Here is a 72,089-nt window from a genome sequence, read left to right on the forward strand (position 1 = left end):
GCTGGACTCGGCTGTATTTCTTGGATGTTTCTTTACACGTATTGGAGTGGGGGCCCATGCACCATCAGTGGCCAAGAATGGTAAGAGCTGGCTTTACCTTCTTTCATGTTTAAGAGGCACAATGGTGTATGAGGGTATAGTTTAGCTAATACTCTATAGGTAAAAAAAAAAATCTTCTGAATGGAAGAGGTAGACTCATGTTTAAACATCAAGACATATGACTACTAAAGTGTCCCTGTCACTTAAAAAAAAAACCTTTGACACGTTCTAGAGATATGTTTAATCTTTTGTCAAAATGTTTCTCTGTGCTTAGACCCTGGCCGACCATTAACTAGAGAAGGGAGAAGCACTTGGCTGTGCACTCCACTCTTCGGTTGGCTGCAATCTCTATCAACTTAAATTTCCAGCGGAGAACAGAAAGTTGTGGAGTAAAGCACTTAGCTGAGCGTCATGTGAACCCCGAACAAACAAAAAATGTTGACATTTTTAGGACCTGACAAAAATCCACATGTCATGGTTGAAACGTTGCCAATCACTGTTGTTGCTGATTGGTTCATTGGGATACTGGACATCTCACTCTTTGTCGATGTTTCTAGGACTTGACAAAAAGTTTTTTTGTTTTTTTTAAAGTGACAGTGCCCATTTAAGCTGGATATACTGTACACATAAGATAGCTGTTGACTGAACAATCCTTCTCTCCTAGTCCTGCCATACACATACATATTAAGATTCTCAGAATTTTTAACTTAACAAACTCAGATCACTATAAAACCTAATGGAGGGGTGTGACTATTATGTTCATTAAAAAAAATGGCAACCTATTCTGGGTGAGTAATTTTACCCTTTGCCATGTCTTGACATATATAGCTATACTCTACAAATACTGTAAATGTAAAGGGCCATAATACTAAGAATTCCTTAGTTACTCCTGAATAAATATTTCATGTGGCTTTCGTTTCAACAGTAGGCGAGGGTTATTACCATCAAATAGGTTAGACTCTCAGATTACTGTAATTTTTTTTTTTTTTTTTTTTTCACTTGTAAGGACTTACTTATCACCAGGCAGGTCCCCTTAGAAATGTAGGTTATGAAATTAAAATCAGGCATTATGTAGTACAAGGATAATTAAGAAATAATATTGGCTAAGCTTATGGTAGGTAACCTGGAGCTCTATTATAGTGGTGGAACAATAACTCTCAGCAGGCTGTGATTTATAGTTTCGCACGGTTTGGGGGCTGGAAGCGCCTAAGTCTACTCAAGTCCATCAATTAATAAAGCAGAGCTTAAATAAGATATACTTAACCTTTAAAGCAAAAAAAAATAAAAAATGTATAAATCCTTTAATACAATACAATACAATAGTGAATCGGAATAGAATTTCTGCTGCCTTTGTCATACGTATATAATTGTGCTGCTTTCACACGGTCTATGACAGGTAATGGATTTTACTGTGATTTAAAGCGAAACGCGTGGAACTGTTTATGACTGTTAGTTAAAGGGAAGTTTTACGGCTCGGCCGGTCAGTCCTCATTACTTAAGAAAAACCTATTTGCGTCCTGAAAATTTTTGCTCAATTAGCGTCATACGTTTCACGCCTGCTCGGTGTCAATTGTTCTAATGGCCGGATATCTGCGATCTTTGTGAAATTAATAGGTAGCGCTGCTTGAGTAAGATAATAATGAATTGAACAATGGGAGTGTTAATTGCCATTTTCATGAAATGTCTCATGGAAGCAATATCCTAACGCCGACCACTTACGCTTTCAATATTTACGGATCTGATGTGGGGAGAAGTGAGCCGCCAATATTTCTCATACGCTAATGCATGTCACCGGTCGCAGTTATGAGCCTGAAAAGTGAGATTTATCCCTTATTAATTTCTCTAAATCTTATTGAAATCATAAATGTGAAGAAACTGTTCTGGAGAATCGGTTAAGCTACTGTCTGGGAAGTCTTTACATTCATCAATAACAGGTTGCGTCATGAGATTGTGTTCACTTAAAGTGAATGTGTTATCTTCGTTTTTTTTTTTTTACTGATTAGAGTCAGACACAAAAAGTTGTTCTTTTACTCTAATCTGCTATTTTCTGACTGTGCTTTTTGTTTTATTATTTCACTTTTTTTGTACATTGTTATGGGCTGTCACCTTGCCTGAGCTATTTTTAAAAGGCATTTAGTGGCATGCTTTACAGAAAGACTCATGGACATAGACGGCAATAGAGTCTAGACCCCCTGAGATGAATGTGAAATATTACTGAGCATGCATTCCACAGGGAGCTGCTATTGTTTTCTCTATCTACTGGTGTCACATGTTGCTGCAATGCTGTACAATCACTTTCCAGCAGCCTCCTCTTGTCACCACAGACAAACATTATTTAAACAATAAGCCATTTTCTGCATACACATTCCCTTGTCTGCTCTAAAAGTATCCAAAAAGTTTAATGAAATAAGACATTTGTGTCTTGATATCCTTTACCACCCCAACCAAACACTTATATTTTTTTCCGGTGGTAACAAGATTTCTCTAGGCTTTGTGCTCCTTTAGGAATGATGATAAGAATGAGTCTTTTCTTTAATGGGATTGTCTGGGGGAAAAAAAAAAGCTACTGGGCAGCAGGGGGTGCTACAAACAAGTGTAACTCATCCACCCTGGTACTGTGTAGTAAATGAACATATTTTGTACACTCCCTTCCCTACAACCCTTTTAAAACTTCCTTTTTTTGACTGTACACTCATTTAGGAATTCAGTAAGCTTTATATACTTCTCACGAAACCTTCTTGATTATAATCCTGTCCGCTACACCCACAGGAGCCTCATAGTAGGAGACAGATAGAGATGACTGAAATAACAGCTTAAGTGTACAGCAGGAACAGGAAGTCTGTTACATGATGTAGTCTAGACAGGAAGTGGAACAGTAAACACAAAAGAGTGGACTCTTGGAAGCAAAGCAAAAGGAAAGACACGGAAGGAGAGAAAAACACCCAGTAACTACGTCAATGAAGTCTTCTGCGTATTCTGATAACATGTTGTAATATTTTGTTGAATGAGATTTATGGGAAACTCGAAATCTTAACTACACGTAAGGAAATGTAAAGGTGGACAAGTCTGTATATTTTCTCACTATGGTCTGTGATGGTGCATGCTGTTGTTTTTAGACCATCAAATTCTACCAAATAATAGTATATAGTATGGCAGCTAGACTGTAGTAGGTGCCACATTATAGTGTGGAGGTTTATGCAGCTCTTATACATACAGGTCTAGGAGCCCTAAGCTTTCATGCATAACAAGTACAGGAGGATGTCTAGAGTCACATAGTCTCGATGGTTCCTTACTAGAGATGAGCGAACCTGGAGCATGCTCGAGTTGATCCGAACCCGAACGTTCGGCATTTGATTAGTGGTGGCTGCTGAAGTTGGATAAAGCCCTAAGGCTATGTGGAAAACATGGATATAGTCATTGGCTGTATCCATGTTATCCAGACAACCATAGAGTTTCCCATACGACGGTTCCCATACGCCGCTGCAAAACAACTGACAGGTCCATTATTTGTGGACGGAATTCAATGAATTCGGGCCGCAGAAGGACCTGTCAGTTCACACAGTGAAGCGAGCGGCTCCGGCCGCTCGCTTCACTCTGTGCTATGGGAAGCTCTGATGCGGACGTGCGCTGATGCGCCCGTATCTGAGCTCCACGAAGGAAAGATCATCTGGCTGGTACTTAAGTACCGGCCGTGATGATCCAGGCTAAGACCGGCCGTTCCGTGACCCGGCCGGGGTCACGGAACGGGCGGATGTTCACGTAGTGTGAACATAGCCTTAAAATGTTCATTTTGTTCACAAAATACAAATAATATTCAGGATTATTCATAAGAAAACACATGGTAAGTACGGGCCCTGTTACAGACTTTGCATTAGGGCCCAGGAGCTTCCTAATACTCCTTTGTAGACTGGAAGGATTGTTTCTTCTCTGCCGGTGACACAAGGTCTCCTCATGTACCATATGTAAGTTAACGCTTACGAAGCTGTAGGTCATAATATGGCAGGTCTCTAATTTGTACCGTAAATGTCGTGTGAAATAATTATACGCAGAAGTGTCATTATAAATGTCAGCCCCTTCTCCGTTTCACATCATTCTAATAAACCCATTACAGTTTCAGAAGATTATATTTCATCTAGAAGCAAAACATTTTAGTGCTGAAATTATAGTTCTTCCCGAAAAATCTCTATACAGGCGGCTGGGGAGTTGTATATTTTGTGACGGAAGTTTTATACATTAGATAAAACACTCATTTATTGGGTCTCATTTATTAAAAGTGTCTAAAAATAAGCGGCCTGAAACCCACAGTAACCAAAGTCCAGATTCATTTCTTGCTGCAATATAAAAGCTGCTCTGTGATTGGTCGCGAAGGGCAATAAAGTTACATTATGGTAGTTTTGATAAATAAGTTCACTGGATGAGAATAAGGAATGAGATTTGTGTTGGCTCTCTTGGGGGCCACCAATGCAGGTTCCTTCTAAACTGACAGAGAAATAGTGCAGCATGGGAACACCATGTCGGCAAACCAATGGACTCTTTTAAACCAATAGGGTCCGTTGGGTCTTCGATGTCAGACATGGAGGAGATCCGCTGACACAATTTTTTTCACTATTCTGATTCAATCATGAAGTCTACAACAATCTAAGCAAAATAGCACAGTCCGTACTCTCAACAGTCCATCTAAGGAAAGCAACTTATGCAAAATGGTATTCCATTATGGTATGGTTATGGTAGTCCGCTCATTTTTATAACTTGTAACATGTTGCTGCCCTGGCTTGTTCTTACCTCTCAATGCTCCCCCATTGTCCTGTTATTTCATGTTTTGGTGATCTCATTTCTGATATGGACGTGTCTCAGTAGTGACAGACCGTTTAGCCAATCACTGACTGAGATGGGACAGCGCAGCGGCCAGTGATTGGCTGAGCAGGCTCTCACTGGCAGGACTAGTGCATCTTAGAAGTAGAAGTTGGATTGTTTAGCCGGAGGCCCAGACAAGACTTTGGTGGACACCGAGGGAGTGCGGAGAGCTAAGAATAGCATGTTTGTCATGTTCTTTGCCAGGACAGTAACATATTAAAAGTTTAAAATGAACCGTAATATTTTTTCTGTATGTGATCTGTTGACCTGTATGGCCCACAATGTGTTATACATAGACCGCCAGCAGTCACAGGGACCGCATAATGGGTTTTCAGAATGGTTTGAGGTTTGGGCTCTGGGTCAATGCATGGACCATGGAAGCCACAGTCGTTTGTATTGGCCGATAAAATACAATAGGTTTTATACAAAGTTTTGGCAGCTTCTGTCCTGTTTATTTGAATGAGGTTGTGCTGTAGTACCAAAGACAGCCTATGGACAAAAATGGCACTGGTTCTGTGCTCATTAAATAGTTTGTGCGTCTTGTCTGTGTCTTCTTTCTGCTGTAAAACTGGTTAATTTCATCTGTTGACAGTGTCATATGGTCGGGGCTTCATGGCACTTGGGTCCTCTCCCCAGTCGGGAGATGGGGCCCAATTGCTGTGAAGCCTTACCTAGTTGACACTGTTAACTGATGAAATGAAGTAAGAGTAAGGGGGGTAAAAGTATCAATTTAAAGGTGCACACACAATTGAATGATAAGCTCACCTGGGAATCTAGTATAAGCGTCCCAGGTTCCTGGACCTGCAGCCGTCAGGGGCCACCAGAGAATCCTCCAATGGGCCAGTCTGACCAAGAAAACGCAACATTCCTTTAACTGATATTGATGAGATCATACACCCTGTGCGGTCTAACATTTTTCACACCTCTAGGGGCCTGTCCTGCTACTCTTTCACTAGTATGTAATCCTAAAAGGCTGTATATTGTATAGATTCTCTCTCTGTTGAGATATATATATATATATATATATATATATATATATATATATATATATATATATGTAGTAGATTCAAATAGGCTTTGAATGGATTGTTATTTCTAATGGACACAGTCATTACAAGCATGCACTACAATTCAGTCTCTATATACAAAGGATATTTCGGCCCATGGGAGACGCAGGGGAAAACTTAAAGCTCTTACAATCTCTCACTTTTATACTCACACTCTGGCTTTCATGTTTAGTGGAAAAGAAAAGATAAGAAGAAGCTTCTCTGTTTCCAGCGCTGTGTTCTCTAAACTTCCAATCCTACAAGCAGTATTATAAAGCCTCTGCATTACCTTCTAGAGATGTATTTTACTGAGCCGGTATGTACTGGCCTGATTTTAATTATTTGGAGATCAAAAACATGCAGAATATCTTATACAGTTATCATATGTAGGACCGGTATATGGCATATGTAATAGGACCGGTATATAGCATATGTAATAGTACTGGTATATAGCATATGTAATAAGACCGGTATATAGCATATGTAATAGGACCGGTATATAGCATATGTAATAAGACCGGTATATAGCATATGTAATAGGACCGGTATATAACATATGTAATAAGACCGGTATATAACATATGTAATAGGACCGGTATATAGCATATGTAATAGGACCGGTATACAGCATATGTTATAGGACTGGTATATAGCATATGTAATAAGACTGGTATATAGCATATGTAATAGGACCGGTATATAGCATATGTAATAGGACCGGTATACAGCATATGTTATAGGACTGGTATAAAGCATATGTAATAAGACTGGTATATAGCATATGTAATAGGACCGGTATATAACATATGTAATAAGATCTGTATATAGCATATGTAATAAGACCGGTATACAGCATATGTAATAGGAACGGTATATAACATATGTAATAGAACCTGTATATAGCATATGTAATAGGACCGGTATATAACATATGTAATAAGACCGGTATATAGCATATGAAATAGGACCGGTATACAGCATATGTAATAGAACCCTTATATAGCATATGTAATAGGACCGGTATATAGCATATGTAATAGGACCGGTATATAGCATATGTAATAGGACCGGTATATAGCATATGTAATAGGACCGGTATATAGCATATGTAATAGGACTGGTATATAGAATATGTAATAAGACCGGTATATAGCATATGTAATAGGACCGTTATATAGCATATGTAATAGGACCGTTATATAGCATATGTAATAGGACCGGTATATAGCATATGTAATAGGACCGGTATATAGCATATGTAATAGGACCGGTATATAGCATACGTAGGACTGGTTTGGAAAAGGTATCTTCTAGTTGTGATTCCTTTTTTGTTTTTCATGAATTTTGGCCAGGAAAAATATAAAAATAAAAAATAAAAAGAGGTACTGTAGCAGTCACAATGTGGCCATGATGCCTAACCTTCTGCCCATTAGGATTGGCCCAAACTGTCTGGCAGCAGCTTACCCCTCGTCTCTCCACAGAGAACACATGGACATTGGGCCAAACATTCATATTAATGGGGAGATTGGGAGAGATACTATCGTAGCTGGCAGATGAACAGGATTTTCTAGAAAAATCCAGACTAGACCCACAATTTATTGCAAACTCCAAGACGGACCCCAAATTATTGTAGTCCCCAATATACAGACGCAGAATTCAGCACCCAGACTAAACCATGTAATTCAGCCCCCATAATTCAGAACCTGACAGACCCCAGAACGACCTCATTACTGAGACTACAATATTAAGACTCCAAACCAGACTTTCACATTTAGACCCTACATCCCACAATTCAGAATCCAGACTAAACCCTATAATTATGAGCACAATACTCAGACTCCATAATTGAAACCTGTGCTTGGGCCCCAACATTTAGACCCTAATTATTAGACATCAGACCATAACTCAGAGCACAATATTAAAACCCGAAACCAGACTTCAGACCCGAAAATTTAGACCACATCATATAGATGCTATACCATACCCCAATAATCAAGCCTCTAACCATACCCCAGACCAGACCCCTTTATCACTCCTTTCTCTGAGGTGGCGGGCCAGGCTCTAGTTTGGCTCATGCTATCTTCCAGTTCAACACAATTTACAATCGTGTGTGTGTGTGTGTATGTTTCTATGTGTTTGTTTTGAAATTTATATATATATATATATATATATTTATATATATATATATATATATATATATATATATATATATATATATATACTGTATATGTGTGTGTTTGCCTGTAATTGTGTGTGTATATATGTTTATGTTTGTGTGTGTGTATGTATGTATGTATGTAGGTAAGTGTATGTGTGTTTGCATGTACGTTATGTATATGTTAGTATATATGCATGCTCATGTATGAGATTGCATGCACTGTATTCTGTATATTCATCTACATTATGTGCATTTGTGTATGTTATGTATATGTATTAGTTAATATGCATGCTAATGTATAAGATTGCATGTACTGTATATGCACCTACATTGTGTTTGCATTTGTTATGTACATATGTTAGTATATATGCATGCTCAAGTATGAGATTGCATGCACAGAATATGCATCTACATTATGTGTATTTGCATGTATGTTAGGTATATGTTCTAGTATATATGCATGCTCTTGTATGAGAGTGCATGCACTGTATTGACACCTACATTATGTGTGTTTACATGTATGATATATATATATATATATATATATATATATATATATATATATATATACATAGGCATGCTCATGTATGAGATTGCATGCACTGTATATCCACCTACATTATATCCACCTACATTATGTGCCTTTCATTGTGCTTAGATGACAATAGATTTGCGTCAGATTTCAGCACAATGGCTCTTACAGAACGCAGGGAAATCCAGGTTAAGTTTCAAACTTCACAGAAGACTAAACTAAACTCCGGCTGAGAGATTCTAATAAGGAGGGATACTTGAGAATTCTCATTGTCTACACTATAATTAGACAAGCGGCTGGGTAATACCACTTAACTCCACTAGAAGATCTTTTCCTTCGAAATTACTATTAAATGGAAACAAAATTCAGGAAAACAGACATTTGTACGGCATTAGAGTTAACGTGACATTTGCTTTACTAATGGTGCGGTAATATACAGTGGATTTGATAACCGAGTGTTACATTATGCTCCCAGCCCGGAGCTTCCTGATAGAGAATGCAGAGAACAAGACGTCACAATGTTATTATATTGTACTGTTACTTACTGCTAATCCCCGGCCAACCACAAGTCATCCCGAATATCAAATCAATGGAAAAGCAAACTAATAAATCTAGTACATGAAACAACAGAACAACATTACAAGGGGTTGGAGTAATAGTATCTGCTAGGAGAAGCTTTAGATGTCCACTCCAATTACACTCCAGCAGCTGCTTGTACTTAAAGGGAAGGTGTCATCAGAAAATGACTTATTGTTTAAATAATGGCGTTAAAAATTTTTTGGTGAATTTATTTCTAATTTTCCATTTTTCTATCTATATTATAAAATAATTCGGAAATCTTGCAGTTCTCATTCTCACCACTGGAGTTCAAACTAAGCTGTTGTGTCCGCAGTGATAAGAGGAGGCTGCTGTAAGGTGATCTGTACAGCATAACAGCACATGTGACACCAATAGAGTGGACATTAGCAGCTCCCTGTGAAAAGACCTTTTCACAGGTCATATGATGTTTACATTCATAAAGTGGATATATTCTGTCTATTGCCATCTACGTCTATGAGTCTTGCTGTAAAGCGTGTCACTAAATGCTGTTAAGAACAGCTCGGGCAAGATGGCAGCCCCCATAACAATGTACAAATACTGAAATAAAAAAAGTAAAGTCAGAAAATAAAAACAGATTAGAATAAAAGAACATTTAGGTGACACATTCCCTTTAAATAAAAAGCATCTATTCTATTCAGGTTAGTGATGTGTTAATACTGTAGTAAAAATGAGCACAACTGGAGTCCAACCATTCTCATTTAATTGCCAACAGCTGAAGAAGTTGGATGCAGCCCATAGGCAGTCCGAGAAAACAGTGATATAACCTATGGCCTATGGCTGTATCCATGTTTTTTTTTCAGGACCTCCTAGGGCTGCATCCAACTTCTTCATATGATGAACGATCGGACCATGCTCGAGTTTCACCCATCTGTAGTCAGTGTCTTGGACAGAGATGGGGGAACCTTAGCCCCCCCAGCCCTTGCAAAACTACTATTCCCATCATGCCTGGACAGTCAAAGCTTTAGCTCGTCAAACACTAATGTTAAGCTAATGTTTCTCATATAAACAACAATAATTGGTTCCCTTGGAATTTTTAAGGAATAGGTTCTTACATGAACCCCTCCCCCTCTTTCTTTTCATCTCCTGATTGAACTTTACAGATGCCTCTGTATCATTTTCCCAGACACACACGTATCACTGTCTGTGTCTGTGAGAGAGAGAATGATGTTTAACAATTAATAGGGATGATGGAATTGATTTACCAGATTTGCCAATTTTTTCCCTAATCCATTGGGCTGCAGAATACATTGGATGAATTGATCGGCCAATTATTATCTTTGATTCACTGTAAGTAAATTTCCAATGTATCCTCAGGGCGAGTAAATTGCAAATTGATTCATGTAAATTGAATGCGGAACATATACTTCATCTCTCGGAGAATTAAACTATTAAAGGCAATATGATGAGTGCAGTTGGCGTTGTGATATTACCAGCTGTAGATTGTCACAACTATCCCCAACAGCTTCCATGATCCATCACTGCATGTTTCTTAAAGGGATATTATGGTTTTTTTAGAAAATAACTATTATCCGTTGTAGAATAAAAATGACAATTTTCCAACATGCAATCTGTAACAATTCCTCATGGTATCTCATTGTTGTCATTCAATAGCAATTAGAGATGAGCGAACCGGGTTCAGGTTCGAGTCCATCCGAACCTGATCGTTCGGCATTTTATTAGCTGGAGCTGCTGAACTTGGATAAAGCTCTAAGGTTGTCTGGAAAATATGGATACAGCCAATGACTATATCCATGTTTTCCACATAGCCTTAGGGCTTTATCCAAGTTCAGCAGCCACCGCTAATAAAATGCCGAAAGTTCGGGTTCGGATGGACTCGAGCATGCTCCAGGTTCGCTCATCTCTAATAGCAATCAAAAGTTGAAGGGAATGGAGCTTTGTTTTCCTGGTGCAGGTCTTAAGATGGCCATACACTTTCAATAACTGAAGGCCAAACCATCCATTCCCTGTCCTCTCCATGCATAGGGAGACAAGGGTTAAGCAGAAACCATGAAGCTTTGGCTGTGGCTTATCTCTCCCAGAACAGAAGGGGTTGGGCAGTGATTTTCCAAAGTGCCCAACCCTTATCTCCATCCACATTACCTGTTGGGAGAACCCCATACACTTTTTACTGACTTACAAACCCACCGTAACCTTTAAGGTCCATTTGCTTGCCAGTTGTCTTTCCTGTCTTCTCCTTATGCACAAACATTTAGTTTGCAGCGAAATCCGCTGCAGATCCTGGTATAGTGAAGGCCTATAGGGTCACATACCCGCAGCTGAATTTTCATTCCGCTGTAGATATGTGACTTGGCCCCTTTAACCCCTGTTGACCCACCGTTTGCAGCCCCGGCCCAAAGCATACATTGTCTACTCGGCTGTGCAGCTGTGTGAAGCTTCCGGCTCCCCTCGCTCCTCAGCCGCCATGGCAGCTGCCGTGCACTGATTGGCTGATGAGGAGCGAGGGGAGCCGGGAGCCTTACACAGCCGCGGCGCTGAGCAGGCTGCAAACCGGCAGCGTGAAATCCACTGCGGATCCGGTACGTGTGAAGGCACCTTTACAATGATTTCAAGCTTAGTGCACTTCGTACTCTATTGCTGTACTTGATAAACAAAGTGTACAAGCTACACCCAACTTCCAGAATAGTATACAGAGAAATGGACTCGTATATAGAGAAAATGCACATGTCTATAAAGTAGACTCTCAAGAAGCGAGAAGAAATCCTGTAAGATATATAATAATCAGTTGATGAATATAACATTTATACCACAGTTAAAAGAATAAAACATTAAGCATAAAAAAACATGAAGAAAAAAACTAAACAAAAACTATAAGGTATATAGAGCCGATACAAATATAGCTGGTTAGCAGGGCCCTTGTATAGACAGCTTTTTGTTGAAATAAATGTCCTGCTCTAAATGTCCAGATAGAATCCAGCAGCTTATATAGTAGTATATATTGTGTAATGATGTAGTAATTCGTAGCTGTAGTAGTTTTGATCAGAGATATTGGCAATAATTCTTAGCTATAGCTGCTTTCTTCAGAGATAGTAGCACTGCTGAGCTCTTATACAATGTAGGGTAATATGGTTACTAACTGTAACTGTGTGTGGTAATATGTTTCTAATAGAGGTGAGCGAGCATGCTCGTCCAAGCTTGGTACTCGTTCGAGTATTAGGGTACTCGATGGTGCTTGTTACTCAGACGAGCATCTCCCGATACTCGAGACAATGGCATTTTCCTCTTCCTGCATGTTTGGTGCCTTTTTTTTAGCCAATCATCATGCAGGAGAGTCTTTGGGAGCTCTTAGCATCACGTGGGAACCCTACATGTTGATAGCAGCGATTGGCAGCTATTGACATCTGTCCGTGTCACGGAATGGCCGGTCTCGTATGCCATGTGAACATGGCCATAACTAGTAACCATACTATCCTACATTGTACAAGAGCTTAAATGTATCTGTTCATTGCTACTATCCACTGGCATATCTACCATGGAGGCAGACCATGTAGCTGCTATGGGACCTGTGTCTGGCGCCCGGCCTGGAGAAGAATTATCTGCCACCACAGTAAAGCTCACACTAGCATCCACAACCACTCCCCAAACAGCCAAGAGCCCAGACAGCATCAAAGCTGCCCCCCACCCCCTTGGACAGCCTCTGTCAGCGGAGGGTGGGGCTGGGTGAGTATATTTGTATGGGGGGGGGGGGCTGAATCTTGAGGCGTTGCCAGAGGCTAATCGGAGAGGTAAGGAGGCCTACAGGACTCAAGGGGCCCCGTGCAGTTTTTTTCTATGGAGCCCTGTAAATCCTAGCAAGGTCCCTGTTACTCTCTCTAAAGAAAACAGCTACAGCTATGAATTACTGCCAAAACTACTTCAGCTAAGAATTACTACATCATTACACAAGATATACTACTATATAAGCTGCTGCATTCTATCTGGACAATTGGAACAGGACAGTTATTTTAGCAAAAAGCTGTCTATGCAAGGGCCCTGTTAACCAGCTAATGCATGAGATATATGTGTATAGGCTTTATATACCTTATTGGTCTTATTTACTAATTTTACTTTAATGTTTTTTATGCTTAATTTTTTTATTCTTTTTACTGTTTTTAAGTTTCATCAACTGATTATTATAAATACCTTATAATAAATTTCCTACAGAATTCCTTCTCGCTTCTTGAGTTCCTACTTTATAGACATTTGACTGTCTGTACTTGTATGAAGGATAGGCATTCATTGTCCTAATGGAAATGCACAGGGACTCTCTTTATTAACATACCTCCTCTGCAATATTCAAAGTTTTCAAGGCTTTCTTAAGATGTAAAATTCCTTTTCGATTGTGTGAATGTTGACAGCTAAACATCTTAAACAATTGGTCGTATAGAAGAGAAGTGCAAATGGCCGATGAATTCTGAATTGTGAGGTCAACGGAAATCAAGTGTGCGGCACTGCTTCACGAGCAAAACTTTTTACAAGAGCTTCTTGACTATGAATTGAGTAATCTGTCTTATTGGAAAAAAACGCATATAATGGAAAAAAAAAAAACAGACCGGCGCTGCATGTGCGGAATCAATAAAACGATATAGTAGACGCTCACCTTGTTGGGTCGTATGTACTCAGGTACGACTCTCATAAGCGCTCTACGTGTAAATCGAGGGTCTGCTTCCATCCACCTTCCGATGTTATCTTCCAAGTTCTCGGTCTGAGAATCACAGTTTTTGCGGAACAAATGTGGATCTCGTAATGGCGCCAAAACCCTATTTAAAAGCCCAACTTCAAACCTCCCGTGGAAAATAAGATGCTGCCAGGACTCCGTAAAGGAGAAGTCTGGCAAAAAATTTTAATTAAGTATTGAATTGCCCTCAAAAAGTTATACAAATAATCAATATATACTTATTACAGGAAATGCTTACATAGTGCTTTTTTCCCTGCACTTACTACTGCATCAAGGCTTCACTTCCTGGATAACATGGTGATGTCACTTCCTGGATAACATGGAGATGTCACTTCCTGGATAACATGGTGATGTCACTTCCTGGATAACATGGTGATGTCACCACCCGACTCCCAGAGCTGTGCGGGCTGTGGCTGCTGAAGAGGATGATGGCAGGGGGATGCTCAATGTCCCTCCAGTGCCTTGTGTCCCTCAGTGTCCCCCTGCCATCATCCTCTCCAGCAGCCACAGCCGCACAGCTCTGGGAGTCGGGTCACATCACTATGTTATCCAGGAAGTGACATCACCATGTTATCCAGGAAGTGACATCACCATGTTATCCAGGAAGTGACATCCCCATGTTATCCAGGAAGTGGCATCACCATGTTATCCAGGAAGTGACATCACCATGTTATCCAGGATGTGACATCACCATGTTATCCAGGAAGTAAAGCCTTGATGCAGTAGTAAGTGCAGAGAAAAAAACACTTTATGTGCATTTCCCGTAATATTTGTATATTGGTGATTTGTATAATTTTTGGGTGACAATATAATACTTTAATAAAACTTTTCGCAGGACTTCTTTAAGTTTAATCTCTGTCTTTATTGCAATGATGTGACGCATTTCACGGGTCTATCACCCCCTTCACTCCCTGGATTACTGCAGTGAGAATCCAATTGATATAAATGGAACCTGGCACTCACACTATAAAAAATGTGCATAGCTAAGGCTTACAGCTCTTGTACACTGTTGCTTTCGAGCATTGCTGCTGGGCTAATCAGTTGATCGGTGGAGGTGTTGGCTGTGGGTAGCCTATCCAGTTTACTGGCCATGAATACTTAGGGGGAGATTTATCAAAGGGTGTAAAATTTAGACTGGTGCAAACTGCCCACAGCAACCAATCACAGCTCAGCTTTCCTTTCAGCACTGCCTAAAGCTGAGCTGTAATTGGCTGCTGTGTGTAGTTTGCACCAGTCTAAATTTTACACCCTTTAATAAATCTCCCCCTTAGTGTCCAGAAAACCCCTTTTAAGTTTGCTCAGGGTCATTGATTTCCCCTATTATTCTAAGAAAGTAGCTTTTTCTTCCACTGACTACAACAAACATCAAGAAGATGTGCCTTTAGCAACCGATAGGTACCTCTAAAAATGTATTGAAAACATGATCTTAAGACTGTCTGCAAATACACCCTAAGGCTATGTTCATACAGTGTATTAATTAAGAGAAGAACGGCCTTGTCGGTGATTAAAACAACGGCCGTTCTTGTCTTAAAGTAATTGACTGTATTGAACTCTTTGGGAACAGTTGTTCAATACGGCCGCCAAAATAATTGACATGTCAGTTATTTCTGACCGCTATAATGTGAGCAACGGCCGTTGTTCCCACTCATAGAGTTCAATGGTTCATTTGGATTGCAGGCACACTCGAATTTGACTGCAATCCAAATAAAATAAAATAACGCTCCTGCGGCCAATATGGATCAATCGTCCTCAGGAACGTGTGAAACAGTGGCCGTTGTTTGAAACTGCAAACAACGGCCACAGTTTATATACAATGTGAACATAGCCCAATGCTTTATGTACATAGGGCAGGTCTACAGAACGTTGTATAGGGACGCATTGCCTCCCATAGCCAATACTAATAATAAGCGCTATAACTTTTGGAGTCATACAGTAGTCCATATAGTGCTGAAATACAATGTTATTCCCTCCTATAAGCATCAGCTTCATAACCTGCCATCCAATGAAGAATCCTACAACTTATTGCATATAAAATCCATCATAAAAACCTTTGTAGTGTATGCCTAGGTATGAAATCACCTACATAAAAACCCTGTGTATTGCACATTGGTAATTGAGAGTGTTTGCACACCAACACATCTCTTCGCTACTGAATAATAATGTAATATCAATGCAGCCACAGAGGTGTCCCTTACAAAAGCAACACATTGACTAATAGTACACACTGAGCCTCAGGAAAGGCACAAATAATCTCCATACGTAAATGAAAAATAGCAAGAAAAAAAATAAAAAATACACATAAACACCGACTCGGCTCCTCGGGGCGTACTGTATATTCAAATGTGTGTATATAATTTGTGTATATTTGCAATTTTTAATAAAACAAGAGATACAAATGAATAAATTTGAAAAAAAAAAAAAAAAAAAATCTTTTTCAGAGAGTAGAGAAAGTGCAGACGAGGCATGCGGTGATGAACCAGTATGAGCATCGCTGCGGGTGTTTTTTCGCCCCTGCCACATATCAATGTCCTGAAAATTATGTTTTCAATGTCAAAAAATCAAATATTTCTATATCTCTCGGTGGGGATGTCGTTTCCTGCTGTGTATTACTGTACATCAAACCAAGCCGCTTGCGCCCGTCTTAACCAGAAATAAGTTTTGTTCTTTGGCTTTTTTTTATTTATTTATTATTTTAAACAGTTACTTTGCCCTAGTCTCAGTTCTTATGCAGTATATACATTATAAAATACTTATTTAGATTAAAAGATTTAGTAGTTCAAATGCACCGTGTAAGGGTAAAATGTGGAAGTGAACTCCGAAGACAGTAAAATGACAGGAAAAGGGGAAATTCTTGTACAAAAAAGTATATGGAAGTGCAAGTAGTCTTTTAGACTAACCTCTATAGGATAGTCTAAGTTCTTTTCTAAGATTCTTTTTAAGATTATAGTTTTGGGGTCCGTTACAAAGCCTGTCCGTTACTTTGGAGGACCTGACGTATCCATGCATAGAGATGAGCGCAAATTAAGAAGGCTCGAGTCCAATTGTTCGTCATTTCAATATCGACGGCTGAAGCAGTTGGAGGCAGCCCTAGGGAGGCCCGGAAAACGTGTTTTTGTTGTTTTTTTTTTGTATGGTTGTAGCCATGTTTTCCAGGCAGCCTCAGGAAAAATTGGACCTGAGCAGGTTAAAGTTGCGCCAATGGCCAGACAGCTCATTGATTCAATGTGCAACTAATAAAGCTGCTTGTTCACCTGCAGTGGTACTGTAGGGAAATGTAATCCTGTCTACTGGATTTCCCAATAACTGATCACTTGGCACATCAGTGGCAGGAGACCTTATTATCATCTTATTTTCAGATCTTCTGAATAAAAAAACATGGACTCTAAAAAGTGGACAACTTGGATGCAGTGACCCAAATATGCCACCCATTACATAACACATATAAATGTCCCACCAGGAATGCTGAAAAAATGTAATACTGCACACCACCCAAACTCTAACCCACTCTAACTCCAATCCAAGATTAATATCTTTGAGTTGCTTTAGACTCTCCATTCTTGTAATCATAGTTACATAGTTACATAGTTACATAGTTAATACGGTTGAAAAAAGACATATGTCCATCAAGTTCAACCAAGGAGGGGATGAATACAGGGAAGGGGGAGGGGTGATAGGTTCTATACATATGCATTTATCCTTTAATCCTTAAAGTGATATTGACCCCCCCCCCCACACACACACACACACACACACTGTATGTGTGGTTCTCCACACCATCCACAAGGTTAGATGCTCTAAAATGGTTTTATTTCATCGGTGGACAGTGTCACCTAGGCGGGGCTTCACAGCAGTTGGGCTCTTTCCCCAGCAGCGAGATCTAGCCCAACTGCCATGAAGGCCCGCCTAGCTGACATAGGGGTCATAAGGCTCTGGCAAACAGAAGATTACTGGGGTAATGGGTGTTGGTGCTTCACGAGAGATGAACGCAACTCTGTCCAAACCCATAAGTCTTGCCAATTGATTACTGGTGGCTGAAGAAGTTGAATACAGCCCTAGGGAGTCCTGGAAAATACAGATACAACCTATGGCTGGGTTCACACTATGTATATTTGAGGCTGTATTTGTGAGGCTGTATAGCAACCAAAACCAGGAGTGGATTGAAAACACAGAAAGGCTCTGTTCACACAATGTTGTAATTGAGTGGATGGCCGCCATTTAATGGCAAATATTTGCTGTTATTTTAAAACAACGGCTGTGGTATTGAAATAATGGCCGTTATTTACTGTTATATGGCGGCCATCCACTCAATTTCAACATTGTGTGAACAGATCCTTTCTGTGTTTTCAATCCACTCCTGGTTTTGGTTGCTATGAGGACCTGACATGAGGACCAAATACAGCCTCAAATATACATAGTGTGAACCCAGCCTATGGCTGTAACCATGTTTTCTAGGCAGCCCTAAGGGGTGAATCCAACTTCTTCAGTCACCAGTAATCAAATGGCTAGAGTTACTAGTTAGGACAGACTCATGCATGATGAAGTTGTGCTCATCTCTATACCTCACCTTGTATACCGATGAAGGCGTTACTCATGTTGAACGCAATCTATCAGAGCTCAATACGCACCTATGAACATGATATACTTTTTCCTTTATCTTAAGTGTATGTTGATTTCTTCTAAAACAGTTTACATCTATTTCAAAGACTCAAACCTATTTTCCCCTACATTCTCCCATAGCATTAAATGATAATTGCCTAGACCACAATTATTAAGCTACAATGCCAAGCATACAGTGTCTATCGTAAAAGAGAATGGCGCATGGCAAAGCTCAAAACTGATCTTCCAACTTGGATCTGGGATTTGCCACCCTGTACAGAGTCATGGATTGCTTTTCCTTCTATGCTCTTTCCAGGACCTATAGGGTTATTTAGCAATTCCTTTACAGAGAAACTTTTGGAATTTTTGGTGACGTAATTACAAAACTTGGATTTTCTTCATCATTAGGGCAATTTTTTTATTCTTGGGACACTCTATAGCTGATCCTTGCAGACAAGGCATCTACCTTTTGTAGTAATTTTGGTCTTCATTTAAAAAAATGAATAATAAGAAAACTTTGAACTCTACATGGAAAAGTGCAGAGTAGATTTTCAGAAGACATGAAAGTCCCATTAAGGTGTCATTTGTCGGAGCCAGGCTTTCTAATCAGACGGCTATGCTCTGGCGCCTTTCAGGAAGATCTGGCTTGGGCCCAATTGCATGAAATGGAAAGGACTGGGTTCTGAATTTTAATATCTTCTTGCTTTAAAGCCAGGAGATTGCACATGTAGTACTCAATCGGAAAAGCACTAAGAGCAAGACAAGTAGAAGATGATAACTTTTTTTTAAATACATTTTTGTACTTACAAGAATATTCAATCTGGGAGATTTTAAAAATTTGCAATTTTTTTGAGTATTTATCTGCTTTTCCTTCAAGGCAGAATTTTCTGTTATTTTCTCTTGTCCCTAAATATAAAGCTTCCCTCTTTGTTTGCTATCTCTGTCGATCTCCTTTCCATTATGCAGACACAATAATTCTATTTTCCTGGGAGTTGCCAATCTTTACAGTTCCCTTCCTCAGATCAAATAAAACATAGTACATCAGGATATTTGTAGGTAATAGACCAACTCAGGAAATCCGTCACCGGGGAACATAAAAGAAGACAAATTCTCCAGACACTTTCACAGTCATTTTGTGAAATGAGCAGAGAATTATTTCTTGTATAGCAGAGAAAAACCAAGATTGCATTTCTAATAGATGGATCCATTACGCTGTATATTTTGGTGACAAAAACAGATTTCAAGGATATGCTCATTAATTTCTAATCACCCGGACTAACTGATAATTATGTAATTTGCAAACATGGCTACAGCCCACACACCCGTTGTACGGGTTCATTGCACAGCTAGGGCTATAAAGTACAATAGTAAAGTTTAATACCATGTCAGATGCATAGCTGTAAAAAGTGCCGAAGTAGCAGCCACACGTACACCCTGGTGTACAAGAGGGCCCTCCGCCATATAATCAGGACACCAGCATTATATATAATAGAAAAAAATAAAAGTACTTACAGCCATGACTGAGATTCCAATAGTAGAAGATTGGCAGCAGAGAACGGAGAACTGTCCCCAAAGGAATGGAACACTGTACTCAGTAATGTATAGAAGCCCCATAGAGATGGAGCATTGGTCCTCTATTCATATACTCTATTAATTAAGAGGACATTATTCTTCTGTTTTTGTGATTGTTGGGGTCCCAGTGGTAAGACCTCCATTTATCAGTTTCTTAACCTCTATCCATTCTATTCTGAGTTAAAATAGAAAGCATAGGAGTGTAGCACCTTGCATGATGCCATTAAAGCGGTTATCCAGCACTTACATGTTTTTATATGTTGCTTTCCTATAATAAAACAGTAAACCTGCAGCTACTATCTCCGGAGTCCTCCGCTGACCTCAGTGGCTGCCACTTCTAAGATGAATCTATCTCTGCAGTGATGGCCTGCTCGGCCAATCACTGACTCAAATGGAACAGCATGGTGGCCAGTTATTGGCTGAACCAGCTGTCATTACCGAGACAAGCTTGTCTTGAAAGTAGTTGCAGTTGCGGTCAGTGGAGAACATTGGATATACCACAGGAGAACGTTGTGGGACCGCTGAGAGAGGTAAGCATTAGATGTTTGTTATGTTTTACAATAGGAGAGCAACACACACATTTTTATTTTAAGTGCCAGATAACCCCTTTAACTCTAGGTATTGTACTCCCGCCTAAAAACCAGGAAATACATGAATACTGTATAATCCATGTAAGCATAGAATGTATAGTGAGGGCTACTTGCCAGAATGTTGCCAACCTGACACTTGCAAGTGGACCTATCAACCACCAGAGATCCTTACGGAAGAAAAAAAATCTCTAAAGATCAACACGGTCACTAAGTTCTCTAAGATAAATCTTCTTCTATCTAACCGAATTGCTTATAATAAGATAGCTCTTCCTTTTCAATGCATCAAATATACTGTTGAGGGTCATCACTTTATAAAATGAGAATATCCCTTAAAGGGCACCTATCATTTAAACAAACTTTTGACATGTCATAGCGACATGTTAGAGGTTTGCATTGGTCGAGGTCCAGGTGCTGAGCCCCTTCTCTGTCTCCGTAGCGGTGAACGGAATTATAATGGAGCCCTACGGAACGTCTGGTAATTGTTGTACTGGAAGTTCCATAGGGCTCTGTTATAATTCTATCAGACCCCGACCGATATGAACCCTAGACATGGCGCTATGGCATATCAGAAGTTTGTTTAAATGATAGGAACCCTTTAAGTTTTCTTAGGCCAAGTAAGGAAATAAACTAGAACATAAACAAGAATATTGATCTTAATTGAATGATATAATTATGAATAATAACATTAATTATAATGGTCATGAACTGCTTCTGTTATTATTGTTTTTGTATTAGCATTAGCTATTATGTACTTTTATTTAACGATACTCCGAAAATTCATTACTCCCTTTCTACCTGTGTCTGCAATTATATGCAATTTTTTAATGGGATGCGATTTTGCACGGGCTGAGATACAGTCGCCGGTAACCAGGCGATGAGAGTCAATGAACCTTAATTAACTTTGCCTGTGCAGCATAATTAAGTAACATAAGTTGCCGCCTGCCCCATCATTCCATAATAAAAGGATATTGCAGAGCCCATGGAGTGTAATTTGTCATAATCAACCAAGTCTCTGATTTTATTTGGCTCGGCAGTGGCGAACGTATAAACTTTAAAGGGGTTTATTTAAGTGGTAATTGTGAGAATTCTTCCATTTAAAGATTCTACATTTTTCTGACTACAGATTTCTCCTCATGAATTTCTTATGGCTTATTTTTTATTTATCTAACTGGGACGTTGGAGAACGTCTACTGTAAATTTTGTGGAAAATAGAAATGTTTATCAGCAGATTGTGGGCCATATTTAGTCTTGGGAGAAATCTATGACAATTGGATCTAAGTATAATGGTATTAAATGAAAAAAAATAAAATGAAAAGTTGTTTTTTCTTCCAAAAATTAATTTGAAGTAACCAATTTGCACGTAAAAACAGAACTTTTCCCTCCTCGTCATAATGTTGTTATAGTTTTTTTTTTTTTAAGCATCTACAGTACTTAAATTTTAACCACTTAAAGGAAAGTTCCAGCCAAATGTAAAAAATCTGGGAGGGAGGGGGTGATGGGAACATACTTACCTATTCCAGTGCCCCCACAGTGCAGTACCACTGCTCATGTTCACCCACAACCCTCCTGTCTCCCCCGATCCTATGAGATCATGACCTAACTTGGAAATGCTCACTTAGCCAGTCAGTGACTGAGACGGGACACCTCTGCAGTCACAGGTGGTTGAACGTGGCGTTCCTGCCAGGTCGTGATGACAAAAGAACTGGGAGAATAAAGAGTCCAGAGGCTAAAAGTGAGCAGGCGGCACTGTGTAAAACATTTATGTATACGGGGAAATTTACCTTTTGCCTGAATGATCATTCGGCTGAAAGTTATGGAAGGTTTATGGCCCCCTTTACAGGATGTACACTAGAAAGGAAGTTGCGCTAAAGACAATAGAGCAGACAGTTTGCACCAAAAACAAAAGGAACGCTTGAAAGACCACAGAAAGATACGATAATGAGCATATATGCCAATATATATTTATTAGACAGTTCAAAATAGGTTTCATTGCCAGACCTCTTTAAATAAGTTTTCCAGCAAAGGACCCTTAACAATCACAAGAAAGAGAGATCAGTGTCCCCTTGACTGAATGGAGTGACAGGTGGACATACACTCTGTCTGTCTCATAGAGTGAGTATAATGACAAAGACAATATTACTAGAAGTCGAGCCCTCATCAATACTATAGATAACCTTTATGGTTAAATCCCTTTAACTGTAATTTTGCCCTATAAAAGATTGGAAATAAACTGCAATACCAGATCTGTCCCCTAGACATTATCTATGGATAGCTACAGTCCTTTCTAGAAGTTTTTTTTTTTATTATTTTTGCTCCTGAGCTGGGGTTGTATAGGAACGATGATGCAGCTATACTCACCTTTCTCTGGCTTCCCACAGCTGCTGTGTCAATGCTCCTAGTCCTCTGATGTTCTTAACTTATGGTTTGTGTAATATTCCAACTCGATAGTGCCTGCTTGCTGAGTCAAATCATTGACCGTGGCAACGTGTTTTATGTTCCTTTAAAGGAGAAATCCGGGATCTGACTTTTTATTTTCAAAAGAGGCGAGGAGGAGGTGGCTGAACATAAAAACATGCACCTACCTTCTCGGCTCCAGAGCTGGGGTTTGCTGTCCTCAGCATCGGTTCCTGTTCCTCTGGAGGTCAGGCCCGCTGAGTCAGTCAGCGACCAAGGCGGGACCCCGATATGGCCACTGACTGGCTAAGCGGGCCTGGCATGTCAGACCAGGAAGTGCCCAGGGGACCGGGTACCAGAGCAGAGGATCGCCGACCCCAGTGCTGGAGCCCAGGAGGTAGGTGCATGTTGTTATGTTCAGCCACCTCCTTCCCAGCTCTTTTTGGGGAAAAAAAAGTCAGAGTCCAGACTTTTCCTTTAATTCATTAAATTAAACATAAAACCTTAAAGAAGAAGCATTACCTAGCAAGGTTACATGAGTTCAGGGTTCATGTTATGCTAGAAGCCATCAGGTCGCTTTCTCCGTACCAGTTAGACTAGGACGAGGTGACCTTTTATTCAGCAGTACTAAGCTGTCATATTGCAAATGTTTCTGCTTCCGTCAATGCAAATTATATGTACAAACCAGTACAAGTAAATGTGAAGCTGCCCCAGGATCCTGAACTATAGAACAAAAATGAACATGCAAACAATTACGAATATTACTTGTTTTTCTCTATGATAATAGAGAAAAGTGAAAAGTACTTACCTTACAGAAGAAAATCTACGTGTTTTATTATACAAATGTAGCCACTGTTAGAGTAACAATAGCTGGTTTGTTACGTGCCATATTTATAAATAATGCAGCTCCACCATATAAATCCTATGGGGGAGATCAAACCTGGTGTAAAGTGAAACTGGCTCAGTTGCCCCTAGCAACCAATCAATCAATTCAACTTTTCATTCCACACAGACTCTTTGGAAAATGAAAGGTGGAATCTGATTGGTTACTAGGGGCAACTGAGCCAGTTTCACTTTACATCATGTTTGATAAATATCCCTTTATATCTCCGGCCTGAGATGGTCAAGCTATTGTAATCCTAATCTTATTGTGCCCTGTTAGCTAACAAGCCAAAGGTTGTGCCCAATTCCCATAAACAATACATATGGTGAAACGCTAAGTAGTTATTTAGTAGGTATTCAACCAACAGAAGGCTTCCCACTGGGGCCAAAGAGATTCAAGCACGCTCTTTAGTCCCAATAGAAAACTCTAACCTCAAGTGGTTTGTTCTGGCCAGATCTGTCAAAATAGCCCAGATCACATGGCAGAAAGGAGGAAGAATGACACAGGGTAGCCCATATCATCTGGCAAATAGCTTTGCTCACAAATTTAGCAGTCATTTTAGGATAAAAGGTGTTAGGAGAAGACCTCCATGAGGCCCAGTGAACATCACACAAAAACTGTGGTTGGACCCATGGGGAGTATTTTTGGAGTTTTTGGAAATGCTACCGAGCCGATAATCAACAAACGATACAGTGATTGTTTGTGTGGCCCAACTGTGCCATTCCTTATACCTTGTACAGGCACTGCAAGCAAACTGATTGTTGCTTTTTCTTATTCCTTTTCCCGGTATAGGCCCATATAAAAGGACCCCAAGACTTCCATAGGTCCATGTCTGTCTTAACCATGAGGTTTTCCATCAGATCACATATAACAGCATGCCAGTGTATTATCCCAAACCCTTATCCTTCCCTCTCTAGCTGAAGCCGATACATTTTTGCAAACTAGAGCATCTAACTTTCTATCGTCATGTATATTTGACGTCGCCTTTGTAAAAATCAATCATCATTATGAAGCTCGGCTCACTGATTACATACACAGACACCTCTCATACAGGTTTATGGACGTATTTGCATTATTTTGTGACTGGCTGTCACGCACTGAAGCTACAAGACAGTTGCGACGAGAAAATGATTGACAGGCCAATCACCGGCATTGTGCGCCGAAAGTCCTGGACTGGCACAATAGCTATGTAATGTCTTCTCGCTTTGGAGTTTACTGACGTGCAACTTGGGATGAAGATAATACCAACAACGTCAAAAATCCCACAAGAGTTGTGAATACATTTTATGAGCGAAATAAGTGGAAAAATCTACTCGAGAAATAAGTGACATCAAAATTATGGCATCATTATGTTGTGCAGCGTGAACAACTACCTGCGCAAACCTCAATAGCAAGCCCTTAAAAATACAGATCACTCAGGAATCGCTTTGCTTAGCTAAATATACATGTAATAATATTTGTACATGGAAAAATGCAAAGACAAAAATAAGCTTGTTTCCATGGAATTCTTTACTTTCACAGAAATCTATTATTATTTTATTTTTTTTTACAAAGCAGAAAATCCCAGAATCTGATCATCGTGATTATTTAGGCCTTTGTTATTGGCTATTCTGTGATACTGGATGGTTAAAAACACTAAAAATGTCCTCCTAAATGCAGGAAGACATAAAGATGAGCGTAACTCGAGCAAGCTTAAGTCCATCCAAACCGGGAGGTCTCAACATTTGTTTACCGGTGGCTGAAGAAGTTGGATGCAGCCCTAATGCTGCCTGCATCCATGTTGCCCATGGCTGTATCCATGTTTTCCAGGACTCCCTAGGACTACATCCAACTTCTTCAACCACCAGTTATCAAATGCCAAGACTTCCAGGTTTGGATGGACTTAAGCATACTCGAGTTGCACTCATCTCTTATCAGTAGCTAAGTACAAGTATCCATATTAAAGGACAACTCCCACAAAAAATTTTTTTTGCTCATTTAACACACATTACAAAGTTATATAACTTTGTAATGTGGTTAAATACCCGGCCTGGCCCCCTTCCCCCACTTTCGGACCCCCGACCCCCCACCCCGGAAGTTAAGGAATGTATACATTACCTATTACGATCGTCACGGTCCTCTTCTCCGGGGCGGCATCTGGTGACGACGACGTCAGAGCCGAGGGGCGGTCCGGGTCTTCTTCCTCCTCGGCGTCTTCATGCAAAGTGAATGGGGATGAAAAGGCTGCTGGTGCACATGCGCACCAGCAGCCTTTTCATTGGCTGGAGCGCATCACATGGCTTCCAGCTTGCTCAGCCCTGATTGGCTGAGCTTGCTGGAAGCCATGTGATGCGCTCCAGCCAATGAAAAGGCTGCCGGTGCGCAAGCGCACTGGCAGCCTTTTCCATCCCCTGGACCCGGAAGTTGGAGACATCGCTGGATGGCGGAAGGCGGCGACGGAGAGGCGGACGGCGGGCGAATCGAGTGGCGATCGTCACCGGAGAGATGGTGAGTATGGTGTCTGTGTTTTTTTTTGGGGGGGGGTCCCGCGGGAGTTGTCCTTTAAGGCCATGTCCACAAGTAGTATAGCACCAGCCGTTCTGTGACCCGGCTGAGTCACAGAACAGCCGGTGTTACTGAAGATCATCCCGGCCGGTACTGCAGTACTGGCCGAATTACCTTCATTTCAGGAGAATTCGGATAGGGGTGCGCCTGCATTCCAATTCAATGTGCTGAACTCACATGTCTGTGTGGCCGCTATTCAATGAATAGCGACCTTAGAAAAGTGACATGTCAGTTTTTCGTGAGGTCAGATGGAATCACGGCCAGAGCGTATACTGTGTCTACACGCTCCGGACGGGATTCCATTAATTATAATACCATGTATGTTTAGCATAAGTCACGGTCGTGGTTGCAGATTGCAAGTTTCTGCCACCAGCTGGGACGTATTCTTCTCGAATAGTGTCTTCAAGAGAGGAATCTTGGACGTATATGGCTCGGACACTACCCTGAATAAGTCATGCAACCAAATATCTGAAAAAGGTGAGTAGAGCAATATACTCTATACCTTAGATCTTCACTATTATACTGTAGATACTTGTGCCTAGATGCTGATGAGATCTATGTGGAATAGCATACAACAGTTAGAGGAGCACTCCAGAATAAAATGATAAAGGTGAGGATAGCCCATGAGTCAGAGATTCACCACAGAGAGAAGTCATGCATAACCCCCCTCATGTCATGGACTAGGAATATTGTATTTGTTTTGTATAATTGTTTCTTTGACATTTTCTGAACATACGATCAGTTGGGAGAAACCATCATGACCACTGGAATGGGGAACCCCAGTGCTTTATCCTTCCCTACTATCATTCCCAATGGGATAAAGGGTTATATAGGAGCTGTCTCCAAAAAAAACCCAGAAGCTACACATTCATCCGGTAGTAGAAGACCACCACAGTAGGTAATAAGGAGAAGACTACCATAGTAGGTAATAAGGAGAAGACACCCACACTAGGTAATATGGAGGAGACCACCATAATAGGTAATAAGTCCACCACATTAGGTAATAAGAAGACCACCATAGTAGGTAATAGGGAGAAGACCACCACAGTAGGTAATAAGGAGAAGACCACCATAGTAGGTAATAAGGAGAAGACCACTATAGTTGGTAATATGGAGAAGACCACTATAGTAGGTAATATGGAGGAGACCACCATAATAGGTAATAAGTCCACCACATTAGGTAATAAGGAGAAGACCACTATAGTAGGTAATAGGGAGAAGACCACCACAGCAGGTAATAAGAAGACCACCATAGTAGGTAATAAGGAGAAGACCACTATAGTAGGTAATAAGGAGGAGACCACCATAGTAGGTAATAAGAAGACCACCACAGTAGGTAATAAGGAGAAGACCACCATAGTAGGTAATAGGGAGAAGACCACCACAGTAAGTAATAAGGAGAAGACCACCATAGTAGGTAATAAGTAGACCACCACAGTAGGTAATAAGGAGAAGACCATCATAGTAGGTAAAAGGGAGAAGACCACCACAGTAGGTAATAAGGAGAAGACCACCATAGTAGGTAATAAGGAGACCACCACAGTAGGTAATAAGGAGAAGACCACCATAGTAGGTAAAAGGGAGAAGACCACCACAGTAGGTAATAAGGAGAAGACCACCATAGTACAGTAGGTAATAAGGAGAAGACCACCATAGTACAGTAGGTAAGAGGAGACCACCATAGTAGATAATAAGGATTCTTCTTCTCAGTAATCTAGAAAAATGTATGAATTTATAGAGGGACCTTAACCAGAAGGGAAACAGAAGGGGGGCGCTAATGAGCAAGAAAGTGTGTACAGTATGTCTACTTGTATGATTGAATCCCCTATAGCAGGCATGTCCAAACTTTTTTCGAAGAGTGCCAAATTTGATGAAGTGAACATGTGCGAGGGCCGACCATTTTACATGCTACATGCTATATGCTTTATAACACAGGCAGATAATAGCAAGCTGGATACCTGGGGGGCCGTAAACGTTTGGAACGCGGGCCGCAAATGGCCCTCCGGCCGGACTTTGGACATGCCTGCCCTATAGGCTTCCTTCCTTCCTTTTGCCATTCCTTTCTATTTACATGAATAGCCAAGTCCTACAGTCTCAGCTAATATATAAAGTATTTTCGCTGAAACTTTTCAGACCATTTTTGCAAAGCGAAATCTGGATTACTAAGAAGCGTCTGTGATGTGTCTTATTGAATAAAACCAGTGACATATAGACACCTAACCCCATGAGCTGGATACCAGGGTAGATATTCCAGCGCAGATCTGAAGATCTCTGATGTGCCAAGGTTTTAGGTTTGAGGCTTCAAAGTATTGCAGTCCATTACTTATGTAACATATCAGCATTTTATTATTTCTAGGGAGCAAATCTGCATAAGGAGATTATATTCTGGTAAAGAATATCAGATATTATCTATCTCCTATCTATCTATCTATCTATCTATCTATCTATCTATCTCCTATCTATCTATCTATCTATCTATCTATCTATCTCCTATCTATCTATCTATCTATCTATCTCCTATCTATCTATCTATCTATCTATCTATCTCCTATCTATCTATCTATCTATCTATCTATCTATCTATCTATCTATCTCCTATCTATCTATCTATCTATCTATCTATCTCCTATCTATCTATCTATCTATCTATCTCCTATCTATCTATCTATCTATCTATCTATCTATCTATCTATCTCTGACATACTTTCTATGAGCAGAGGAAATGCAAGAAGAGTGAGCCCCTGCTCAGAAAGACTCCACATGACCATGTTCTACCCATTCATCCATGCTGTCATGCCGGGCCATATAATACTATATTTGCACTGCAGGGGAATTAGTGGCCATTTGATCTCATAGTGATCTCTGATTGCTTAGGGCTAAAGAAACCACACATGGGGTAACCAGTTCATTGCCATGGAAGAAAGGGTTATTTAGATAGGACATTCCCTTTAATTTGGCTTACTGAGTATCCCCATTTTTAAACATATTGTACTAAAGAGGCGAAAGCAATATCTATCTGCTGTAGTAGAGACTGCCTCTCTGCTGCACAGACTTTTATTGGGTCTTTTTCAGAAGAAAGGCAAAATCCCAATTAAAAAAAAAAAGTACAAATCGGTTAAAAGCAAGCAAAACCAAGAGGAACCAGTGTAGGATAGGGAAGGTTTGTCAGTTATACAATATACTAGTGTGTATCTTTGTACTGCTGGGGAGACATATGTGCAGCAAAGTGAGCCAGATTATAAATATACAACAGTCAAGCAGGAAATAAGAGACTGAAAGTTAAAAAAAAAAAAGTTGTTATGAGCTCAGCGAGGGATCCCAAAAATGTTCTGTTCAAATTCAAATCTATTTTGCCACATTGTCACTTTAATTGGCTTTTGGTGGATTAATTATTCTGTAAACACAAAGTAACTGCTGTGCTTCTTTATACACTTCCATTACATAACTATTACACAGTTATATTCTCACCCCAACAGAGGATCTATCGCTCAGTAAACAGATGTATAAACAGACATTATATATTGTTTGTTGAGCATTAAAGGCGATGACAAAAAAAAACAAAAAAAAAAAACATAAAAATGAATAAATATTAAGATCTTTCCAGTGGAAAATTACACAAAACACTTGTCATGAACTGGACAGGTTAGAAGCTAAAGTGATTCTGAAACAGCAGGCAGGGATCGGATGTATTGTACTTCTATATATTCACATCTCAGGGCACTGGGGAATTTTACATACTGTAGTTAAAGGGAATGCATTGTTTATTTATGTAAATTATGGCAGTTAAGGTAGAAAAAAAAAGTTAAAATAAGAGACGAGTAGGAAAATAGGATGAAGAATATAGAGAATTATCTATATGTGTGGTATTATGGGGGTAATCTGGGTGTATATATATATATATATATATATATATATATATATATATATGTATACATATTTTGCTATGGTTGCAAAGAAAGGAATAAACAGCCTATTTTCATCTACCACGCTCCTTGTCGCATGTTTGGGTCCTCGATAAGCGATATGGCCACCAGTTCCGAGAAGATTTTGTCCCAGCAATTACAGTCCCCTCAGCCAATCAGTGAAAAGAGGTGGGACAGCCACACGACCAATGATTGGCTGAGCTGGCAGTCACTGATGAGACTACTTCATCTCAAAGAAAGCAGGTGTAGCACTCAGCAGGGAACTAGAAGATGTGACATGGGGGATGGTAATAGAAAATTCTCAGTGGCTTACCTCTTTTTCTCTATTAAAAACACATAAACACTCAGCGGAACTAGTGGGTGGTAAAAGAGATAGCTGTTGGTTGTATGGGCATTTGGCTGACAGTAGAGATGAGCAAATTTACAGGACAAAAAAAGCAAAACGCTTCCTTAGCTCGGCAATCTGCTTATCAGCCGTCTGCCTTTGAAGTCCATGCTGCTTCACCGAGTGTCTGGAAAAGCTGCATCCAGTCCTGGCAGATGATTTCCAGGACTAGATCCAGCTTTTTCTAGCCATCCGAGCAGGAGTGGCATGGACTTCATAAGAAGATTGCCAAGCCAACAAAGCATTTTCATTTTCATTACTGTCTCAGTCTACAATACAAAAGTCTACAATACAAAGGGTAGATTCCACCAGTATTACAGTGGAACTGTTACCACTATGGGAGAAGAACAATCATTCTCTGCTAAAAGCAAAATTAAAAGGTACAGCTACAAAGTACTCAAAATTGGTTATATATTATGCTATAGTAAATCAATATTTGACATTCTCATTTGTAAAGTGGTAAGAAATTGAAGTATAATCTATAACGAAACCATTATTTTCCCCAGTAACAATAGGACGGGATCTAAAATAGACAAGAAAAACTGATTAAAATTTTCCCTTAAGGATCATATTGCATCTTAAAAAATAAATAAAAGAGAAAATTTTTCTATGCGTATCCAGTAATCCAAGATGCTTTCAAAGCATCTTATTTAGTTCAATCGTTTCCATGATCCATCGAATGCTACTGTAGAGACATATCATATATTCACTATCAGAAATACAGTCAATAAAGTTGTGGTGAGTTCCAATCAATGATTTAATATTTCCCATCCCCGTCTAATGAACTGAACATCTGTGGGCGCAGCGTGGGAAGATTAAGTCTATATGGCTCTGGTAATTTAACATATTGTTGGGTATTGAAATGTTACATATTTCTACGTGTCTAAGGATTTATGCGCCATAGTTTGAGGCTTGAAATCTGATTGTAGTTAAGCTGCTTAGTGTAGGTAAGCACAGAGCACATCTTAGTACAAATTCATTTGATACATTTGATAAATTAAAGTTCTAGAACAAATTCTTCTTAAACCCCAATTTAATATATATATATATATATATATATATATATATATATATATATATATATATTTATTTATTTCAGTTGTAATGAATTGTATTTTCCCTCTCCTGGGCCATCACTTTGGTACTGCCCAAACAAAAAGAAAGTCGAGCAACAACACCTTTTGGAGATACTCTGGCTATGGCCAAATAAATTGATGGAGGATGCATGCAGATAGGCCCGCAATCTTTGGTGAGGGCACTGTACACTTGAAAAGGAAGGATTCCCGCAACATCCAGAAATAATAGCAAGCGTGTTTATTCACACTTTATTGGAGTCTCATCACGGAGGGAAAAAGACCGTTGTCATGTGCGAGTACATGACGTTGGTTCAAAAAAGTACCGTGGCCGATCCGTTAATGGAAAAAAACAAACAAAAACAAATTGATGTACCTGATGGTACATTCGCTTTAAGGAAATATGGCAATTGCGCTTTCTCTTTCTCCAGTTTCATCTCCTTAGCAATAACTTTTGACATGAAAAAAAAAAAATACATAGCCTCTAAAATCCCTCGTCTAATTGCGTAAACCTGATAATCAGGACCAGCTGAAAAAACAAAGACAGTATACCATTTTACATTTTAATAGATTTCTGCTAAGCATGCACAAAGTCAAAACGCACGTAAAAAGGAAACCTGAGATTCTGACAGGTTTACCCTATTTGTTCACAGCTTCATCAGGGAGCTTAAAGCAGTGGTGTCAATGATGATTATGAATAGAGATGAGCGAGTAGTGAAATATTTGACTTTAGAGAATTCAAATCGAATAGGCACCGATATTCAACTATTCGAACGAATATTCGATCCCATTATAGTCTATGGGGAAAAAATTTGAGGCACTTGGAAATCCAAATTCGACCACTTGGAGATCACCAAGTCCCCCATGAAACCTCCCTAAACTATGCCAACACCTCCGGAATGACACTGTGACATCAGTGGGAGCATGCCTGGGTGCACCCAACACCTCAAAATCGCAGTATAATGCCACTCTCTGCAGTTGCGAAGGAAAAATATTTGCGAGCGTTTTACAAATGTTTACGGCAATGTTCACACATTTCCTTCGTATTTCGTGCACAGCGTTACATACATGATTCCTATGTGTGTCCGTAAAGTGCCACGTTATTCGAGTGTATCACGCATTACGCTGTACGAATGCTAAGCGCAGCAGAGCAGAGATTAGTCAACTGGCACTATAGGTATCACATGCCTTTTACTGGGAAACTGGCACAATAGGTATCACGTGCCTTTTACTGGGCAACTGGCACAATAGGTATCACTTGCCTTTTACTTCTGCCTAACCAAAACGCTACTAAAACCTATCTCTCCCTGCTTGAAGATCTTTCCCTGGCTAGGTTGAAAGCTCATCTGCGGTCGAGAGGCAGAAGTCAATTATTAAATATTCGAAGTCATGTGGTTCAGCCATCCAATGAGGGTAGACACCGTTTTGGCACTGCGTGCGTACTCCCAGGGTCCCTCAAGGCCTCTCTGCACGGTGATTGGATTAAAAAAAGCTCCAAGTGCGATGGGAGGGCTTTCGAATGTTCACCGCGTATTCATCACACTACTCGATTGAATTTGAATCTTTCGAATACCGCAATATTCAATCGAATACCATCTCGATCGAATCATATTCGCTCATCTCTAATTATGAATAGAAATAAGCAAACTGATCTTAAGCTAATTAACATTTGTTTAGAATTTCTAAAAATGTATATATAATTTGATCCAAGATGATTCTTACAGTATAGGATGTCATGAAAAGAAAAAAAAAACGACCTTTGTATATTACAGGAAATCTGCTATTGTCATGATGAATCTATAAACATTCAAAACATTTTTTGTCTCCTCTGCAAACTCCCTTAAAATCAATCGTCAATTGATTGTTTTATCTCTAACCGTTAGTTCGATTGATTTCTATTACACAGAGATGCTCAGCTTCTCTCCTGGTGGAATTAACCTCATAATTCACTTCTAAAACTATCAGGTAAACTTGGAAAATAAAAATGACAGAACAAAAAATAAAAAAATAATCGATAATAGAAAATTTATTCTTGCTTTGAGAGTCTATTTAATGGCATAAAATTTGAGTTATATGGAGTGAGGATGACCTGACTATACTAGATCAGTGCCTTAGCAATAAATATTAGTCATCAGTGAAATTAAATGCAACATAATTTTTAAAAGGGATGCCCAGTAATCCAATATGCCATGAGGGTTATAATTGAAAGGGGTTGTAGCATTAAGTAAAATTAGTAAAATCAGATGCATATCACATGCGTATATGTTAAGTAGAAAACATTTGCAATTTCTAATAAATTATCATCCATCCCTGTACTTTTTTTCTCTCCCCGACTCTTATCACTTTCTGCTTCCCTCTGTGAAGTGTGACCCAGCTGTTGCCAGACAACAGTGCACACATTTTCATTCAATCCCTGTCACATGTTCAGTGGAGACCAATTGTCTGTACTTCCTGGAGTTTACAGATGAACTGAGCATGCCTGACCACCTTAGTGGGTTGTAAGTTCAGCAGGTCATAAAAACAATGTAGGAACAAAGTGGGGTTATTAAATTTATATTATTCAAACAGAACATCTTCGGAAATGTTTGTATATTTAAAATATTTTTATTGTCACATAATGTATCAGTTTTTAAGCCTAGTTTAATATTGGCACAATCCCTTTAAGCAGCTCTCATTTCAAATAAAAAAGGAAGCTAAGTGGAGTTTTCTTCAGTCACCTGGTCAGACAGAGGGTACAATAACAGGAATGCCCAATTGCCAAATATTATAATTTCTAATTTGTTATAATAATACTGGAGATTCTGGCCACCTTCGGGCACCAGAGCTGGGTGCACCTGATATCTCTGTGTTTTTTTTTATAGCTGCACTTCTTAAAGGTGTACTCTGGAAAAACTATTTTATTTCAAATGAAATTGTTTCAGCAATTTATATAGATCTGTAATCTAATTCTATACAAAAAAAATTCAAGTCTTCCAGTACTTATCAGCTGGTGTGTGTCCTGCAGGAAGTTGTGTATTTTGTCAAGTTTGACAAAGTGCTCCCTTTCTTTGCCGAGTCTATTATAACCTATGGAGGGGCAGAGGAGCTAGGGGGATGAGTGAGCAGAAAGAGGACAGAGCTAGCTCATGCATGTTTTTTAGACTGACCACATACATTGCTGGATTCAGAGGTCAGAAAGGTCATTGATTATCTGGAAGCTTGGTGAGAGAAGACTGCAGGATGTAGTGTTTTGTACAGCTCTTCTTTTCTCCTCTCCGGGCTCCCTCACCCCCCTTTGACCCCTCCCCTCTCCATAGAGCATAGTGGACACATAAATCCTGCTTCTCTGAAGTGAGGGGGGAGGTAAGAAAACAGCTTTTTGAGGACAAAAGGAAACTCTTTTTCTCAATTAAAACCATTACAGAGTTTCTTAAAATCGCTTGTACTATTGGTATTGATTGATTTTTGAAAAATTACATTTAAAGGGGTTATCCAGCTCTACAAAAACATGGCCACTTTCCCCATACTGTTGTCTCCAGATTGGGTGGGGTTTTAAAACTCAGTTCCATTGAAGTAAATGGAGCTTAATTGCAAACCGCACCTGAACTGGAGACAACAGTAGGGGGAAAAGTGGCCATGTTTTTGTAGCGCTGGATAACCCCTTTAAATGGCAGTTACTCTTTGAGCCTAAGAAGAAGTCACTCCTATTCTATGGTGAAAGATCCTCCCATGCGTGCCACAATCTGTACAGGAAGCTCTTATTTTCAATGCAGTTCATAACCTAGAATAAGAGATTAGCAAATTGATTCTAAATAAATCCAAATTTCCAAAAATGCTAAATTTTTTAAAAGATTAAATTTTTTTTTCGCGGTTCAAAAATGCACCGGGATCAGCAACAGTTAACTGAAAAGACATACAGTGTATTCCTCATAATTTACTATACCGGAGGGGAGACGTCTGCCTTTGCCAAGCATCCTTCCACTCGTACATACTTGATGAACCTAAATTAGAATCCAACCTTGAGAAAATTGGACCTAAAACATTTTTGTACATGAAAAATAGATATTGGTTTGTATTCGGCCCAAAAAACAAACTGACTAGGAGAGATGACATTTTCTCCGCCATCTTACTGTCATCTGCATTATTCATATAGTACATATTTTCCACTTTTTCTCCATTGAAATAAAATACCCACAGATCACTGACAAGGTCTCCGTAAAACTCTAAAAGCAATAAAAATTTTCAATTGCCGAATGAAAGAAATTCCCTCATACATTTATGCAGGTCTCCCCTGTTCTTAAACAATATAGATTTTTCATGCTATTTTCTTCCCATTCGTCACCTTATTAATACGTACATTTTCCATGATACCCAATACATAATGATATTCATTATAAATACGACGCTCGGTAATAGCCCATAGTCATGAGCCTAAAGTTATTATCAAGGCTCAGTTATCGGCGAATTGATTCATTTCAATTTCTCTTCCTCACGTCCGTGGAACTTTTCAAGGTTAAAATATCTGAACAATTCCCGTTCACCTTCTATTACTTCAGCCGGGAGGAGAATGGATACTGAATGCATATTCGAAAGCTGAGTCAATTTAAGATTGCGGCTCGAACACATTTTTTCCCTAGATATTAGCGTTTGTGGCTAGGAAAATATTTGTTCTTCCAGGATACGGCTTCAGAAATATCAAGCTGTTTGTAGAATGTTTTTTGTCGCCTAAAGTGTTTGCACATAATATTTTCGCTTTATTGTGTTTTGTAGGCTAGACGTTGGGAGGCACAGAAAGGTTAATGGACACCCCACTACAGAATACTTTAACTACATAATGGAATAGAAACCTTACTTTCTAATACATTTAAAGTGTAGGTGTAGGAGGAATGTTGTTCCATAGAACTCGACTGAAACAACTTCGGAGAATCCAGAAGCCTTCACAGCTATGCACCAAGGATTAGGATTTATAAAGTATTTGTATGAATAACCGTTTTTATGGTTCCGCTGCTTCTAAATTCCCTTAGAAATTGAAAAATTATTCTTGCTTCCTCACTAGATTTGCAGAAAATGTACTCCCTGCTTTCTACAAATGGAGAAGACCTTCTTACACCACATGCTTATCTTTTTGTATGGTGTGATAGCTATTGTAACCCTGAACATGTTTCTGTTTTTGTTATTCTTGTCTGCCCCAAGTAGAAAAATTATACATGCAAATTAGTTTGTTTAGTGCATCAAAGGTAGTGCCAAGTCCCTGGTGTACCACTACTGCCACACACTGCACTCGCCTCCACCTAAATATCATATCACTGCTTCTTCACCTGATATAGGATCCTGGTTTTGCCAAATGTGTTTGAATAGAATGGGCCCGGTCAGACTATGCAATACGCATGCTCCCGCTTGAACATCTGGCCGTCCCATAGGTTTAATTCGATGTTCAGACAGATTTCGCCAATGTCAATTCTTTTTTGGGCGGAAGGCAGAATCTGCCTGAATAGAATAGAGCCTATGGGACGGGCAGATCTTTAACCCCTAGACGACCCAGGGCGTATAGTTACGCCATGGAAGTCTGTCCCCAGACGACCTAGGGCGTAACTGTACGCTCTGGGTGTTTCTCCCGCTATAAAGCGTGCTCCGGAGCGGAGCGCGCTTCACAGCAGGTGGGGGCCGGCTGCAATCAGCAGCCGGGACCTCACCGGTAATGACACGCTGCAGCGATCGCGCTGCCGCGTGTCATTAACTCCTTAAACGCCGCGATCGTGGCGCGACCGCGGCGTTTAAGTGTAAGTGACAGGGGGAGTCCCCTGTCACTTACCGATCGGGACCCCCGCAGTGTGACTGCGGGGGTCCCGATCGGTAAAACGGACTGCCGGAGGTCTCTCACCTGCCTCCGTGCGGTCCGATCGGCGATCTGCTACACTGAGCCTGCACAGGCAGGCTCAATGAGCAGATCGCCGATAACACTGATCAATGCTATGCCTATGGCATAGCATTCATCAGTGTAGAAATCAAACTAAACTATGTAAAAGTCCCCCAAAGGGACTTCAAATGTGTAAAAAAAAAAAAGTTAAAAACACTAACACACTACCCCAAAACCCCTCCCCCAATAAAAGTTGAAATCACCCCCCTTTCCCATTATATAAATAAAACATATAAAAATAAATAAATAGATAAACATATAATATACCGTAGCGTGCGTAATTGTCCGATCTATTAAAATATAACAAGCGTCATTGCGAACGGTAAACGGCGTACACGAAAAGAGGGAAAAAAGTGCGCGGATTACCGATTTTATGTTACATTATATATATAAAAAAATTAATAAAAAGTGATCAAAACGTCCGATCTTCACAAATATGGTATTAATAAAAACTAGAGATCATGGCGGAAAAAATGACACCCCATACAGCCCCGTAGGTGAAAAAATAAAACCGTTATAAGCGTCACAATAGTCCCATTTTATTTATAATTAATTGCCAAAAAAAAGGAATTCATTTTAAAAAAAATATATAACATTAGAGAATCTGTGTAACCTGCATATGGTTGTGTTCAGACTGACCTATAGAATAATAGTGTCATGTCGCTGTTACCATATAGTGCATTACGTAGACACAGGAACCCCCCAAACGTTACCATATTGCATTCTTTTTTGCGATTTCACCAATTTATATCTTCATAAATAATATATTTGGGATTCCGTCATACATGTTATGGTAAAATGAATGACGCCATTACAAAGTACAACTATTCCTGTAACAAATAAGCCATTACATGGCCTGTAGATAAAAAACTGAAAGTACTGGAGCTCTTAGTAGGGGAGGAGGGAAAAACGGAAACACTAAGATCAAAATTTGCGCGGTCCACTGGGTCATTTTGGGCCTGGTCCTCAAAGGGTTAAAGGGGTAGTTCACCCAAATTTTTTTTCTTTCAAATCAACTGCTGCCATGAAGTGCCAAAGATTTGTAATTTACTTCTATTAAAAAATCTCAAGCCTTCCAGTACTTATCAGCTGCTGTATGCCCAACAGGAAGTTGTATTATTTCTAGTCTGGAGAGCAGGAGAGGTTTTCTATGGGGATTTGCTACTTCTCTGGACAGTTCCTGACATGGACAAAGGAGGCAACAGAGAGCACTTTGTCAGACAGGAAAGAAAACACCACTTCCTGCTGGACACACAGCAGCTGATAAGTACTGGAAGACTTAAGATTTTTTAATAGAAGTGAATTACAAATCTCTGGCACTTCATGGCACCAGTTGATTTGAAAGAAAATTTTTTTTGGTGGACTACACCTTTAAGCGGGAAAGCGGGGCGTAGGGGGGGCGAGCACATGGAATCTTCCAGAGCCTATCCACATGGATTCGGTAGTGTGACCGGGCCCTGAGGCTGGTTCACACATCTGTAGTCCTGCCCGTAGCCAGATGTAAATCAGCACCCGTCCACAGGGGATTAAAGGGATTCTGTTCCACGAATGCAGGCCATATATGGACTTGACTGTCTTTTTTTTTAGCATGGATCTTGACCCAAACACAGACCGGTAACACATAAGGGTGTGTGTAAGGGGCCATTTAAATGAATAGGTCCTTGCGGACAAATTAAGCAGGGGCCTTTACACTGCTCTTTAGTGACTCTCACTTTTTTATCTGTTGGATCACACAATGCCGAGGTATATTTCAGCAGCAAAACCTGTGATGAATATTTAGGGGGAGCAGAGTGCAGGGTTTCGCAGTAGTGATGCACCAAGATTTGTTATTACATATCTCAGGAACATGACAGCAGGTTAGAATAACAGAGGCATGAGTGTGTTGAGTGTCACAACAACTATTACACCATACCTAAAGGTCAGTATGTTGTATAGTGATGATAGATTTCCTTTAACCAGCCAAAGCATCTCATAGAACATAGCTTGCGGGATAGGGACTCTATTTAAACAGGTTCTGCTGTCTTTAAAAATTGATCTACTTTCCTCAGGGCAGAATATCAATACTGCCAGTAACTGCGTCGATCAGCTTGTATAACCCTGCAGTCTTCTTGCCTCAGCTGTAGGTTGCTTTGTACTTGGAAATACCATGCTCTTTGTATCAGCAATGAAAAGTATTGCAGCAATGTCCCATTCACTTAAATGTTAAAACACTGCAGTAATTTCCACCACATCCAAAACAGTGCAGTGTTTGCAAGCACAGAGTATTTTATGATTTATGTAGACAGTTGCCACAAGTGCCATGGACAACTGATAGGGTGCCAGAAGTTTATCCCTAACAATGTTTAGTCACATTAGTTGAATTGTTCATAGAAGAAGGGACCCCTGTCAAAAGCAGGAGTTACGGCTCAAGTGTACTATGCAGCAAGACATACACTCTATGCCTTGCCTCTCAGTCAGCTTTAGCAAGGCATGCAGTGTACAAGAACAGAGACTCTGGAGGCAACTGTCGATATACATACTTTCCATGGTGTCCTATGATATTAGTAGGGCATGTAGCAGTGAGTAAGCAGCTATGCATACAATTAAAGCGACTCTGTAACCACAATCTGACCCCCGAAAACCACTTGTACTTTCGAATAGCTGCTTTTAATATAAAATCTGTCCTGGGGTCCGTTCGGCAGGTGATGCAGTTATTGTCCTAAAAAACAACTTTTAAACTTGCAGCCCGTGCCAAACGGGAGTATCTGTGCCATAACTTTGCACCACCCTCTGTCCCTCCTCCCCACCCTCTTCATCATTAGGAATGCCACTGAAACATTTTCTCCTGTCTGAACATTGCACAGGTCCGTAATGATCCAGCCCATGTGCCAGGCTGACACAGGTGGGGAATAGGAGGCAATCTGCCTGGAGCATTCCTAATGGTGAGGAGGGTGGGAAGGAGGGACAGAGAGGTTGTGCAAAGTTAGGGCACAGATACTCCCGTTTGGCATGGGCTGCAAGTTTAAAAGTTGTTTTTTTTTATCACAATAACCGCATCACCTGCCGAACAGACCCCAGGACAGATCTTGGATTAAAAGGAGCTATCCGAAGGTACAAGTGGTTTGGGGGGTCAGATTGTGGGTCCAGAGTCACTTTAAAGTTGACAGAGCTGTGAGGCATACAGTGTATGCTCAGTGTAAAGGAGAAAGGAATCAAATACCATAACCAGATTTTAACCAAGTGAAGTAAATGGAGTTAATTCTCTGCATAGTCAGCTGGACTGGAGGACCAATGTACAGGGAAATCTTACCATAAAAGCTTGTTTCGGTAATAGTTACTGTGGCTCCGTCACTTTTAGCACTGATGGGGGTCCCAGAGGTTGGGTCCTCACCGATCATAACCTAGATGTAAGTCAATCTAGTTCAGCCCATAAAATACCACTACACGCCTCCAATTTTATACAATGGTGCATGTTGTTTTTTTTTGTTTGTTTTTTTTCAGCCACCCAAAGAAAATTTTTGAAAAGAAAGGGGAAAAAAAAAAAAACACTTTTTCTTTGCTTGGAAAATTACAGAAGTGTTCTCCTAGAGAAGTATGGCTTCTATGGAAGAATTTAATGCCTTAGGGATTTTGCCCCATGGTGTGTCTACAAACTTGAAACTTGTATGCTGCTGTATAGACTTTGCCATCTGCATAAGCCCTGAAAAATATTTAATTTAGTAAGTCTCTGAGTTATTTTTCTCTTTTTCTTATAGAAGGGATAGGACTCCCACTGTGTTGGCAGATTTCTGGACTCAGCAGGAGTCTTAAGCTATACGTCCGTCTATGACCGGCTCTTGAGCCTCTCAAGTAATGTGTGAACACTGGAGAAAGTGCACCCTGTTGTTAGTAGATAGAAGGCCAAGTCTCATGTATCTGCTAGTTAGAGATAGCAGGAAACCATGCAAACACATATCCTGGTTAACTATATCCTCTTACAAATTATAAGACCTTCACCCCTAACAGTCCAACCTAAAACTGAGCAACACGCTTGTATTTGAGCGCAGATAGGAACCAGAAGCCTTACATTAGTTTGCTGAAGTCACTTTGAGGCAGTAATCAGACTTTTGTGGTTTTTAAATGAGTTGTAGATTACCTGTGAAAGGCAGAAAGGCCGTGTAGATAGCGATTGCAGCATTCAATACAGACTTGTATCTTATCTTGACGTACAGTAGCAAGGAAGAAAGTCTTTAAGGAAGTTGCTGAGTTGAAAAAAAAAAAATCTAAGAGCTGTGATTGCAGCTATAGTCATGAATACTTTATTTGGGTACACGCTTAGATCAAGGGCACGCTGTGCGTAGTCTGTTAGCCGGTTATTAAATTGACTGACTATGAAAAGGATAGTATTAACCGGCAATAAAGGAGCCGCAAAATAAAAGGAGCATCGAGATAATTGACAAAAGGTAAAGAGAAAGCTCCGACAGAAAACAGCATCGAGTTACTAATACGAGAAGTCATGATCAAATCTACATCGGAAGGAACGGCATGGCTGGTATCTGGATCTTCTGCTTTATGAATTGAAACATTCTAATAGAGGAGAAAAGGGAAATTAAATCACTCTCTGCCTCACTGGATCGGGAAAGTTACTACCTGATCAATGGACTGTTCTGATCCAGTTATGTGTTGCTTGTGCTTCTATGAGTAAAGGAAAGTTTATCTATAGTGCTAAGGGGGGTTGCCAAACTTTTTGGGTTCAGCTACGTTCTCCGAACCCAAATGCTTGGCAGTTCATTTCACTCATGGCGTCTGGAGATGTTACATGCTGCTGGCTGTATCTGTTTTCCAAGGATCTCTAGGGCGGCATTTAACTTTACAAGCATCGGGTCTGGAGAACTTTGCCGACCCTGAACAGTTTAGCAACTCTGCTCAACATGATTTATCTACAAATGGAAGAGTAGGTAGGAGAGATGAGGCAACTTATGGTGAGTTGGAGTACATTTGAACCCGAACTCTTGGCATTTGATAACCAGTGGCTGCAAAAGATGATGCAGCCCTAGGGCCATAAGCTGTTTTGAAGGCAGCCCTAAGGCTGTATCCAACTTCTTGAGCAAATAAGTCCACCCACACTGAACACTGCCCAACTGGTTAGTAAGAACACAGTTTATAGGATACCACTACATTTTATTATTCTGTTGAAAGATATTTATGGCATGTCCAGGATATGACAACTAAATAATAAGTAGGAAACCCACCTGTAAGAAAATGGAAGATATCATAGAGGTTAGGCAGAAACAACTGAAAATTAAAGAAGAAGCTTTAAGACTGGAAACAAACACGCCAGTTGTCAGGAGCCGGCCATCACGCTCGGCTCCCGACACTGCCGGAATATGCGGCCAGCCTCCTGAAAGCGCAGACAGCATCCCTGACAACCGGCCCAGCCGAGACCCTCTGACTGCATCCGTGACGACTGGCGGCATCCACCGGCGGCTTCCATGGTTATTACCGGCGGCTAGCACTGCCAGTCAGCTCTGTGAGGGGGTTGGGGGCTGGAGTATCTGCCCCAATCACGTCCTGGGGCTGGGACTCCAGCTTCATAAGACTGCTACCCCCTATCATACCTCATTGCCTGTGATATAGCCTTGTTTGAGTGTGACTAAGCTAGCGTTGTATTCTAATAGCGTTATTAGTGTTTTGACTTGGCTAGTGGACTTCCCTATATTTGTGTTTGAATTGTCTTGTCTCCGTCTTTGTGTTTCACGTATTCCAGCATAGTGATCAGTCTTCAGGTTGGGGCTGGCCTGTTAAGGAGCTGACAACTTCAAAAGGCAGTGTCACGGCCCCACTTGTCCTGTGTCTCATAGTCCCAACTTAACACCAGTGTTTTTGAAAAACTTCCATTGCAGTTTATGTGCCAGTAGCGGATCCAACAGAAAAGTAAAGTGCAAGTCCTCACTTTATATATTCCATCCCATTTGAATCCACTTTTGGTTTTGGCACAAAAACTGCAATAACAGTTTAAAAAACAAAAAAAAACTACTGTGTGTTTTTCCACCCCCAAAGAAGAAAACTGGCAAACAATGCCATATACAAGTTATATAATGGACAGAAAAAGCCTTATTTCTCATATATACACAACAGCATTTTCCTTAAAAAAGGTACATGAAAAAACAAGTATGCTTTAAGTGCTTGTTCATTGATTTGACTTATTTCCATTACTCTACATATAATGTTTCTGTAGCTGCAAAAGATCAAAAATGTCAAATTACCACAAAACCAATTATAAACAACATATTCAGCTTCTAGCAGAGTCCTTGAGGTTTATGAGCTCTATGCGGCAGCTTTCCCTCGTATATAGTGGGAACCGGGTAGAAATAGCTAGGAATGTAAAAATTGGTTTCTCAATATATAATGTTCACATGTTAATAACTAAATGTGGTTAAAAGTAACATCCCAGGCAAAACGGATACAGAAACAGCTTGCATGGTGTTTTTCAGTCATGTATCATTTTCACAGCCCTAGCATAACAACATTTTCAGAGTTATCATATCTTTAAATAGGCATGGTTTGTAATTTTGCTAATAAATATATTTTGCTTAAAGGGGTTCTCCAGGATTACAAAAAAAAAAAAAAAAAAAACTACTGTTTTCTACCGAAAAAGGTGTGTAGTAGTATCACTCCACTCTATTACCTTTCTTGGAACTGAGCTACAATGCCACATACAAACTGAGGACAGAAGTGGCGCTGTTTCTGGAAGAAAGCAGTTGTATCTTTTCTACTTCTAGATAAAGTATTTAAAGATATTTTTAATGATATAAATAAAGATATTTTTTTGATTCCTAGGTTACTATACAGATAAGTGGTGACAGATTATCTCAGCGACACATGCATGTTTATGGGGTCAAGTAACACACTGTAGTTGTATCTGATGACAATGAAAATGCAGTGTTAGGGCATGTTTACGCAATTTGCAACAACGGCCGTGATTTATACAACACATATGTTCTATTGGCGCTATACAAATAAATATTATTATTATTATTATTATTATTATTATTATTATTATTATTATTATTTTTATAATATTCTATTGGAATGAATGGATTCCCAGCCAGAGCGTGTACACATAGTATACGCTCCGGCCTGGATTTCATCCGGTCGCACGAGAAACTGACATGTCAGTTTTCTATGGACTCTATTCACTGAATAGCGGCTGCAGAGCAACTGTCAGTTCACACAATGGAGCATGCAGCTCCGACCGCACGCTCCGTTGTGTAAAGCGGTGAATTTGGATGTAGGCACACACGGATACACCTGCATCCGAATTCAGCAGAAGTAAAAATCATCTGGCCAGGATGATCTTCAGTGACACCGGCCGCTCTGTGAGCTGAATGAGAATCTGATGAAGAGGCTGTGCCTTAAAACGCGTAATTCCTGCAATAAAACTTTGATTTTACATCAAGCTTTGATTTTACATCAAGTACTACTACTCCCATCATTGAAGGAGTGATGTTTATCTGATGTCATCAGCGCCACCAAAAGTCCCGGATCTTCCTGCACGGTTGTACCTCCAGCTGGCATAACCTTCCATTGATTCTCCACTGGGATCTCTCGGCCCGCAGACTGGCTGCAAGAGGCTCGTTATCTGATTATGCGATCGGCGGTGTCGGGCTAATAGCACGACCACCCCAGGTGAGCGGCTCCAAGCCACCATTTCTATTTGAATGTCCAGTTTGCAGTAACACACTATGTGCGCCCCCGGTGTTTTTCTGTTTCACAGACGGTCGGTGTTATACTGAGTGGGAACATGGCCTTATAAAAGAAACTTCTAACTCTGGCGGCTCTGACATGTCGAATTAAGTAGAGGACTCCAAATTCTCATTATATAAATTTGATACACAATTGTGACATGTCAACAAAGCCCTGCAGTTCATATTACAACCACTGGGTGGCCACACATAGCGTATACATCTCCTGACATTTTTTTTTCTTTTTAATTAAGCAATTATTAAAGAGTAGTAGCAAATCCTCTCCTCCTTTGGAAAGTTCCTGTCATGGACAGAGGTGGCAGCATATAGCACTGTGTTAGAATGGAAAAAATACACCACTTTCTGCAAGACATACAGCAGGTGATAAGTACTGGAAGACTGGGGATTTTTAAATAGAAGTATATTACAAATTGTTATAACTTTCTGACATCATCTGATTTGAAAGAAAAAAAACTATTTGCCGGAGTACCGCTTTAACCATTAGGTCCTGTCATTGTCAAAGAATCATTGGCAACGACAGTATATAGAAATACCAAGGATAAATCTGTAATCTAAATTAGTGCTATAATAACATTGTGAGATAAGAAATTATTAGAACTATTTGTAATTTAGGCTGCATTCAGTTAAGTGATTTTCAAGGTCCGTTGATGAAGTTCGCTATCTACCTCCCTGATCTGTGGAAAACCATCCGTGACTGCATCCGTGTCCGTGTTTTTCAATGATCTGTTTAAAACTTTACTCTGATTTTAAATTTACATCACATCCGTGTTTTTCACACGGATCTCAGATCTGTGCAATCCATGAAAAACACGGATCTCAGACTTCTATGGGGGAATCTGTGCCGTGATCTCGTCCGAGTTATGACATGTCTTATTTTTTTTACGAAACGGATTGTGGATCTGTGGGGAAAAAAAAAAACGGAACACGTGAATAGCCCAATAGAAAGCTATGGGCTATAAAATTGTCCATGATCACGGATCACGGACAACTTCACGGAACATGAGAATGCAGCCTTAGGCTGGGTTCCCACTGCATTTTTCCCATCCATTCAACATCCGTTTTTAGGTTATGTTCACACAACGTAAGGGACCGGCCGTTCCGTGACCTCGGCCTGGTCACAGAATGGCCGGTCTCTGCCCGGATTCTCTCGGCTGGTACTTAGGTACCAGGCCGAGTGATCTTTCCGGCCGCAGAGCTCTGATGCCTTGAATTGTGGCCGCAGAAAACTGACAAGTCATCTATTTGTGGCGCCGCACGGGATCCCGGCTGGAGTGTGCACGATGTGTATACGCTCCGGCCGGGATCCCATAAAGAAACAGGCAATGTTCACAGGCGCATAAAGTATGGCCGTTGTTGCCGTACTTACACGTAGTGTGAACATAGCCTAAATTAGTTACTTTTAATGGCCAAAAAAACTTAGTCAACATTACTTTTGTGTACGTAAAAAAAAATGCATCTGTTTGGATCCCCCCCCCTTTTTTTTTTTTTTCTTTTTAAATATTATGGAAGTAAATGGAAAAACAGATCCAAGCAGATGGCACCCAATTGCATCCGTTTTGCATCCGTTTTTCTCTATAAAATGTATATGTTAAAAGGAGAGGAAAAACGCAGTGTGAACCTAGCCCTAGTCTAAGATCATAGTCTAGGATAAACATATTTTACATGGGGGAAAAAAAAAAAGTGGGAAAACCTTTTTAGGCTACAAATCCACTTGGCGGGTCTTGGTGAGACTATACTTTACTATACTAGACTATACTTTTTAAGGGCAGACAAATACGCAGCAGGGATGTACATCCCTGCTGCGAGTTTGTCTGCAGCCCACCCCATTAACCCCCCGGCCACGGGAGCTGATACTTCACCTGATCCCGTCTCCGGCTTGCTTCGGCGGTTCCCAGTGTCCTCAGCAAGCCGGAGCGGGGACCAGATGAAGTATATGCTCCAGCCAGCTGCCCGCCCGCAGCCCCTTTAACACCTCCCGCAGCTCCGGCCACCCGATCGCCCCCCCGCAGCACCGCTCGCACGGGGGGCAATCTGGCGGCCGGGGCTGAAGGGGGGCGATTGGGGGGGTCGCGCGAGCGATCGGTGCTGCGGGGGGGGGGGGGGGCTTGTAATCGGGTGGCCGGGGCTGCGGGAGGTGTTAAAGGGGCTGGGGGCCGGCGGCTTGCTGGAGCATATACTTCACCTGGTCCCTGCTCCGGCTTGCTGAAGACACCGGGAACCGTCGAAGCGAGCCGGAGCAGGTGAAGTATCAGCTCTGGCGGCCGGGAGGTTAATGGGGTGGGCTGCAGACAAACTCGCAGCAGGGATGTACATCCCTGCTGCGTGTTTGTCTGCCATTAAAAGTATAGGGCCGGGATCTGCAGTGAGTCTCGCTGCAAATACGCAGAGGGGGGACTCGCTGCAGACCTGCCAAGTGGGTTTGTAGCCTTAGAGAGGAAAAAAAAATTAGTTTCAGAATTGAATGTTACATGGCATGTAATAATCTCCCCAGACATCTCCTGCTCTAATTATCATTCCTATAAGGTTTAGAGTTTTTATACATTAGACAAAGCAGATCAGATCAGCACCATCTTGAACCCATAGCCCCCAGGACATCAACCTTAAAGGTTCCATTATCATCCATAGATGAGTATGTGATTGATGTGAAATCTACATAGATGATTATTTAAAGTAGTGTAATCCTTCAAGACTCCCCACTCCCTGCATATAATGGAGCATGTAATGCACATGAATGCTAATAGTGCCCCTCACACCGCACACTGACATTGGCCATGCTAATGACTTATTTAACATGTATTCTTTTCCGTTTTTTTTTTTTTAATTATTAATTGCAAAACTTAAATACTGCAAGATAAGCGATATCCCGGCTCCATTTTTTATGATACAACATTAAACAGATTTGCATCACTATTGAACTTAGCTCTTCAAGGCAGGAGTGTATTCCTCTGACAATGCTCCGTTCCTACTCACTGATCCTTTATCTCGTTGCCTCAGTGATTCGGTCTCTTGATACTCATTAAACTATCGTTTTTCCCTTCTAGATAATGACAAGCGTCCAGTGATTTTCCTCACAAAAAAAGAAAATATGCATATTTTTTTTTTTGCAAAAGTGTTTAGTAAACATATCAGTCATTATCTGCAGACAGTATCGCGGGTTTGTCCTCATCTGGGTCATTACCATGGAAAAAAACGGTATTTTACTCGACCTACGATTGTAGCTCCCCTAATGGCAAACAATTAGATTAAAAGTTTAGTTTTTTGCTGAATCTATAAGTACAAATGTTGCTTGTTATCTAGAGATGGGCGAATATCGAGCATGCTGGGGTTCGTCCAAAACCAACCAACCACTATGCATTTAATTACCGGTAGCTGAAGAAGTTGGATGTAGCCTCATGGCTACCTGGAAAACATGGATATGGCCACAGAACTCCCTTGGACTTCATGCAACTTTATCAGCCACCAGTAATCAAGTGCAGAGTGTTCAAGTTCAGATGGATAAGCTCATCTCATTTCTTATCCGGATTAGAGTTTAACCCTCTCAAGATGCATTTTGGAATTTTTTGTTCAAATGAGGCTGTTGAATCTGAATCTAATTTGACAGCATAAAACAGCCTTTCCGAGCTGCCCATAGCAAGTTTGTTTATCAATACTTCCAATTACAAGAATCCTACAAATTTGTTTTTACAGCTGTTATGTAGACTAATATGTTTCCATGGTTACAGACTACAAACATACTCTTTGTAGTCTGATCTTGTTGTTGCTTCTTTTACCATGTTTCTCCAAAATTAATTTAATCAGAAAAAAAGAATTAGGGCTTATTTTCATGGTAGGTCTCCCCAACCCCTCCCCCCCCCCCCCCCAGAACAACAATCACACATTATGTTTCCTTTCTTGTACTCCACAGAGTAGCTTTTTCCTTTTGAACACAAGTTGCCTAGAGGTAAAAATGTACCGTTACTTTTACAACATACCCATTACAGAAATGAGCAAATATATTGTCTCTAGATCTATACAGATGAGGAGGCAGGAGTTGGGACTCTGGAGTGGGACTCTGAAGCAGCTCAGCTGTGGGAGGTAGTGGAGCACTTGTCCAGGATAGTTGGGATATATTCTATGTCTATTCTCTATCTCTGTGACATAACCTTGCCTGACTGTAACTGGGGCTTATTTTTGGTGTAGGGCTTATACTGTATTTCAAGCCTACTCCAAACACCCTGAAAAATCAAGATAGGGCTTATTATAAGGGTAGGGCCTATTTTTGGAGAAACTTTTTTGGTAACTGTAGGTTGACTACAAGAGGGACTTGTCTTTGTAGTCTGTAACCATAGAATAAAAAAAAAAAAACAGTTTTTATTTTTACCGGAGTGGCCCTATGAGTTTTTACTATGAGTTGAAGCTAGTTGCAGAAGATATTTATTTTATTATTTTAGAAACTTATTATTTATGAGGAAATTTGAGAATTGCAACAGCACCAGTGGGTTATTATGGGAATAGCCTTAGAATGCAACTTTTTGTAAATTATAATTGCTTAGTTATGCGTTACAATAAAGAAGAAAGCAGAAGCTCATCAAATGCAAATAGCTTTTTATATCAGTCACAGCTGTAATGTTACGATGACAGTTTTACATCCAAAAGAAGAGTTTCATCTTCCATCAGACTTGTACATTCTAAATTCTATCACAGAACTTAATCTTTAGCAGACATCTTTGTGCATATGCCAACCTTTCATTCAAGGTGGACATTTTATTTAGAATTTTTCATTCATCGGCCGCTTGACTCATTTTTCCTCATGCTCTTGCCAAACCCGAAGCTATAAATGAGCATAGAGGAAACCAGAGACGCTCTGCCATAGCAAACTTTGTTCTTCGACACGTTTTGTTTGCTCAAGAGATGTTTTGTTTAAATCCTCGTCCAAGGTGAAGCCGAGCAATTTAGAAAAACAAGCAGTCGGTGTCAAGGGTTGTAACCGAGCCAAAATTATTTAGAATCCTTTTAACTTTTTTGACATAAAAAGACAAATCATCAACTTTATGGAAAAAAATAATACCAGGGGTAAACGGCTAAGAGCGGTTTTTCGACAACCTTGAGTGAAGAGACCGAGCTGCTGCTAAGGGGTCAAATCGGTTTTTGACCAACATTGCCTGAGGGGTGATATTTTGAAGGGTCTCAAGTGCTCCGTCACCACCTTCAAAGGGCAGGTTAACCTGGAAGACAGATCTCGGATCATATTATTTAGAGAATTTGGCTTTTCCCCTAAAAAATATCTGTAAATATAAACGTCTAAGTTGTCTTCTTGGAAAAAGTCTTTAACCTTATCGAGACCGAGACATTTTTTACACATCATACTATATCTGCAAAGTCATATATTTTTTGAAAATAGACACCACACATATTGTATAAATATTTCTTCGACTATGTTCTTACTTTGGGAATATATCTGGCAAAGGTAGCCAACTCGTTATATAGGCGGCCACCTAATGATCATAATCTTTATTGGCGGTCGTCTTTATTCTCAAAGTGGTAACACAGCCTCAAAGAGTTGCTGTCATTTCTAGTAACTTTTGACTCTTCCAAGTTACTGATCACACCAGGTCTTACTTCTGAGACCTGCCGCAATCCTCAGATACAGACGGTTCCCTGGCTTTCAATTAAACCCAATTTGTTAGCTCTGTTAGAATAAATGGAGCAAATGAATAAGATGTAGCGGCGACTTGGGTGGGGAGTGCACTGTCATGCAATTTTGCATCAAAATGTGAGCTTGTGTAAAAGTTATATACAAAGTAATAGGAAAAATTAAAGCCAAATAATATAGCGCCATATGGAGCCACTATATTTTAGCAATGCACAAAACTCTACTCCTATACAGGCTCTAGCATGTACATGGATAACCAGGGACATAGCAAGGCAGGGCTAGCATGGCATATGTCTGAAAGCTGCAGGGGAGTGTCAGTCTTTGCCCATGTACTTGGATAAAAGGCTATTGCACAAATTGAACCTTTGCTCTGAGTTTAGATATGTCTTCTTATTCACTGTATAATTCCACTATTACTATATTATAGATACTTCCTAATAGTCACATAGCTCACACCACTGTGGCCTGGGAATGTCTATGCATATCCAATCAGCCTATAATGACAACATTTTAGCAGTGATGCATGAGTGTGAACAGGAGTCTGTGCTTGGTAAATGGCCATGGCAGGATCTTCTATAATAGTAAGTGAATTGATTTGATTTGGTTTCATACAGATTAGGCTCATCTAAATTATCTGGATTGACTAGCCGAAGAAAAAAATGTTGTTTTTTTCTCATCCCTCAGCAAAGACAGTAATGACACAATGAACAAAATAACGAACAAGCTGTGTGTCAGATCTCTGTAGGTTTGTTGAGTCAAACAAGATAATATATGGAAAATAAGGAATAGATAGATTTAGTAGCCAAGATGGTGGCCACAAAATTTAATACACATAAAGACAAAAAAAGGGGTATGCTCACTTGTCTGTGCTCCCCCACCCCATGTCTTCCTCCAGGTCTCCAGTGTCCCCCACCTCCTCTGGGTTTTTGGTGATTGTAGCCGCCTACAGCCTGCTCAGCCAATCACTGACTGAGATGGGACAGCACTGTGGCCAGTGGCGTCACTACAGTGGAGGCAGACCACGCAACTGCCATGGGAACCATGCAGCAGGGGGGCCTAGACCCCTCCGGTGTAGTGTAGTGTGCATCCATTGTAGCTACAGCTCACATTACTCCCATCCGCCACCACTGTCAGTTTCTCTTGTGCCGGAAGCAGCATTGCATCATCAGCCAAAAAGAGCCCCCTCTTCGGACCCCTGTGGATGCACATGCTTACATGACCCAGTGCAGTCCCTTAGCGTTTGTTTTTCCAGCTCCCTGTTGCACCAGTGATGTCACTCATGCACTAGGGATCTGGGAATCATAAATGTGGGACTGTGCTGGGTCATGTGGGTATGGAGAGTATATAGGATTATTGGGGCCTCATACATTTTATGCTATGGGGCCTCATAAATTCTAGCTACACCACTGCTCACATCAAACTTCTTCAGCCACCGGTAATCAAATGCCGCACTCTTGGCTTCCGGTGAACCCCATAGTGCTCGGGATTTCCTTATCTTTACCAGTAAGTCATTGTACAGGCACTTTATTTATTGAAGCCTTGCAAAGGTAAGTTCACGTAATTTAATTAAAATGTGCACTAAAAACGTAGTTTTACATGAGTATTAAATATAGCAGTAATGTTATTGAAAAATATATATTTTATTAGCACATATGTCTTAGCATTTGCAGTGTGCTGCAATATTTTTGGTGTTTCTGCTTTCTGCCTCGCAGCCATGGAATCAGGCACCTGCACATTTATGTTATTTCCTTTAGTTTGGAGGTGTCGATCAACATAGTTATTTTTTGTAAATAAATAGAAGGATAGATAAATAGATACAGAGGCGGTTGTTAACTGACAGCCATAAGGCGCCCATCGCCTCGCACGCTGCTTATCACTAGGTCTTAATTCTGTTCTTCGTGCAGTTTTCAGGTTTGTAGTTTATTGTTAATGACTGCTGTCTCTTTCTATATCTTCATTGCTCTGAACACGAATCCATTGCATGAGATCCGGAATCCGTCATATAACGAATGTCCTCACTAATGAAACAGGCAAAGAAAATAGCAGCTGAACCCAACAACAGATCAATAGATTTCTGAGCCAAAATAAATTCCGAAATAAATAATTCAGGCTACCTCTGCGTGCTGGCATTTTTTTTTTCCTATATACAAATGACGCCTGGCGTCCATCATTCCTTCTCCTTTAATACTGCAATTTATAGGGAAAGAAATGTTTTAATTTCTAATCAATTTTATTTTCAGCACAAACAAATCAATAGAGTTTAAAACCCGAGTAATCCAAATGTTATTCTACTGAGGAGAATTGATCAGTTCATTGTTCTAGAATCTTGTTAAATTGTGTTTATTGCATCACGTAAAGACATCTGGTCTGGGAAATGTAACACATGCCGGGTAATAGGTAGGAGTCACATTTAAATTTTAGAGAAATTTAAAGTTTTAAAAGTGAACATCCTCCCTACATATAACATATAATATATCACAAGGAGTATTATAATAATTTATCCTTCCAAGTCTCTTGCACTTAAAGTTAAATTAAAACATTTGGTCTGCCTGCAGCCACCACTAGGGGGAGAAAATTAGCTTACTGCATACTGGTTCTACATTTAACTCAATAACATAACAGTATGTGCCAAAGGTCTTGTACCTGTATAATGACTTACTGGTACAGGCAATGTGTTCATGCTGCTTATACTGCTAATAGAATTATGTGCTGTGCATGATGTGGGTGTTTACGAGGTCAGGGTCGGAAAAAGGTAAACTTTCCTGGACAACCACTTTAACATTTTTATCATATGCTGCCTGCCCTGACCTCTGGCTACTTCTTAATCCTTCTTTAAGCTGGGTTCACACTACGTATATTTGAGGCTGTATGTTTGAGGCTGTATAGCAACCAAAACAAGGAGTGGATTGAAAACACAGAAAGGATCTGTTCACATAATGTTGTAATTGAGTGGATGGCCGTCATTTAATGGCAAATATTTGCTGTTATTTTAAAACAACGGCTGTTATTTTGAAATAATGGAAGTTATTTACCGTTATATGGCAGCCATCCACTCAATTTCAACATTGTGTGAACAGATCCTTTCTGGGTTTTCAATCCACTCCTGGTTTTGGTTGCTATGAGGACCTGACATGAGGACCAAATACAGCCTGAAATATACATAGTGTGAACCCAGCCTTATTTGTGATACTACCTTCTTGTTTACTGGCTCTAAATTCTGACTACATTTCTGTCCCGCTGTCTCATTCTTATCCTATCATCTTGCCTTTCTCCTGTCATTGCCACAGCATCCTGCTGCCTACTGTGTTGACCATGACCTGGGGATACAGAAAAGTATTGTTATCTTGGTAGGGTTTAAGCATGAAGGGAACACTACAACGGTGAATGAACCTTCCTAGCAACACTCATCCACGATGCAAAATGGCCACCAAATAGCTGACAAATGAGGAAACCTCAACTGTTCGTATCTTTCGTGCATCCAATAAAGTTAACTTGGGATGTTGGCTATATGATTGATTGAGCCTTGTAAAGGCTCCGGAACAAAAGTTCCATCCTAGAGATCCATGCTCATTATCTGCAACCTATAGGCCTATGTCTTAACATGTCAACAGATGTATCATTAGATTCTTATGGTAGATTTGCTCAAGACCTTCCAGCACTATGTGCTATAGGGCGAAATGGGTAATCAGCCGATTGTTGTACAATTTCCCTGCAGTGGCCACAACAGGACTAATGTGGTATTACACACTCACTGTTGAAAACAATGATCAACCATGTACTAGATATTTTGTTTGTGTCCCTCAGAGAAGAAATCCCAGTAATTTGCTAAGAATCCCAGCTCTATGATGCCTAACGTATCTAGATTTATTTTTGCCTGAACCCTCACTATCCATTTTCGACCATCAGGCGTCCTTCCACACTACGAAATAACAAGTTTCAACAAATGGATCATAAACATCTAAAACCTGAACAAATCTTCATAAAAACACAAAGAACATAATTCCTCGGGCTGACAGTAAAGTCAGAGGCGTCGTGTAATCTTCAGCTCTGCGGTTCGCCGTTTCCAGTCGATAATATTGTAGCAGTTTAATTCCGTCTGTTTGCACACTCATAAAACCCGTAATTGGGGCATTTTGCTGACATGATGAGGTGTGCGTTTGGTAAGAAGGTCAGCGCTTTTCTTTATCAGGTATTAATGAGATGTACAGCAATGAAAACGTGTTTGTTTTTTTCTCCTATAATGCGCAGGCAAGTCATGTCCTGCAACAACGCTGGAAGGGATAATTCTTCCGGAGCTACGTGTTAATGTTTCATTGCAATTAAGTAATTACTGCAAAAAGGTCATCAGTCTTTAGACAATACCAAACACATTGATTGCTAAGCGCACAGCGTGGATAATAAGCATGTCTGCTGGAAGGTTCTTAATAGATAAATATCTACCCAATCTCCAAATTCTGCACAATAAACAATTACACATTTTGAATTTTTGTTTACTGATATAAAAGGCACAGTCTTTTTTTATTTTCAATTTAAAACCAATACTATATAATTCACATCTATAAAATAATTGGTGTAGTCTCTGTTATATGTTAAAATATGGGATACAATTAAAAAAAAAAAAATTGGTGCAATACCCTGTTTATCCACATGGTGTGCTATAAAGGTCTATAAAAATATAGGGAAACAAAGTAGGAGATTTACTTAGCTAAATGGCAGAATTCAGTTGCAATTTGTGTCAATAGTACTGTGTGCTAAATTTATTATTTCAAACACTTTTACACCTGACTCCACAGCTTAGAAAAGCGTCTGAAAATAAAAGGCTTAGCTAGGGGAAAAAAAAGAGAGACAGAAAAGGCTTAGCTAAGACGAGCCATACAATGTACGTGTACAATGAATATCTAATGTGAGATAACATCAGCAATAAATAGATTTAATAAATAGTGACAACATCCTCTCTAAAGCAAGATTTATAATCCTGTACGATCCCTTTAAAACTGCCCTTCATATTGCTCGGACAGACTGTACCTTTATGATTGTGGTGGTATTACGCTATATTTAAAATCCCCCCCCTTCACAGTGGCCCACACTGCCATGGCTGAGCAGGGACCTGCAGTCTCCATGGGGCTGGTTAGCGGCCTCAGTGGGCAGGAACAAACTCAAAGGGGGACAGAGTGCTTCCCCACTTTTGTTTCCCTTTCATTTTCTGATTGGTCGTGGTCTCTGAGACTCGTCTCCCTTAATCCCATACTATCCACTATGAGATGGAAGTAAGAGCCTATTCACACGTCAGTATATTTTTCACTCCGCAATCTTAAGTCCGCTATTTTTTATTAGAAATCCGCAAATTTCCATCCGTATTGCATCTATATTTTTTGCTGATCTGCAAAAAGGAAAAAGTATGGTTCATAAGAATCTAGTCACTATTTATGGATTGTGGATCCGTACTTTTATGAATCGCATACACAAAAATACAAATCCTATTAGTGTGTCCGTGGAGAAATTTCAGTCCACACTAGGGCTGGTCCTTTTTTTTTTTGCTGTACAGATCACAGCCCTGTACACAACTACAGATGTGTAAATGGGGCCATTGAAATACATTGATCCTATTTTCTGTCCGTAATTGCGGATCCGTAATTGCGGACAGAATTGTGGACGTGTGAATAGGCCCTTGCTCTTGAAATCTGAGAAGTACAGAATATGTGTAAAACAATATATGGATTTATACATAAATGGACCACTACGGGGATGCTGATGGTGCGGTTCTTTTTTTCAACTATGGCCCAGTTCCCGCGCACAGCACCTGTCTATTTATACCCTGCTACTAGAGATGAGCGAGCATGCTCGTCCAAGCTTGGTACTCATTCGAGTATTCCTTGATACTCGAGACAATGGCATCTTCCTCTTCCTGCATGTTTGGCGCTTTTTGTCAGCACATCAACATGCAGGGGAGGCTTTGGGAGCTCATAGCATTACGTGGGGACCCTACATGTAGATATCAGCAATTGGCTGACCAGATTAGATGACCTGGGCTTATAAGAATCCCGTCCCGCGATGCTCGCTTTAGACGCAGGCTGGAGGAGCATAGGGAGAGAGCTGCTGTCTGTCAGGGAGAGTGTTAGGGTGGGAGTAATAGTGTCTGTTAGGCAGGAATCATCCACAAATAACACAACAGTCCTTCTAAGGACTACAACTACATTTTTTTTGCTACTCTTGGCTGCTGCCTGGGACTTGTAGTGCAGCTACCGCCTGTTGGCTGCACACTGTGCAGAGCAACTGGTGCCAGAAAGGGGACAGCACGTGGTCCACAAAGACCCCAAAGAAATTGCCCAAAGTTATCTCAGTATTTTTGCTGCAACTGTACCTTAGCTTGCTGGGATCTGTAGTGCAGCTACACCTATCCTGGCTGTGCAGTGTGCAGTGTAACAGGTGCTCCAAAGCAAAAAACACCTGGTACACACAGACTACACCAAAAGTCCTCCCAGTTGCACCTAGTTGGGTGCTTTCCTAACATGTGCCTGCCAGCACATGTGCCTTGCCCATCTTGTTCTGGGTCAGCAAAATTTTATTGAGAGCAACCACCCGGCTGTTGCCCATAATTTAGTATAATGTTGCGATTAGGCAGCCCCAGAGTCATCCTTGCATGCTACTCCTGCTGTTTCCTGTCCATTTCCATGTTGTTTCCATCATTTTCTGAGGGTTCGAGGTTTTCAGGCAACCTGTGCAGAGCTTTGGTCCCCTGCAAAAATGCTCGAGTTTCCCATTGACTTCAATGGGGTTCGTTACTCGAAACGAGCATGCAAGCATCGGGAAATATTTGTCTTGAGTATCGAGCACCTGAGCATTTTAGTACTCGCTCATCTCTAGCTGCTACACCCTGGGGGCGGGGGGCCCACCTACAGTGCTTCAGGCCAGACTGGTGACCAGGGAATAGACTGCCATGCGCAGGAACCCGGAAAAAGTTTTAAAAAAAGGACTGTAGCACCTGCATCCCCTTGCCAGGCCTGGTCTATTATGTATAAATCTTAAAGCGATGTACATTCTGGTACATTTGCTTTAACAAAATTATAGAACTATCCAGCCTTTAAAAAATATGGCCACCCCTCCTTCCCCCTCAGAAGACAGTGCCACTCTTAAACTCAGTTTGTGCCTGTTTTATAGCTTGGAGCTAAATCATAATACCACACATACCTGAGGACAGTGGTGGAACTTCTTTTGCAAGAAAGTAGCTGCTTTTTCTAATGCTGGTAGCTGCTTAAATACAAAATCAACTTGGGAATAATGAATTTTTATTTAATCATATTGTCATAAATATTTTATCAATTGTGAGTTTTTTGTCCAAATACGGTATCTAAAGCAGCTGAATATGGCATATGTTGGGATGATGAAGCTTTCGGTACCAAAATTTCTATCTCTTTACAAACTGGGACATATTAGAATACATTTGGCCGTCAATGAACTGAAATGAGTCAGTGGTGTATTCTTTGGATGGCTACCAAAATTACATCTCATCCTGTATCTGAATGACTACTTACAATGCATGCCCAGCCTGACTATTTTTTTTTTCCTCTACAAGGTCCCTTCCATATTCCTGGTGCATAATGTGGCTTTTCTTGTTTATGCTCAATGTGAAGTTTTGCAAACCACACAGATTCAGCCTAAATTTATCTTCACAATGTGCTCTACATAGAGAGACACAGAAATTTTCATGTTTATAGTCCAACAAAATAATGCTCCAGAATTAATAAAAAATAAAAAAACTTGGTTGCTATCTTCCAAAAATTGCACCACACCTGTCCTCAGGATGCGCGTGGTATTACACATTGGTTCCCTTCACTTTAATTGAGCTTAGCTGCAATAAAAATCACACAAACTGAGTGTCCCATTTCCTGGGGAAAAAAAACAGTTATGTCTGTTCTAATCCTGGACAATCCCTTTAAATACTTTTTATTAATCAAAACCCGATGATTACTGTGTACACTTGATAAGAAAAAGTTATTCAAATGATAAACTTTTATAGTATATGAACTAAAAAATCCCCATTAAAGTCAATCGAGCTGTGGCCATACTTGTAGCCCTCTCTGCTGAGGTCTTTAGGTGTTACTGAAATAGTCAAGCAAACAGCAGCCAGCTATAATCTATAAAGGAAATGGTCGCAAGGGATACTACTAAGTGTATAGCAGATGGACTGAATGGGCAAAAGAAGGTCACAGTATTTCCTTTCTCCTCATAGACTAAGGCTTCAGTGGTGGGATCACAATTTTAGATTTTTGTTTGGAAGTTGAATGCATGTTTTTTATGGCAATACCCTTTTTTATACCCACTCACCCTCACACATGTTTTATTTTTTTTGTAGTGTTGGTAATGTTTGTTCCATTCAATTAAATCGGGAAATGGAACACTTCTTTGCACCACTGCATCTTAAAGTAATAGGAACATTGAAGAGTTTTCAACACTTGCACAAGACTTCAATTCCAAGGCCAATGATGGTCACAAAGGTACCAAATCTATTAAGATGTGTGTCTCTTTTTCATCTTATTGCAATGAATTTAAATGGGTTGTCCAGGCTTAGAAAAACGTGTCCACGTCCTTCCAAAAACAACGCCTTTCCTGTCCTATGTTAGGTTGTGGATTTGTAGCTTAGTTCCATTGAAGTGAATGGAGCTGAATTCTAGTATCACAGACAACCTGGGGAAAGGGGTGGTTCTGTCTTTGAAAGGAAGTAGCTGTTTTTTTTCTAATCCTGGATAACCCTTTAGAGGTTAGACTGACGCATAAAATGCCAGATTTTTATAGAATAATGCATTATAAAGAAAATAAAATATCCTCCAGCAATGCAGATGGACTCCTTGGACCCCAGAAGGTTTTTAAGGGATCCCTTGGGAGAGTTTCTTTTCTACGGAATGCACTCATTTTGTTCACTAGAGAGGTTGTCACTATATTTTCTCCTGCACTTATTACATTCTGAATTTCCATTCATTGCATTACATTGAGGCTCCCGGGAACTGAATCCATTGGTCAAATTATTCCGAGGTCAAGACAGTTATGGAATAAAGACATCATTAAAAAAAATCTTATTATCTTGTTTAATTCACTACTAGGTTCTTTACAGTACTTCAGTACAGACAAAGGCCTCCTCGAATAACCCCTTAAATTACTCTATTAGTTTGTTTTGACATTTCTTTTTAAAAATCCAATGGCAATTCCAAGATAACCCTTTGTGTAACACACAACGCTAAGCTTGTAATGGGTTCAATGGTAGGTGTGGGGGGAAAAAAAAGGAAAATAAGAAATATGGTAATTAAGATTTGTTGGCGACTATTGAAGTAAAAAAAAGCAATTATGTATATATTTTTAATATGTTGGATATAGGATCTAGATTACATTTCTTTGGAAAGTAATAATATATCTTCTCAGATATGGTTATCTGAGTCACCCTTAAAGGGAAACTATCAACAGGGAGACAAATCTAACCCGCTGATAGCCCCCTATTGTGCATGGAACGCGAAGGAGGAAGGTATGTCTCTTACGTTTCTCCTCGGTGCCATTCCCGTGCTGTTAGCAGTGTAATCCTAAATTCGGAGCACCATTAGGAGCACTTCCCCGCCCCCATAGCACGAGACGGCCAATGATAACCAATGGAGCAGATGGGCAAGCACACACAATGGGGGGAGGGGCGGTGCTACTAATGGTGCTCCGGATTGAGGATTACACTTCTAACAGCACATGAGTGGCACCAACTTCTGAGCATCCAACGGCATTGGGGTTCAGAGAAGCTGTCAAATCCGGACAGTTTCCTTAAGTTCGCTAAACACCAGTCAATAGCAAACTAAATGCAGATCACTAAGAAACCAGATTAACTTGCTACTTTATATGACTATGATAGAGTCCCCATGGACAAACATGATTAATTTATACATCCCTGGATGAGTATACGTGAAAACAAATAAAGAAATAAAATAAAAATAAAGGCATTATTCTCTTGCAATGAAAATTTTGGCAACTTTTTAATATATTTTGCATTTCAATTCTAGGACCTTCATTTACTGTCAATGAATTAACACATCAGTATTTTAACCCTCTAGGTGCCAGAGTCAATAGCAACTGTGGCATCTAGGAGGTTATATTCTGGTCATGTCTGGGCTAAAATCCACACCCTTACAATGCAGCCCATGATTGTAATGGTTGTAAGCTGTGATGGCAGCCAAGGGTTCTGTAAGAGCTTCTCTGGCTGCTGCCATGTTAAAAATGACAGTAGACTGCCTAACAAATTGCAGTGTACAGAACAAGTGATGGACTAACATTGAAGTGTACTCACAGGGGCTTTAATGATTAATTTATTAGTTGCTTCACAAAGGAAAAGGGATTTTAAAAAATTGAAACGTTTTTCACCATTTTTAAATACATAAATCTAAACGACCAAAAAGTCCTAATATATATATATATATATATATATATATATATATATATATATATATATAATTTAACTGAACAGCAGAACTAATGTGTGAGCCCTCATACGACTCTGTTGGCGGAAGAATAAAAGCGTTATGAATCTAAGAAGGAGAAAAAGAAAACAAAAATAAAAGAAAAAATCAAATAAGAGATAGAAGATATTCTACTGATGGCAGACATGAGATTGTATGCCTTGTCATCATGAACATACATTTAATGTTTTCAGGCAAGAAAACTCTTGAACAGAGCAGATTGAACATTTGCAAAGTCTTCCAATTTGTTTCTCAGTAGGATAAGTTCTGCCTTAACTTCTGACGCTCCAGACCTCTTATGAACTCTCTCTATTGCCAATATTTGGGCGAGAAATGAACCTGTTTCCTGGGATCTGTTTTTTTTTTTTTAAACTCTAATGGAATGAAAGTAGTCTTCAATATAGAGACATTGAAAGGTCGGGAATGTAGAGAAATTAAAAGGTTTCGACTTTTTGTGATTTAAAGCTTAGGTAACAGGTGGCAACTGGTGGAGCACTGAAGTAAAACAAAAATGTTTGGAGCTTCTTTGGTAAGAAACAGCTGAGCAAATAGCATTGCATTCTTTCTACTGTATAACGTCCATACACTTTAAGGCTAAGTTCACACAGCGTAAAAATTCATTTAACAAGGGCCGTAGTTTCAGAATTGCAACCACGGGAGTTATTTAATGAATTTGCTGATTGCTGTAATTGCTATGGAATACCGGCTGGAGTGTATACACTCTGGTCGAGATTCCATGTGACCATACAAAGAATTGACATTCATTGAATAGCGGTCGGACAAAAACTGCCAAAATCAAGCAGGTGTAACCAGCTCTTCATTGACTGCTTTGGTGACTTCCTGTGGATATCACATATATCAATTGTGTCCATCTTAATCTTTCCGTAAGATTTGATAAGTGCTCAGTCAAAAATTAAAATTACACCTGGTCTCTGTCCTAGTAAATAGCTAATAGTCCGGATCTTGACACTGGACAAGGGGTGCCATTGGTCCAAGACTACACCTATCAGACAGCTCTAGATGTGGAAATATATCTTCTAGCAAACTAATAATAATCTACCAATGATATGTGTAGAACTCTATTACCACTTCTTATAAGTTTAAATAGACAGGAAATTTGTGCTCAGTATAAGAATGTAATTCATACTCATTAGGCAAATAGTTCCTATGCTTTTTTAATTGCACGTTGGACAAATCCAACATATGGGACATGATCATTAAAAAAAAGACACTGAGCTAACCAAACGAAACGTGAAAATCTGTCACTAAGGTTAATTCTAGTTCCTTTATAATTAGGATTTATTTTTTTGAACTTTTGTTTATTAAACTTTAATCTACATAAAGTAAAGCTTCAAAACTTTTAAAACTAATCTAAAACTCATTTTATCTTCAGAACCCTTAAAGGATAATGTATCAACAGTAACAGTTTTGAAGATTATTGTGACTACTGAATTAGTAATTTGGTGTTCAACAGAGTGACATATATGGGAACCAATATATATATATATATATATATATATATATATATATATATATATATATATATGGGAAACAACTAATAAAATCAGTTGGGCTGAGTAAAACATGTTTTAGCCTTTTAGACGTGGTATTGTTTTTAGTTGTGAGAGCAACATTGAGGTATACAACCCTCACCTTGCAATATAAGGCTATGTTCACACTTAGTATGAGACCTCAGAAAACATCATCCCAGCCAGTACTACAGTACCAGCCGGATGATCTTTAGCGGCGCAGAGTTCTGATGGGGGCGCACCCGTGCCCGCCGCATCAGGACTCCAGACTGCACTTTATGGAGCGTGCAGCCGGAGCCACTCACTCCATAGTGTGCACTGACAGGGTTTTCTGCGGCCACTATTCAATGAATAGTGGCTGCAGAAAACTGACATGTCAGTTTTCTACAGTGCCGCTAGAGATCCCGGCCGGAGCATATACTATGTGTATATGCTCTGGCCAGGATTCCATAGACGGCAAGGCAACGTATATTTTCATAAAAGTACAACCTTTGTTGCCGATTGCAACAACGGCCGTACTTTTACAAAAAATATACATTGAGTGAACATGGCCTAAAACTACTTAAGTCCACCAGAAAAAGAGCTGCTCTCATAAAGTAGTTTTACATTTTGGCTCTTAGGGAATCTCTTAAGATTTGCTTCTATGGTTTTCGCTGAAATCATGGAGTTAAACATACTGAGAAGGAGGCATAGAAGGTAAAAAGCTAAGTAGTAATGAATAGCAGGAACACTTGCCGCCTTGTAGGAACAATAAGCGAAGATGCATAGCACATGGCTGCTTATTATAGAGAAGCAGGGACCCTTTTCCTGTCAACAGGAGCCCCTGCTTCTCTATTTGCAAGATAGAGTAAAAATACTCACCTGATCTGTTCTTCTGTCTTGGCCAGGTCCAGCTGAGTTGCAGTACTAAGCATTGCCTCTTAAAAGAAGGGCATAATTTCTACCGCTGCTATCTCTGTGTCGGTCTAAGGCCGTTACCAGGTCCATGTTGGTACCCACTAAGCTGAACTTCTTTGTTTCTAAGTCACACAAGGACCTTATTTCTCAGCCAATCAGTGACCACAGTGTTGTCCCGATTCCCACCTTATTGGCTAAGCAGGAAGTTTTTTTGCGCAACACAGACACAAGGAAGTGCAGCATGGCAGGGGAACCGAACAGACAAATATGAGGGGGAAAAGGAGGTTATATGTAGTTGTTTCCCTATTTTTATATAGACCCTGAGCACAACAAAATAAAAAAATATATATTCAGAATACCCCTTAAAATACCAAATCAAATCTTAGTATAAGGCTGCCACAATTATAAGTCTATAGGCCATATGAGACTGGACATTGGCGCCACTTTATTGGCAGTTTGACAATGGACAGTCCACCTTAAAAAGTAGCCATTATGCAGCCTTTTAGTATTACCTGACTATATCCAACCAAATTGTCACCTTTACGAGTTGGATTTTAGTACTTTTATATGTTGCTAACAAGAGGATACATAAGCTGTAAGTATCGTGCCAGGAAGATTACAGCAGTACGTTTGCTAATACTTAAGCATCTGCGTTTCAATCCAACGTTCGGTTCAGCTGTTTATTCTCCTATCGTAAATGTAAGTGCACAGATGCAGCCAGAAGCTTCCAGGCTTTAGATGGCTAACAGCAAATGTGTTGCTAATTTACAGGTTCCTTTAAGATTCACACCTTTTATAGATTCACACCTCTGTGTACCCACACTTATTTGGAAACACTCGCTTTGCTCATTGCCATCATCTGGAATGACAAAAGCCAAAGTTATCGACTACAAAGGACGTCTTTTTTTTCTCATTTTCACTAAACCAAACCCAAAGTAATGAGAGAATTTCTTCTAATACCAAGCCAAGATTCATCTGATCAATCAATGCACTTGGAACTTTTTTATATTATTAATTTGGGAAAATCTTGTTTGTTTGCTGAAGAACACCTGCTAGGCGCACAGATAGAGCTGGCTTTTCGGCAAGCTTTAGCTCAGTAATTAGTGAGATCCCGATGACTTTCCAGTGGAACAAATTAATGTAGCTGCAACAAATGTACACACAATATGCACCAAAGTCTGCTCCATCTGTCCGTGCCGAACTATAGGTAATAGATATGTTCTTGCTCTAGTTACTTGGGAAAACTTGTCACTTATTTGGCAGTCAGCAAAACAACCTACTTAAATTGACAAAAATAAATAGATTGCCTTTTAATCTGAAGTACCATAATAATACAATTAAAAGAATGAGTGAGTTTCTATAGTCACTGCTAGAGTTATGCACGGCCCGAGCATGCTCAGGTCCACATGCTCGGCATTTGAATACCTGTGGCTTACATAGTTGGATACAGGCCTAGGGAGTCCTGAAAAACATGGATACAGCCTATGGCCTATAGCTGTAGCCATGTTTTCTAGGACTCACTAGGGCTGTATCCAACTTTGTCAGCCACATTTTGACAATTTTTTTTTTAAATGCGGTCTATTTCTTGGTACCGGCTCGGCCTGAAGCACTGGAGGCTGGCACCCATTGTGACTAAACCCCTCCCCTCTGTGACGCGGCTCCATTGATTCTAATGGAGCCGCGTCACAGAGGGGAGGGCAAATCGTCACACTGGGGGCGGGCAGGCCCACCTCCAGTGTTTCAGGCCAGTCTGGTGCCATTCGCAGGAACTGGGCCATGGTTTGAGAAAAAGACCGCGGCACCAGCATCCCTTTGCTGGCGCCGGTCTATTCATATAAAATAACAGGTTACCGCAAGGCACATTAGAACTCAGGTGGTATGTCGTCCATTGACAGCACACTGCCAGAATTGTAATGTGTCCTGCAGGAAGGTGTTGCATTTTTTGTTTAAGTATGTTTCATTTACACATTGAAATATACAAAAATTATTAACTAAAAAACTGCAATAGGTTAACCAGGCACCCTCCACTCTGCTAAGCAGGGGGCATCTGTTTAAATGTTTTAAATGTTTGAATTGATTTCAATGGAGTTCTCGAATCAAACTGCCAATAAAATGCAAGAAGAAGTAAGAGTGGAGGAGGCAGTGTGGCTGGAAAGAGATAGAGACAGACTTTGAGAGGCTCAAGCAGCTTAAAGTATTATACTAAGTATCTCAACTTACAACTTGATTCACAACTTACAGTTATCAACAATACTGCAATAGAGACAGAGAAGACCAGGACCCCCTCTTCTCTATGTGCAGTGTATGGGAGACATCATAGTAGTTAGTCTATACCCACTAGACAACTGGAATAAAGAGACAAAGCCTAGAGAAAATGTCTTTACAAGTTCTTTAACGGCCAGAAATAGTGCTACTCCTTATGAATACACAAACTATTGTATTCTGAAAAGTCAGGTATGCTTTATGTGAAATATTCAGAAATATGTTACCTAGGAAACTATGTAACCTACAGATCTGCTATCAAGTACAGTGTTTTTTATGGGTTTCTACAACAACAAACCAAGCATTTGTTTCTTATAGTTTATGGGCACCCACATAGTTCACAGCCAGGTTCTGACATCACTTGCCATAGGGGCCCTTATCAGTTAGGGTTAATGTTCCAAGCTTGTCACACACATTGCAAACCACTGAGTCACTGTGACCATATTGACTCGTAAACCTGGATTTGGCCCAGTGCACAGCTCTGCACTAACCATGTAATCACTCTCATGCATATTTCAGTAGGGTTTACATACTACGTTCTTTTTATTACACACACGAAAGCCAATTTCACGAGAAGCCGGTAAACCATTTGACTTTTGGAGTGTGGAAGAAAACTAAGGAACAAAAGGTAACTTCTGCAAGCATGTGTGGAATATACAAGCTACATGCAGACATTTCCCTCAGACGTATCTGAACCAGCACCTACAATGTGTCTATAAAGTGTATCCATTATAAGGCATCAATGTGATATTAATAAAGGGTTTTATCAGTGGTCATGTAATAAGTTTTCCGGGATTAAAATGATTGACGGCCACAGCGAACAGGGTCATGTGTTGCGTACAGTACTCAAGGGGGAAATTCAAGAGCTTTGTATCTATTTTTTCGGTCAATATTTGGATTTTTCAACCATTTTTCTATTTATGAACCACCATTCAATGGGTAAATATTTACTAGATACAATTTTTAAACTGCCTGTTTTGAGTATTCACCCTAAAATTTGCATAAATCTGGGTTTGTGTCCAATTTATCATTTGAAACTTTTTTTTTAAAGTTGCACAAACTGGTGCAGGCCTACATTTTTTCAGTACCCGGTGAAATTGTTTGCAACTTTTTAGTGACTATTTTTGAGTACAAATTTTTGAATATTTTGTTAAATTAGTTCTATTCAGCAAAATAAAGTAAAGGGCAGACAAATACTTTGTAAAAAAAAAAAGTCGCACAGTTTAAGCTTGATAGTAAATGTCCCTCTATGTGTTGTGGTGGTGCTGGGTTAGTGCAGCTCCAATTCCTTTGAAGTGAATGGGAGCTTGAGCAGCAGTAACCCTCCGCCACCACTACACAATGAACATCGCTGATCACAGTTGATCAGTGGAGGGTATGCCATTAAGCTGCCTGGAAACCCCCTTTTAATAGGTACTTGTCATTTGTTTAAAAAAAAAAATCAGAGCAACATCAAAGGTTTTGACTAAAAGAACAAGCGGGGAGAATTCCACACTTAGCACATTGTCTCCAGATGGCTGCATAATTTCAGTCTATGGTGTCATTTCATTTACATAGACATAGAGCAGGGAGAAAGCATACAAGAGAGCAATTCCAAAAACTCAAGTTTGTCCTACATGTCAAAAACATACTGATGGGTTGGCTGGCTTTAACCCAAGTGTGGGCCTAAAATAGGGCCATTAGGGCAATGCTCTCTCCAATGCTTCATAGGCCAAAATTGACCAACAATCTGTAGCACCATACCTGTCAACTAGTCATTTCAAAATACTTAAAGGGAATCTGTCAGCACCTGTTCTGGTTCTGAGGTGCTGACAGTGTGATGAAGGTCTGTGTCTCCTAGTGCGGTGTGTTATCTTTTTTTTCAGATGGGTCCTGTACTTTGTCCCCAATCTGTGCCGTAACTGTCTTCCCAACTGTCAAAGAGGGGGAGTGGTGATGTCTTCGTGCTGCACCTCAGCCCGCCTCACCACTACCTCCTCCAAGCTTCTCTTGAATATTCATGGCGCCCGTCCCCCGGCCTCCTGGAGACATCTTCTTTAGCTTCGCGGTTCTGTTATTGCGCGCTACCGCGGCCTGATTCGTGCATACGCCGTAGTGTTTTGGAGCGGCACTGAGCGCAGCCATTGAGGGCATAGGCTTTGGCTCTGACACACTATGGCGCATGATGGGTACCATGAATATTCAAGAGAAGCTGGGAGGGGGTAGTGGTGAGGCGGGCCGAAGTGCGGCACGAACGCATCACCACTCCCCCTCTTTGACGGTTGTGAAGACAGTTACAGCACAGAATGATGTAAGTAATACATAGATCTATTAAACAATTATTGCTAGTTTATGCTGCACACATTAAAGGCAGCATAAAGCTAGTGGCAGATTCCCTTTATGGTCTATAACTAGTTAATTCCGTCAAGATGAGCGAACCTCTATCATGCTTGGGTCATCCAAACCCAAGTGCGTAGCATTTGCATGCTGGTGGCTGGAGAAGTTGGATGCAGCCCTAAAGCTGCCTGGAAGACATCTTTAGCAATAGGATAAAGCAATAGGCCATAGAATGTATCCATATTTTCAGGACTATCTAGGGCTATATCCGACTTCTGCAGCCACTGGTAATCAAATGTCACACCCCTGGGTTTGGACTAACCCGATGGCTCTTGAGGTTCACTTATCTCTAATCACCACTCTTGTCCTCAGTTTGGCTGTGGGTTTTGCAGCTCACTTTCATTAATGAGTAAATGAAGCTGAATTGTAATACTGCACACAACCTCAGGGGTGGCGCTGTTTTTACACGACAGTAGCTGTGTTTATTCTTAGCCTGTATTACCCTTTTAAAGATGGGTTCACATATATCCATTGAATTAAAGGGAATCTGTCTGTGCCTATTCTGGTTCTGAGGTGCTGACAGTGTGATGAAGGTGTGTTTCTCCTAGTGCGGTGTGTTACCTTTCTTTTTCAGATGGGTCCTGTACTTTATCCCCATTCTGTTCAGCCGTACTAATAGACAGGAGAATGGGCGTCATGCTGGAGCACTTCACCCACCATCCAGCTGCCTATTGACAGGTGACTGCCTATACACAGCATGGATAGATAACTGCCAAGCAGCAGTTGGTGGCAGGATTTTCTGCTTCTCATGAATATCCAGGACTATTGGGCTCATGCACATAATGGAGAGAACTTCTTATTGTCCATGTTATTAAGGAGGATATCTCTGGATCAGCTGCACAGAACATTATAAGTGACACATCATTCTGTTCAGCTTCTCTGCCACTAGTTTATGGTACCCTTAGATAGGACAGTATAAACCTACTGACAGAATCTCTCTAAAGTGAAGTTCAGTGGATAGACAGTACAGTTCTAAGCCATGATATACTTATTTTAGTTATCCACATTTAAAATGCAACTGTCTTTCCAGAGATGCATTAGAAGCTTTCCAGGCTGAATAGCTATTAATTTCCTTTATATTAGACTGCATGAAAAAATCAGCAATAAATCACAGCCAAGTGCCTGCTTTGTGACACCCCTAGCACTAGTCACCATGTTAAATTTCACCTTGACTAATTTCAATTTCTTGGGTTTTCCATCTAAAAATGTTTCTTATGAAGACTCAAGCAACTGTATAATAAAAACCTTTGCTGAACTCATTGCTAATTGACCAATTTTACATCCTTCAAGTTTCATCAAGGTCGCTTGTCTGTGGACAATATGTTAATTCAAAGCCCAAGGGGAACAGAGATTTATGGATAAGCATGGACAAACACTATGTATAAGGTAAACTCGTAGATGAGGTGTTTAAAAAAAAAAAATCACTATTTTATGTAGACGGCACCCATGCATCAGAATAATGCAGTCACTTCTTCAGGATTACTAACCAAATGCAATCCCTTTTTTTTTTCTTTTTTTTGCAGTTTTACTCCCATGCTGCTTCCGAACGTTATTCTAAGCAGGGCAGATTTGTGATGAGTAAATAGTGTGATCTTTAGGAAGAAATAGGAGCTCCATGTTTTTACACTAATCACAGCTTGTACAAATTTGTCAGTGTAAAAGTGGCGGGATGGTAAAAACCAATGGGCTAGGACACCAAGAAAGGAAAGTGCTTAACATCCACTGAGCTCTGAACTGGAAGGTGCACAATTTGACATAAAAAAATAAAAGAATACAGTCAGCCAAATATGTGCTTTGAAGGGGTTGTTCAGGGATATACTTTTTTTTTTAATTAAAGGTAGTCTATAAAATTAAAACAAATATACTCACCTCACTACATAAAAAAAAAAAAAAAATCACTGGTACCGCCACTGCCGTGTTCTGTTAATTTCCATTTCCTGTTCCTGTCTCAATACACAGGAAGTGAAAAGTCTACTTAAATAATTACTGGCACCAGAGATCCACCTCTACCAGTGATTGTCAATGTGGACAGTTTCTGTGTGTCAGGATGGAGTGGGAAAGTAGTGGGAATCTACAATAACTTGGTGACAATAGTAATGGCGGCAGCAGAGGACCAGTGAGCAGTGATAAGTGAACTTCCCAAATCCAAACGCTCTGCATTTGACCCCTGATGGCTGGAAAAGTTGGATGTAGCTCTGGAGAGTCCTGGAAAACATGGATACAGCCATAGACCATAAGCTGTATACATGTTTTCCAGGACTCCCCAGAGCTGCATTCAACTTTTTCATCAACCGGGAGTTGCTTATGGCTACCAGTTAGGTGAGTACTACTTTCTTTATTTTTTAAAAGTTCACTAGAGATGAGCAAATCAACTTGGTTCACAATTCACAAAAAAAGAGTAAAATTAATAGTAATTTAGTAAATAAACTATAGCTATGGTCATGTTCCAAAACTGTGTTTGGGGTCAATGACTGATCCACAGGATCCATTGAAATTATAACATGAAAAAACATTATATTAATACTTTAATTTTCTGCACATTTAGGTATTTTTTAAGTTATCACCAGATCATTTCCTCCCATCAAGGGGGCAATTCTGTCGATATCATTATAATAGGAAATGTCTTTATAAGCTATTCTAATATACGATCTATAAAGCGGCAGCTGAATAAAATACGAAGCAGGATCGCACAGCATTTTATGGCACAGTTATTATTCACACCCTGACTTTACTGACTGGTCTGCCAGAACTGACTACATCAAAACACTCACCTGATCGCGGCCTCGAATACAGTAAAATGTGTCAGATAACTATTTGATTATATGTATAATGGAGCCATAGGAAATCACAAAAGCCTCTCTGTTAAAATGCACAATCAGAGACTTTAACATTCTGACATGAGAACGGCGCTGCCTAAAAGGAATAATAATATTACACAAAGACGGGTCTCCGCATGGCCTCCCATTAATGTCTGTCTGCTTACATTGCCGTTTCCATAAACTGACGGAAAATAAAAGGTGGAAAAAGTTAAAGAGCGAAATTGTAAGGCTGCATTTATCATTGAGTCAGGACCCCATTTATTCACCTTTTACGACTTTTATCATTTTCAGGTCCAGTATTTTATTCTGAATAATTTCTTAGAGTATCTTTTAGTTAGAGAACTCCATATTCTCTACTAGTGATGAGCGAATACTGTTCGATCAAATAGATATTCGATCGAATAGTGAGATATTCGAATATTCGATATTCGTACGCATATCTCGCGAATATTCGATAAAAATTCGATAAGCGTTCAAATCCCCCAGTTTCCGGTTTCACCCTCCAAATGGTCAAATAGATGTTTTTCACTAATCGAATACTTGTTCCCATAGATTTTAATGGGATCGAATATTCGATCGAATATTCAAATATTTGCGGGATATTCG

Source organism: Dendropsophus ebraccatus, chromosome 9 (assembly GCF_027789765.1).
Source record: "Dendropsophus ebraccatus isolate aDenEbr1 chromosome 9, aDenEbr1.pat, whole genome shotgun sequence".
NCBI classification, from domain to species: domain Eukaryota; kingdom Metazoa; phylum Chordata; class Amphibia; order Anura; family Hylidae; genus Dendropsophus; species Dendropsophus ebraccatus.